This window comes from Lygodium microphyllum, chromosome 26, assembly GCF_053477565.2.
Source record: "Lygodium microphyllum isolate KBCC chromosome 26, Lygodium_microphyllum_v1.1.10, whole genome shotgun sequence".
Lineage (NCBI taxonomy): Eukaryota > Viridiplantae > Streptophyta > Polypodiopsida > Schizaeales > Lygodiaceae > Lygodium > Lygodium microphyllum.
Genome location: NC_141160.1, coordinates 35,586,370 through 35,658,458, shown reverse-complemented (window position 1 = coordinate 35,658,458; position 72,089 = coordinate 35,586,370). Strand labels below are relative to the sequence as shown.

The 72,089-nt window shown below is 39.7% G+C and overlaps 1 protein-coding gene, 1 long non-coding RNA gene and 1 pseudogene across 2 annotated transcripts; all 3 read left to right on the top strand.

Annotated features, from left to right (window-relative positions):
• Positions 1-28,765: 28,765 nt before the first annotated feature.
• On the top strand, positions 28,766-50,036 carry LOC148013141 (protein NARROW LEAF 1-like; the record flags this gene model as incomplete). Its single annotated transcript, XM_087667850.1, has 7 exons — positions 28,766-28,784; positions 29,039-29,179; positions 41,833-41,968; positions 47,602-48,121; positions 48,444-48,590; positions 49,330-49,570; positions 49,726-50,036. Coding segments are annotated over exons 1-7 (1,515 nt in total), but the record flags the coding sequence as incomplete, so codon positions are not given.
• A 7-nt stretch (positions 50,037-50,043) lies between these two features.
• On the top strand, positions 50,044-51,525 carry LOC148013140 (pyrophosphate-energized vacuolar membrane proton pump 1 pseudogene; annotated as a pseudogene).
• Positions 51,526-52,812: 1,287 nt separating this feature from the next.
• LOC148013139 (uncharacterized) lies at positions 52,813-53,408 on the top strand. Its single transcript, XR_015688800.1, has 3 exons — positions 52,813-52,907; positions 53,054-53,146; positions 53,235-53,408. It is a non-coding gene; the product is annotated as an uncharacterized LOC148013139 (long non-coding RNA).
• Positions 53,409-72,089: the final 18,681 nt, after the last annotated feature.

Here is a 72,089-nt window from a genome sequence, read left to right as displayed (position 1 = left end):
CTTACAAGTCTGGTTACCTCAGGTTATCATGCATATCCATTGTGTGGGCCACAATTAGACTCCCGAAGGTCACGAACCATGAAGAAGATGGTATATCAAGGACATACCGCTTTCTTGCCGGAGGATCATGAACTCAAGGAAGGTTTTCTTGGACGACCTCCAGCACGTATAAACGCTGCAAGTTGGTATGAGCTGAAAATGGTAAACCCGGAATCACATCCAAATGGAATGCGACGGTTCTCAGTTTCTACGAGTTGCCATATTGGACCCACTTATAGGTCAACCACTTATTGGATCCCATGCATATTTTCAAGAATGTGGGCAGTTTGCTATGAGACCACATCACAGGAAAGAGAGACACTATAGGGTCACGAATGGATTTGAAGGAGATAGGTAAGATGGAGGCGCTTTGGCCGCAGTCGAGTGCTGAAGGGGGAGTGCAGCTTCCTCGCGCTCCCTGGGTTTTTTCTACCAAAGAAGAGCGCATTGTGAAGCAAATAATCAAGTCTATCCACATGCCGACGGGTATGATGCGTTCTCTCAGGTCTCCGTCTCGCTGCTGTGGAGACACAGACGTGGTGTCTTCGTCTCGTTGTTCAGCTGAAGCTGCGTCACCTCCAGGATTTGTCACACCTGTGGGGACATCTACTCCAGTTACTCCGGCTTTTGCGCAGCCGTCAGCAGGTGGCACACCTTTTGGTGGCACTCCTTTTGGTGGCATCCCCTTTGGTGGCACCCCTTTGAGTGGCACTCCGAGAGAGGGTACCCCCGTCGGTACACCGGATGTACAGGGGTCTCCTGGATATGCCCAGGAGCGTGGACGGAGATGGGAGAGGACCCATCTTAGGTAGACTCCTAGGGGTTATGGATACCTAGTTGATAGTAGGTCAGGAGCCATCATCATGAATGATGAGGGGAGGAGGGTGATGGCTTGCATGAGAGAGTTGTGCCAACAAGTTTTTCGGCACAACGTCCTAGATCATTGGAAGAACATACTGGAGGGGAGCAAGGACTACATAGTAGCATCCTTGCACGAGGAGTTTCCGGTGCCAGCCGCCGCAGTAGATAGATTCTCTATGGGCTGGATGATGGATTGCATGCGTGCATACATGTCACATAGACGATCCGACGCACGCAAGGCAATCAAGAGTGGGGCTGCAAAGCCCGAGTGGTTAGATGCAGACGACTGGCGCTGACTGAGGGAGGAGGCTACAGATTCGCCAGGACGTTGGAGTCAGCAGCGGGAGGCGGCGAGGGCACAACTCGAGGCCAGAGTGGTGCATCATCTTGGGAGTGGCGGCCACAGGTCATATTTGGAGGACTTTGTAAGTTTCTCTTTTGTTTTGCTTATTTGTTTTTTTGAAATATTCTTTGTACTGACAATCATGTTTCTAACAGTTAGCATTTTGTTTTTTTTGCAGCACTCCATTACAAATCGCGATCCGCAAGGCCTTGAGACTCGATATGCAGAGAGGCACGGTCTCAACGCATTGATCGACCGATTGTATAGACATGGCGGCCCTGTAAGTCACTCATCTTTCTTGTCCGTAGTTACCATGAGATATTTGAATGCATTATTGTATGGTGGATTGATATGTTGTTTCTTTTTCTGCAGAATCCGTTCGATGCTCCTTTGCGGCGGGACGAGCTTTCGGGGGACGAGGATTTCTAGCTCGCCCTTGGATCCTTGGAGCTCACATACCTTTAGTTTTTAGTCGCCTGATCTATGTAGACATTTTCTATGTATTAGTGATATCCTTTCATGATTGTACCAATCGCATTTTATGCGATCATGTATTTATTTCATGTATCAGTTTTATGATTTCAGTATACATTCTTTTTGTTTGCAAACGCTTTGTATGCAGTAGTGCAGAAACTATTTTGTATGTCTCTCATACATCACACAATGCTATATGTAGCAGGGCAGCTTGCTGCCCTGCCACAATTTTGTTTTTCCCTGTTACCGTCGCTATTTGCGTCGCAAATTTACTGCTCGTGTCGCTATTGGCCTCGCTATGAGCGTCACAACTTTACTGGTTGCGTCGCTATATGCGTCGCTATTTACGACGCAAATGCGATGCAAATAGCGACGCATATAACGACGTTTCTATGGCGTCATCAATAACAACGCTTTTTGCGATGACAGGGGCAAATTTTGTTGTTTGTATTTTCATCGCTTTAAACGTCAGTATAAGGTCTATATCTTGTAGTGAGTCGTTAGTAAAATAATACAATTAAACTGACAAAAGTGAATACCTAGCAGTCTTCAGCTATATAAATAAATCAACTGGTTAGAAATCAATCCTAACCTTAATTTATTACGAGTGCTCACTCTAAACTCATTAACATTTATTAATTTGATATGCATTTTGCAGAATCACCCGCTATGGAATCATCCATGTACACACTAAACTAATGAAACGCCCGAAAAGGACAGGCGTCCCCATCAACTTCTCGCACAAAGAATCCACTTTGTGTAGGAGCCCCGGTCATCAAAGTTTACAGAATCCACTGTAAAACCTCACGAAATCCACCGTGGCACAGAATCCACCGTAAAATATATGGAGTTTATGACTTATCTCTGGTTTTTGACGACTTGATGTAGGAGAGATAGAAGTGGTCCTCCGCCTCTGCAAGCTGGTCCTTCATAGTCTGATGATGGAAACATAGGTTCTTGACCGCCAGGAATCTTCCTGTATCGACCGTTCGCGATGAGATTGACCGTAGAGCCCGATCGTTCCAGGAGCTCCACGTTCGCACAAGATGGGTAGTGATTGGAAGCTCTTGATCTCAGCTTCACTCTGATACCACTGGTGCGCAGATCGGATGCTGTACGCTCGCGTAGTGAATGCCCGAAGTTCCCCAAGAACAATAGAACTCTACTTTTTGCACAAATTTCAATGTAAAAATCATGAACGACATGAACAAGAGACCAATTGGGTGCAATCTTCCCTCCATGCCTTGTGTAAGCGCTCCACAAAGCATGTATTTTATGTATTAATCATCTTCAAGCTCAAATAATAGCCCAAATTACAAAATAGCAAGCTTTTAGCTTTTGAGTTTGCTTTAACACAAAATAGGAATAAAGCTAACGGACGGTGCCCAAAGAATCTAGCATGCCCAATACAATGTCCAAGTAGAAATAACATAATCGTGCGCCCATGTGCATACAAAATAATAATAAATATCCAACGCCTCAATAAATAGGCGTGAAAAAATATAGGCGTAACAAAATATAGGTGTGGCGACCATGATAAATCGAATACTCACTATTCTCCAATGCTTTCCTCCGCCACTGTTGCTATCTCTACACATCAACTGAAGCATTCACAGTCGTTAGTAAAATAATACAATTAAACCGACAAAAGTGAATACCTAGCAGTCTTCAGCTATATAAATAAATCAACTGGTTAGAAATCAATCCTAACCTTAATTTATTACGAGTGCGCACTCTAAACTCATTAACGTTTATTAATTTAATATGCATTTTGTGGAATCACCCGCTATGGAATCACCCATGTACACACTAAATTAATGAAACGCCCGAAAAGGACAGGCGTCCCCATCAACTTCTCGCACAAAGAATCCACTTTGTGTATGAGCCCCGGTCATCAAAGTTTACGGAATCCACCGTAAAACCTCACGGAATCCACTGTGGCACGGAATCCACCGTGAAATATATGGAGTTAATGACTTATCTCTGGTCTTTGACGACTTGATGTAGGAGAGATAGAAGTGGTCCTCTGCCTCTGCAAGCTGGTCCTTTGCAGTCTGATGATGGAAACAGAGGTTCTTGACCGCCAGGAATCTGCCTGTATCGACCGTTCGCGACGAGATTGATCCTAGAGCCCGATCGTTCCAGGAGCCCCGCCTTCGCACAAGATGGGTAGCGATTGGAAGCTCTTGATCTCAGCTTCGCTCTGATACCACTGGTGCGCAAATCGGATGTTGTACGCTCGCGTAGTGAATGCCGGAAGGTCCCCAAGAACAATAGAACTCTACTTTTTGCACAAATTTCAATGTAAAAAGCATGAACGACATGAACAAGAGACCAATTGGGTGCAATCTTCCCCCCATGCCTTGTGTGAGCGCTCCACAAAGCATGTATTTTATGTATCAATCATCTTCAAGCTCAAATAATAGCCCAAATTACAAAATAGCAAGCTTTTAGCTTTTGAGTTTGCTTTAACACAAAATAGGAATAAAGCTAACGGACGATGCCCAAAGAATCTAGCATGCCCAATATAATGTCCAAGTAGAAATAACATAATCGTGCGCCCATGCGCATACAAAATAATAATAAATATCCAACTCCTCAATAAATAGGCGCGACAAAATATAGGCGTGACAAAATATAGGCGTGGCGCCCATGATAAATCGAATACTGGCTATTCTCCAATGCTTTCCTCCGCCACTGCTGCTATCTCTACACATCAACTGAAGCATTCACAATCGTTAGTAAAATAATACAATTAAACCGACAAAAGTGAATACTTAGCAGTCTTCAGCTATATAAATAAATCAACTAGTTAGAAATCAATCCTAACCTTAATTTATTACGAGTGCGCACTCTAAACTCATAAACGTTTATTAATTTAATATGCATTTTGCGGAATCACCCACTATGGAATCACCCATGTACACACTAAATTAATGAAACGCCCGAAAAGGAAGGCGTCCCCATCAACTTTGCGCACAAAGAATCCACTTTGTGTATGAGCCCCGGTCATCAAAGTTTACGGAATCCACCGTAAAACCTCACAGAATCCACCATGGCACAGAATCCACCGTGAAATATGCCTCCTGGCATCATATGGGTTGAGAATTAAAAGGACCGATGAAGCTTGTGAAGGAGACGTGGATGAAGCAAAATCTTGTGTTTGGATGCAAGCATTAGATTGCATGGAAAATGGCAAAACATCAAAGTCTGAATTTGTTGATGCAAGTTGAGGACTGAAAAAGGCTGATGCAAGTTGAGGGCTGAAAAGATGAGTGGATTGCCTCTTACCCACCCAACCTCCAATTCTCACTAAGAGAGCTAAAGTAGGGCACCACCTAGTCAAAGGGAGAATGCAAAGTGCTCTTAGTGGCTCCCCTTTGGGCTTGGTGATCTAGAGTGCTCTAATGTGCTTGTGATTGTGTCCTTCTTTATATCTCCATGGGAACCTTACATAGCTTTCATGAGAGATTATATTAACCTAACCTTCTTGATTAACATAATCCTAGATAATGTATGGCATCTTTGATAAAATGGAGAATAGTGGATGGGATAAGTCCACACCTTAGTCATCATGCAAGAAGCTAAGGGTGGTGGTAGACAAGCTAGAGAAAGGGAGCTAGATTAGAAGAGGTGGGTGCCCAAATAAAATTATTATAATATATTTACAACAAGGATAAAATGAAAAATTGATGTGATAAGGGTGAAAGAGAGAAGAAAATTTCCTGCAGCTAGTACTCTGCACCTTCGTAACTTCCAATCAATGAAGAATCCAAAAAAAATTCTTTTGCAACTTTGTAGACCAGGTCAAAACCGATCATGCAACACGATAATTTTCTTGAAATTTGATTTTTCATGGGATTTATTAAAATTATAAAAAATGGCTTTCAAAAGATGATTTGACTTTAATTCCTTATATATATATATATATATAAATACATATAAGTATGTGACAGAGGGGGTCCATACTTGTAAGCTTTTGTGTAAGATCCAAATGACACCATGATGTGAACATTGACTTGTGTATAAGGGTGAGGTATCCTCTAATGATGGTGATAGATCCCAAATCTTGGTGATATAGGTGGAACCCAAGTGTAGTTGGAGGCTAGTCCTTTGGAAAAATCTTTGCACCACTCACTCAACCCCTAAGTGTAATCGATTTCCATATTCACTAAGATAACCCATCCCTTTTATCCTTTACATTGACATCCCTCCTAAAAATTATTTTTCCACTTGCTAGAGTTATCATAACCGAGAAGCAATGTAACTTACCTAGTGCTTGAAGAGTAAACCCAAAGTGATAAGATATAGGGTTTAAGCTATGGGTAAGGCTCTTGATAGGGGCTTCGACCAAATTTTGTGGTAGAAATTTGGTTTGTAAAAAACCCGGATCACAAGTCAGAGTATACGAGGGAGAACCTGATGGAGTGCACCAGTGGATTCATTTTCAGCCTATGCTTATTTGGTTGAGATTCATAATCAAGAAGCTGTTGTGGAAGAAAAGAGAAGAAGAGATGAGGACATTGCTCTTCCTTCCTTTTCAGGCCTATCTAAACCCATAACACAAAGTAAAATGGAGCAACACAAAGAGGCTGAAAAAGTCATACCTGAGCATGTTAGTGAGACCCATAGCCTCTACGACGACTGCCACGGCCGTATGATTGGAATAAAAAACTGCATCCTTATTTTTAGAACTGCTTGACCCTATAGCCAAGCCAAGTTTAACCTCCTCATGGATAAGCAATGCAACTAGCTCATTGAAATGAGGCATTTCAGAGCCCGCATAGACACATAGGTGTCAAAAGACTTATACTCAGGCCCCAAGCCATTCAAAGTCACAACAAACCATGTCTTCATCTTCAACCTGTGAACCAACAGATGCCAGCTGATAGACAATGGTCTTGATCTCGGTGACATAATCCTGTATGGATCTGCTCTTTCTCTCCATGTTGTTGAACTTCTGCTTCAATTGTATCTTTCTGGCACTTGTGATTGTGCCATAGTACTTGACCAGGATGTCCCAAGCATCGTAAGGAGAGCTGCAGTTCATTATCTGCATTACAATGGCATTTGATATACATAGAGACAACCAGTGCAAAACCCTGCGAGCTCTTTCTGTCCAAGCTCAATGTAGTCATCTCTGATCAGTTGTAGGTTGATTTGGGAACTCAGGTTCAGCTTCGACTCCAGTCACCAACTCCCAGTATCCTTTACCTATCAGGAAGTTTTCCATTTTGAACTTCCAAATGGCATACTTATAGCTGTCCAACTTTTCCCCCACAATCTGGGTAATATTGTCTGTCCTTTTTGCATTTGCCATGTTGTAAACCCTGTGTGGCTACCTACAAACCAATTCTTCTTAATAGTTCAGTTTCAGCCTATAACTATTTATGACAATTTTCAACACTCTATGTGATCAAACATTCAGCTATTCCAGCCTGAAACGTTGGTACATATACCTTCTAACACTTGGCAATCACCTAGGTATTGTAGCCTCCATGTACGGACTACATTTAATGTAAAACTAGCATGTATTTGGGCAACCTGTTCATGTATAGACAAGTAGTATGAAGGCTGAAAAATGACAATAACTAGCAGCTCTTTTTTAGCTCAACACAGAGGGTACATGCCCCAAGATCACTTACAGCAATTCAGAGTTATATCTTTGCATATGGGGTTCCAGACATATCAGTCTGACACTGAATGCAACATGAACTGCAAGTACAAAATCAAGGCATACTTGCTCTAAATTTTAGTCAAGCATAAATAGTCAATGAAAGTGTATTTCAGTCCACCAAACTCTTCAAAACATCATGGACATGTACCACCATACATGGGATCCAATACATGAGCCTGACCGCTTCCAAATTGTCCCGTCTTCAAGAGCAATATTAGATAATGCATTCACACTTGATGACCATCCAATAGAGTGTCAAAGCATTTGTTTTCTGATCCGAATTTTAGTATCCAAGAGCATCCAATGCTCATGTCAATCCTCAAACAATTTTGCAGACATATCCAATGTCATACATGTCATCAAGACCAACAAAAGAAACATGTAATCTTCCAGTGTAGATGAATGCTTGTTATGTTGAGAGAGAGAGAGAGTACGAGAGAGATACACAAGACATGCTCCCAAATAATGATTCATATTGATGTAGAGTTAGTATATATAGGTGAGACCAAAGTCAAGTGAGAGATGATATATATAGTTGTAACATCCCCACTCAAACAAAGGTCTCTAGCTGCAAGTGAAAAAACCCTTGGGGAGAACAAGGGAAAAACCCGAGCCCCTACACATACCTACGATACAAAAATGATTTACTATAAAGTTTTCTTGAATACAATGATATATGCCTCAATCAGTGAGACAAGAACTTGGAACAATACCAAGTTCATGTCTTAATGAGCTAAAGCGAGCTTCACTTAGAGCTTTTGTGAAGATGTCTGCAACCATTTGATCACTGGGACAATGCTCCACCATAATGGAACCTTTCTTGACTTCATGTCGAACATAATGATAATGAATAGCAATATGCTTTGATTTACTATGTTGTATATAGTCTTTGGTAAGACTAATAGCACTTTGGTTATCGCATCGAAGAGGTGTACTAGATGATGAAGGATGTCCCAAATCTGCAAGTAGTTGTCGAAGCCAAACTAGCTCGCGAGCTGCTAATGATGCAGCAACATATTCGGCTTCAGTTGTAGAAACCGCAACACATCATTGTTTCTTGCTGGACCAAGAAACCAAACATCCATTTACAAAGAAACAATTCCCACTTGTAGATCGCATGGATAAGTGTGAACTTGCCCAGTCAGCATCTGTATATTCAATAAGGTCAAGAGAAGTTGAAGAAGATAAAGAAGAATCCTCTCGATGACGATAAATAAGACCAAATTCCTTAGTACCCTTGAGGTACTTAAGAATACGTTTTGCAGCACTCCAATGAATAGTGGAAGGGGAAGAAAGATACTGTCCCAAAAAGTTAGCTGCAAATAAAATGTCTGGTCTTGTGTTTAAACCAATAAATTGAAGACAACCAACAAGATTAGCAAAAGGTTGATGAATGGCTGATTCTTCATTGCGTGTTGTAGATGTACCCTTGGTAGATCTTGAAAGAATGGGAGTGTTAGCAGAGTGCGCATTTGTCAACCCAAACTTCTTAACAATATCATTAATAAACTTTGTCTGGTGAAGAAGAAGAATGCCTTGTTGTCGGTGTCGTTGAACTTGAATACCCAAACAAGAATGTATCTCACCAAGATCCACCATTTCAAATGCAGTCGATAAAAGCTTCTTCATAGCATCCAAGAAAGCAATATTATTTGACACAAGAATAGTATCATCAACATATAGAGCAAGAATAATAAAATATTTGTCCTCCCTTTTGATGTAAAGATTTGGGTCAGCAAAACATGCAACAAAACCTTTAGATGTGAGGAACTAATCAATCTTAATATACCAAACACGAGAGGCTTGCTTCAATCCATATAATACACGATGAAGCTGATATACAAGATGCTCTTTTCCTGCAATCATAAAACCTTCAGGTTGCTCCATATAGATTTCTTCTTCAAGATCTCCATTGAGAAAAGCCGTTTTAACATCCATTTGGTGAATTTATAGATCAAATAGTGTTGCAAAAGCCAAAATCGTACGAATAGTTGTGGAGCGTTGTCGTATTGCTGCGCATTCGAGGTGTGAAAATCACCCAAAAGTTGTGTGTGATTTGATACTTTGTACATACTTAGTTGTTGTGTTTACATTTATTCTCTGCGTATGAGTATAGTGGGGAGGAGTTGGAGGCATAGTGGTGAGCATGATGAGATGCTTTCAGCCTAAGTTGAGCAAGGTCAAGTGGAAAGCACAATTGATGATGGTGAACGTGTTACACGTATTCGTTCAGGACCTTTGCCTTCTCCTTCTCCAGCTACATCAAAAATACCTAATGATACCAAGCCTCCAAATCCAGGAGTTGGAAAGAAGGAGGCCAAGCATTGAAACGTGCTATGAGAAGCATGGGGCATGGAGCACAGCTGGAGGCACTGATTTTGAAGCATATTTGTGTGCTTTTACCAATGCTGGTCATCTGGCTTTTTTAGGAGATTTAAAATGTAATATTGAGAAAAGGAAGAATACAATAGCCAGTAAATGTGACTGGCAATTCTGGGAAGCCTGCGGTATTGGATTAGATGTATTGGCTACTGGGATAGTGACTGGAATGCCTTATGAAGCAGTGTATGCATTGGCAGTTGCTATACATGTTGCTGCAAAAAGGTCTGGAACCACTGCTTGCCAAAATCCATCAGCACTATTGCTCGTGGACTCAGTTGAGCGGACTTTACAGATCAGAAAAGCTTGTAAACTCTTAAAGCTAACCTTTGGCATGCATTCAATATGCTTACACACACGGACTTCTGTTCAGCATCAAATTGAAGGGTTAAGCTCATGAGATGCCGAAATTGTTATTTGGCATTACAGCACGTGGCTACTTTTGGGGCTACTTTTCCTCAGAGGGGTGCTTTTTTGGTTCTGGGAGGGAAGCCAATTTGGGGAGGAACAGAAGAAAAAAAAGAGCACGGAAGGAGGCCGTTTTTTCTGGAGGACACAGGGTGCCGAGAATGGGAAAAGCAAACTGAGAAGAGGGAACGAGGGGACTTCGATGTAGCAGAAGGAGATGCAGAAGACAAGGAGGCCAAGATGAGACGCAACGAAAGGAGAAGTAATGCTGAAACTTGCTGATGAGGACGACAAAGACATGACTTGATGACCAAGGTGGCAAAACAAAGGAGGAAGGAACAACAGCTAGTGCGACAAAGATGAAAATAGGAACCGTCATCTGATCGTAGATGCATCAATGATTATGCTCTGTGGAGGAGTATCGGAAGAGGCTACGACAAGTAAAAAAAGATGACAAAGTTTCTATGATGGACCGCAGCGCAGAAGGTGATGGTAGATGGAAGCGTCAAAGATGATAAAGGAGGAACGAACGAAGAAAAGCAAGAATGATGATGGCTGATGATGAAGCTAGAAGCGTCAGCGCCGCTTGTTGCTGGGACAGAGAAGAAGGAAGAACTTTGGAGAGCTCGGAATGAAGATAAAGGTGACAAAGAAAACCTGGCCGCAAGGACAATGAAGGAAATGGAAGTTGTTGATGTTGTTACTACAAATTTGGTGTTCTGCGACTCCCATAACTCTCTCTTTCTTTGAAAGTCTTTCTAAACTGGAACCCTTTACGGAACATTTTAATATTCTCATGCTGTTATCATGGATCTCTTCACGTAAAACTGCTGTGACTTATATGCGATGAACTGAAGGGAGAAAAGATGTAGATGTCGAAGGCTGAAGCTAACGCTGAAGCAGAAGAGCCAAAAGATGACAAAAACTTCAAAGGTTGACGGCTGAAAAGAATGTGTCTCAGAGATTTCACTTCTTTGCATGATTGCAACAAAGACAAGCTTCAGAACGTGTTTCAACAAGCGTCAATTTTGCCACCTATTTAGTCCACCACCATCATCGAATACATTGACGTCTCCTCGCCTTCTCCTAACCCGCTTCTCCCTAAAGACCCTTACGCATGTGTATGTACATGTTTTTTTGACAGATTTTGTAGAAGGGAAACCTTACTTTGAAGAGGACTTGCTTGGCTCTAGGACATTATGGATGGCTCATATGCTACATCACTACAACAAAAAGGGTTCATAGACGCGTTTGTGGACTTCAGTTTTTGAACAGCCAATTTAGAAATCGAATTTGTTTCCTTTATGAAATTGAAACTGTTGATGTTGACTAAGGATGTAAATGTCACGCTTGATTGATCTTCTATCCTGAAATTTAACAAGGACTTCTGAAGTTGCGACATTGCTTTTGAAACCCTTCGATAACTTTGGTGAACGTGACGTGAAAGCGTCGCAGAAATTTCAGGATGGGTGATACTTCAGCCTCTATTTCAGCCTCTTCCACAATTCCAGCTGCGTCTACTTCAGCTCCATCAATGACTGCTGCGTCAAGTACTTCAATAGAGGATCTAAAGCAGATTTTGCAGAATATGTCCATGTATATGCAGCTCCAAAATCAACAAACACAATTGTATATGCAGCAGCAGCAACAATTGCATCAACAGTAGTTGTCTCAGCAAAGGCAACTCTATTCGGAGCAGGAGAATGCAAACAGCGCGACTAAGGCAATTGAAGCAGTTGAGAATGAGAAGAAGCTATTTGACGGCCGTAATGTTTCAGCATATTTGAAGACATATGAGATCAAGATGGGGTTTTTCGGAGTTCCAGCTGGACTTATGAGTAAGTATTTCCTTCGTCTTGTTACACCCGCCTTGAGGGCAAAAGTGACTGATCTTTTTATTCAAAATACACATTGGCAAGATTTTAAGAAGGCCTTGAAAGAAGAATACTTCCTTGAGGACTTTGGTATGGCTACTCGGTGGTCATTCCGAGAGTGGGTCTACATGCCAAACAAAGGTCTAGCTGCTTCAGAATTGATTCGAGAATTTGAGGAGAGGTATAGTCAGCTTGATGCCATTGAACAAAGAGCATTGGATGTTGAAAAAGTTGAGCTTTTCTTGCAAGCTGCAGATCCTACTCTTCAAGAAGAATTGGGTGAGCTTCTTGAGGATCGCATGAAGCCTATGGGTCTTAAAACGGATTGGTTGGATGCTCAGGATGCAGTCTCGACTTTGACCAAGAGGAGGATATGGAAGACTCGCCTACAGAATGGTTCCATGACACCTACACCATCATCAGCTCCTATGCTTGCTTCTATCCCTGTTATTTCTTCTCCTCCTCAGCCAGTTTCTTGGCCTATGCCAGTGCCTACTGTTTCCACTCCACCTATTCCTCCTGTTCCACGACCGATGCCTACACCTTCTGCTCCAAAACCATCCGCTCCATCGGTGCCTACCTCTCTTGATGACATAATCAAAGGCATAATAGATTTGACACTGGAGTCAGTCAAAGCCGAGTTGGTGGGAAAGTTGAAAGAGCAGTTTGCTTCGACTGCGCCTACTACTTCTTCAAGTGCTCCTACTGCACCTAGGAGTGCTCCTAGTGCACCTAGGAGAGATCGGAGATGTATTTGGTGCGATAGTACAGACCATCAGCATTGTAGGGATTGTGAATCTTTTTAGGATGCAAGGAGGAAGAATTTGGTATATTGGGGGCAAGATGGTAAGATTTGGTTGACTGAGACAGGAGCTCCACTTGCTACCAACTTTGGTAAAGGTGGAATGAAGAAGTTAGTGGATGATATGACTGCGTGTACTTCTTATGTGACAGCTAGAGGTGATGCTTCTGCATATTGAGTCCAGATTGAGAAGGGATCAGAGACTCAGTCAGCGCTATGGACTTATGCTATGGAGACTGTAAACAAGGGGAAAATTCAGCAAACTGTTTTGACTAGTGCAGGCTCTAGCATCAGATCAGAGACAGGTTGGGACTCGCCTATTGACAGGTACTCTATTTATGCTTATTTGGCTAAGTCTCAGGGTGCAGATGTACTTGTTGAGGAGAAGCGTAAGAGGGATGATGAAAATCCAAGTGCAACTAAAAAGACTAGAGGGGGTGAGTTTGTTACTCCACCTACTGCAGGACCGTCTTCAAGACCAGGGCCAAATCGACAGATGGAAGATGCTCAAAAGAGAGAAAAGAGGCAAGAGCCTAGAGAGAGAAAGCAGCCATGGTTTAGATTGATGTCCGATATTGAGACATCTACAGACATGAAGAAAATCTTTAATGACAAGATACTTGGCAGTGAGGTGACTTTCACTATTTCTGAGATTTTGGGCATCTCGAAAAGAGAGTTTCAGGATCAGTTTCAGGAGGTTTTGAAGAGGAAAAGACATGCATTGTCTACCACTGATACACAAGGAGTTTTGATTGGGGAGTTAGATGAGGATGAGGATGAGATTATGGTTCAGAAGGATTCTGTTTTTCCGCAGGTGGAGAAGAGGGTTCAGCCTATGCATTATGATGAAATTGATGAGCCTGTTTTGATACCGCATAGTCACTTTTCGCGGAGCCATTGGGCTAGGGCAACTACAGAGACGATGGTAAAGATTGGAGAGAAACAGGTGCCTTATGTTGCATTGGTGGATCATGGTTCAGAGATTAATGTCATAGTTCGTGGAGTTTATGAGAGTAACAGATGGCCTATGGATGTAGAGCATGGGTGGCGTATGAGAGCTGCCAATAACACTGCAGGTGATTTGTATGCTGCCTGTCCTAGTGTCAGGGTTTCTATTGGTGATGTAGAGGAGGATTTTCATTTCTTTGTGTAGGATTCATGCTCTTATCCTATAATTCTTGGACAACCATTCATCACAGAGATGCGCACGGAAACAAAGGTCATGGATGATGGATCTGCTTATGCACGGATTCGCAGTAAAGATGGTATGAGAGCAGTTCAGTTTATGACTGTGTGTGTGAACCATGTTAGAAACAGGGATACTCTCAGAGATGCACCTTTGCCCACTGTGAGGGATTCGGGTTTTCATTAGGTACCGCCGTTTCACGAGACAACGGTGGTACAGGGCAGAGGAGATTGGAGTTCTCACCTCCTGGCAGTAGTGTTTTCTCCTTCAGTTTTGTTGGGATTTCAGCAAACAGTTCAATGAGCTATCAGAAGACTTCTAGGTTGCCTAGAGCTGCCAGGCAGTATATATGCAGGAAGGAGAAAATTTTGAAAAATGCAGGAATTTTGGAGGATGATGAGCACATAGATGGGATGTATGACAGTGTGATTTGTGCAGATACGATGACAAAGATGGGAGATATGCTAAAAACTGATATGCAGAATTGTCACAGTAATGTATTAGTGCAGTCCCTGGACATGTTTCATGAAATTGTAGATTTTGTGTCACAGATTGAGTCAGAGGCTGAGGTAACTCAGCAAAGAGTGTTGAGTGCTGAAGAAATTCAGCAAACAGAGTTTCCAGCTGGATATGATCAGCTTTCAAAGACACAGAGGGCTGAAAATTTTCAACCAATAGAGTTTACTGCTGAAGTATTTCAGCATCCAGAGTTTAGGGCTGTTTCTATGCAGTCCATAGAGCAGAGGGCTGAGGATATTCAGCCATTGGAGTGCAGAATTGCTGATTTACAGCAAGATTTGTGTAATGCAGAGGAGCATAATGAAGCCAGGGTTGACACAAAATACAAAACTGTGGATAAGAAGGTGAAGCCGGTTGCTGTACCGCTTCCACCTGACAGTGATCAGCAAATAGAGAGGGCTGCTAAATAGCCAATTTTGAGGAATCCGAAGCATATTGGTCATAAATTTTCAGCAGAGACTCTTGCTGAATTGAAAATTGGAAATGATGAATTTTTGTTACCCATAGAGAAGCAATGCTTTCAGGATATGCTTGAGCGACATGGAAGGGGATTTGCTTTTTCCCACATGAGATTGGATGTGTGAATCCTGATATTGTTGCTCCTATGGTCATTTTTACTATTCCTCATAATCCATGGAATATTCGACCTATTCCAGTGCCTAAGGCACACCTGCCAAAGCTGATTGATTTATTGAATGAGAAAATCAGGATGGAAATCCTTGAGCCTTCATCTGCACCATACTCAAACAGGTGGTTTACAGTTCCAAAGAAGAATGGTACTCTCTGATTTATTCAAGATATGCAGCCAGTGAACAGAGTTACTATCAGGAATGTTGGTATAGGTCCAGTTATGGATGAGTTTGCAGAAGCATTTGCTGGACATGCCATCTATTCTTTAGGTGATTTGTATTCAGGATATGATCAGTTTCAGCTGGCTTTGGAAAGCAGGGACATAACCACCATGAGAACTCCTATTGGGCTTGTCAGAATGTGTACCTTGCCTCAAGGTGCCACTAATTCTGTTGCGCATATGATGAATGCCATGCATAAGGTCCTTCGTGATTATATACCTGAGCTTACTATGCATTTCTTGGATGATGTGCCCATTAAGGGGTGTGCAGAAGAAGAGAAAAATGAGAGTCTAAATGAGCAGGGATGCAGATCCTTTGTGGCTGATCATATTTCAGCATGTGAGAAGATTTTGGCCAGGTTAGAAGAAGTGAACTTGACACTTTCAGGGCAAAAATCTGTTTTTGGAGTGAATGAGGTTGTCATTGTTGGACATATGTGTGGATATTATGGCAGGAAGCCCTCACCTGATAAGGTGAATGCTATAGGCAAGATTGTGGAGTATTGTTCTACCACTTCAGAGGTACGGAGATTCATTGGAGCTTGTGTGTTTTATATGATTTGGATACCCCATTTTGCACACATAGCAGATTGTTTATATGAGCTGTTTCAAAAGGGGCAGAAATTATTTTGGGATGAGAGCCACACTAGAGCCATGCGGAAAATGAGGAAGTTATTGCAGATTATTTGGAAGATGGTGAAAAGATGGTTTGGATTGTATATAGTTACACATGTATTTGATAATGCAACATATGAGCTGACAGAATTGGATGGGACAGTGCTTAGAGTGCCTATTGCTGGAAAAAGAATCAAAATTTTCAAGAAAAGAGATGATGAAGATTATGCATTGGAAGAATTTTCAAGAGAAGAGCAACGAGAAGAAACTCCAATGGAAGAGACAGATAATATGACAGATAATCTTGTTGATATACCGGAAATGCATAATGAAGAGATTGATCTGTTTGTGGATCTCGATGATAATGATCATGGGTAGTTGGCCCATCCGGAGGATGCGCAGGATTAGAGGGGGTGGATGTCGTATTGCTGCGCATTCGAGGTGTGAAAATCACCCAAAAGTTGTGTGTGATTTGATACTTTGTACATACTTAGTTGTTGTGTTTACATTTATTCTCTGCGTATGAGTATAGTGGGGAGGAGTTGGAGGCATAGTGGTGAGCATGATGAGATGCTTTCAGCCTAAGTTGAGCAAGGTCAAGTGGAAAGCACAACTGATGCTGGTGAACGTGTTACACGTATTCGTTCAGGACCTTTGCCTTCTCCTTCTCCAGCTACATCAGAAATACCTAATGATACCAAGCCTCCACATCCAAGAGTTGGAAAGAAGGAGGCCAAGCATTGAAACGTGCTATGAGAAGCATGGGGCATGGAGCACAGCTGGAGGCACTAATTTTGAAGCATATTTGTGTGCTTTTACCAATGCTGGTCATCTGGCTTTTTTAGGAGATTTAAAATGTAATACTGAGAAAAGGAAGAATACAATAGCCAGTAAATGCGACTGGCAATTCTGGGAAGCCTGCGGTATTGGATTAGATGTATTGGCTACTGGGATAGTGACTGGAATGCCTTATGAAGCAGTGTATGCATTGGCAGTTGCTGTACATGTTGCTGCAAAAAGGTCTGGAACCACTGCTTGCCAAAATCCATCAGCACTATTGCTCGTGGACTTAGCTGAGCGGACTTTACAGATCAGAAAAGTTTGTAAACTCTTAAAGCTAACCTTTGGCATGCATTCAATATGCTTACACACACGGACTTCTGTTCAGCATCAAATTGAAGGGTTAAGCTCATGAGATGCTGAAATTGTTCTTTGGCATTATAGCACGTGGCTACTTTTGGGGCTACTTTTCCTCGGAGGGGTGCTTTTTTGGTTCTGGGAGGGAAGCCAATTTGGGGAGGAACGGAAGAAAAAAAAGCACGGAAGGAGGCCGTTTTTCCTAGAGGACACAGGGTGCCGAGAATAGGAAAAGCAAGCTGAGAAGAGGGAATGAGGGGACTTCGACGTAGCAGAAGGAGATGCAGAAGACAAGGAGGCCAAGATGAGACACAACGAAAGGAGAAGTAATGCCGAAACCTGCTAATGAGGACGATAAAGACATGACTTGATGACGAAGGTGGCGAAACAAAGGAGGAAGGAACAACAGCTAGTGCGACAAAGATGAAAATAGGAACCGTCATCTGATCGTAGATGCATCAATGATTATGCTCTGTGGAGGAGTATCGGAAGAGGCTATGACAAGTAAAAAAAGATGACAAAGTTGCTATGACGGACCGCAGCGCAGAAGGTGATGGTAGATGGAAGCGTCAAAGATGATAAAGGAGGAACGAACGAAGAAAAGCAAGAATGATGATGGCTGATGATGAAGCTAGAAGCGTCGGCGCCGCTTGTTGCTGGGACAGAGAAGAAGGAAGAACTTTGGAGAGCTCGGAATGAAGATAAAGATGACAAAGCAAACCTGGCCGCAAGGACAATGAAGGAAATGGAAGTTGTTGATGTTGTTACTACAAATTTGGTGTTCTGCGACTCCCGTAACTCTCTCTTTCTTTGAAAGTCTTTCTAAACTGGAACCCTTTACGGAACATTTTAATATTCTCATGCTGTTATCATGGATCTCTTCACGTAAAACTGCTATGACTTATATGCGATGAACTGAAGGGAGAAAAGATGTAGATGTCGAAGGCTGAAGCTAACGCTGAAGCAGAAGAGCCAAAAGACGACAAAAACTTCAAAGGTTGATGGCTAAAAAGAATGTGTCTCAGAGATTTCACTTCTTTGCATGATTGCAACAAAGACAAGCTTCAGAACGTGTTTCAACAAGCGTCAATTTTGCCACCTATTTAGTCCACCACCATCATCGAATACATTGACGTCTCCTCGCCTTCTCCTAACCCGCTTCTCCCTAAAGACCCTTACGCATGTGTATGTACATGTTTTTTTGACAGATTTTGTAGAAGGGAAACCTTACTTTGAAGAGGACTTGCTTGGCTCTAGGACATTATGGATGGCTCATATGCTACATCACTACAACAAAAAGGGTTCATAGACGTGTTTGTGGACTTCAGTTTTTGAACAGCCAATTTAGAAATCGAATTTGTTTCCTTTATGAAATTGAAACTGTTGATGTTGATTAAGGATGTAAATGTCACGCTTGATTGATCTTCTATCCTGAAATTTAACAAGGACTTCTGAAGTTGCGACATTGCTTTCGAAACCCTTCGACAGCGCACAATGGGAGAAAATGTTTCTTGATAATCTACTCCTGCAATCTGTGAGTAACCTTTTGCAACAAGTCGTGCTTTGAACTTATCAAACGAGCCATCAGCTTTGGTCTTGGTTTTATAAACCCATTTACATTTGATAGGAACACGATTTGGGGGGAGTTCAGTAAGAATCCATGTACCTTTGGAGATTAAAGAATCGTACTCAGCTTGCATAGCTTCTTGCCGTTGATCCCTTTGAGACGAATTGATAGCTTCCATATACGATATTGGATCCTCTTGGACAAACATAGCATCATCAAAGACATCATATTCAATAGAATAGAATCCATGCTCTATCTCAATAGGAAGATCAACATAGATCTCCAAATTTTCATCAATCTTCTTTGGAGGTGAAGGAGGTTTATGATCATCAGAATTAGTAGAATCACAAAGCAAGTAAGGAAATGCACTAAGCAAAGATTGTGTATCATCTGAAACATCTGACGACCATGTGCCACCCATAGTCTTCTCATCAAATATAGCATCACGACTAATGATAACCTTTTGAGAAGAAGGATCATAAAATTTGTAACCTTTGGAATGATCTGAATAACCAAGAAAAATAACCTTCAAACCTGGAGGATCCAACTTATGTCGAGTGTCCTTGGGCACATGAATATAAGCAATGCAGCCAAATGTGCGAAAGTGAGAGACTGAAGGTGTCTTCCCTGTCCAAATTGTTATAAGAATTTTACCAGCAGGTGCAATAGTTGGAAGATGATTTTGAATAAAAACAGTTGTTAGAAGTGCTTCAGTCCAAAACTTTCGAGACAAACCAGAGTGTATAAGCATGCAACGTATAGCATTAAGAATCATGCGATTTTTGCGCTCAGCAACACCATTTTGCTGAGGAGAATAAGGAACTGTAAACTCATGATGAATACCTTGATCCTTACAGAAGTCATCAAATATATTGGATACATATTCACCGCCGTTGTCACTGCGAAGCGTCTTTATAGAGAATCCAGTTTGAAGCTCCACACTTATCTTGTATTGTTTAAATATAGATAAAGCCTCAGACTTATGTCGAAGAAGATAGACATGTGTGTACCGTGAGAAATCATCAATGAAAGTTATAAAATATCGATATTGAGACTTTGAGGCAGGAAAAGGACCGCAAATATCGGTATGAACCAAATCCAAGAGAGCACAGGAATGTGATGAAGTAGAAGTGTGGAAAGGCGAACAATGGTGTTTTACAAGTGCATAGTACTCACATATTCCCATACGTGGATGAGATTTAAGATCCATACCTTGCACAAGACCATGACGATGAAGATCAAGAATTTTGGCAAAATCGGAGTGTGCAAATCGTTGATGCCATAATTTGCAATATGCATCTCCAGGGGCAGTAACAACATTTGCAACTGTATCATTCAATGATAGCTCAAATAGATTACCATGTCGAGGAGCCACAGCTATAGTATGCCCGTCTTTCTCTATATGACATTGATTATGATCAAAGCCAACAAACAAACCAAGATCAACTAGACGAGCAACAGAAAGAAGATTTCTTTGCAAATCTGGAACATGAAGAACTCCTCTTAATATTCTAGTGGATGAAACAATCCCCAGATATAAATCACCCACTCCTTTGACTTGACAAGTCGTATCATCCGCAAGGTAAACAAACTTCTTGACAGGAAGAGAATGATAATTGTGAAGCCACTGTGATTGGTATGTCATATTTCCAGTGGCACCTGAATCAACGATGAATAGAGAACCATCATGAACATGAAGTACCTTTTCTGGAGAGATATCATAATGGACGAAATTGAGCTCTTGATGAGTATGATCATCATCAGTTGTAGTTTGTTGAACAATATAAGCTCGAGAACGTTCTTCATCATATCTGCGTTTATAACAACGATGAGATGGATGATCTGTATGTGCACAATAATCACAAGGAGGAAAACTTTTGGACGAGCGAGGTTGCTTTGTAGTAACTCCATGCTCCTCATCATATTGACGTGCCCAGCAATCAGAAGCCACATGACCTTTCTTATCACAATAAGAACAATGTTTGTTAGGATAAGCAAGACGAGAATATTTACTACCTGGATAAGGGCGTCCACCCTACTGAAAACGTGAAGCAGGACGCTTGCGAGCAACAAAAGCAGCATCAAAATCCCTTTGTTCCCGAGTGACCAAAATAGCATCAGATTTTTCCAAATGATGCTCATGACGTTGAGAATATTCAATAAGAGATATACATGCTTTGTCAAAGTGGATATCATCCTTGTTAGACAAAATAGTGATGATATTGTCATATAAAGGATCTTTGATGGTATGAAGAAGTTGAGTAACAAACTGATTTTTAGCAACAGGAGCGCCAACAGCACCAAGCTGATTGATAATGTCTTTAAAAGCCTCGATATGAGAGTGCATAGAGGTACCAACCTTATATTGAAGATTCTTCAAACAAGTTTGGAGATATAAAATTTCGGTGACCGATTTCTTCTCAAACGTTGAGATAAGATACTCCCAAATAGCATGAGAGGTTTCCAGATGAAAGACATCCAACATAAGTGAGTCAGGAAGTGCAGACAATATATAACGACGAGCCGCTTTGTCACGATGAATCCAATCAGTATGATCAATTTTCCATTGTTCAAATAATGGACCATCAGTAATCACAGAATTGTTATTCATCACATCAATAGGTTGAACTGGGCAAGACAGGTCGCCCAAAACAATATCAAATAATTCGTCACCTTCAAGAATTAGCATCATCTTTGCTTTCTACCCAGGAAAGCCTTGTCCTTGGAAGAAGGGAACCGACTGTTGGCTAGACGGATATCCGTTAACAATTACGCAATTGGCCATGCATGTATGTCGAGAGAAAACAAATAAGATGAGATCGCAGAATCTACAAACCATGATCAAGATGAGCGTAGTTGAGACGCATGACAATCAAAATAGGGATATGCACGTAAGAATGACGAAAAGTATTGAGTGACTAAAAAGAAATCCCGAAATAGAGAGGCGTAGCGTGCAAGACGAGATGACGCATATAAGAAAAGTGCTATTTCGGTCGAGCAAAGAACGTGAACGATAATAAAACATCGCTAAAAATAGCAAGATGTTTGCTTGTCGTAATCAACATCATTAATGAAGACGAGCGATTAATAAACTGTAATTGGGGATTAACGAACTGTAATTAGAAATACAGTTTTAAATAAAGAATCACAGATTTGAGCAGAATTGTTGTCTTGAATCCTGAACTGTCATAACTTTTGATCCAGAACTCCGATTGACAAGCGGTTTTGACTGGATTCGAGAGCACGACGAGAGCTACGCACCTGGACCTGGTTTTGTTTTTAAAGACAAAATTAACTAATACTTCTAATTTTAACAAGTTCATGTATCAAATCATCACTTGTGCAAAGAATTCAATCAAGTATAAACAATGAAACAACTTATCTTCCTTGTTATTGCTACGCATCCATAGCTCTGATACCATGTTGAGAGAGAGAGAGAGTACGAGAGAGATACACAAGACATGCTCCCAAAGAATGATTCATATTGATGTAGAGTTAGTATATATAGGTGAGACCAAAGTCAAGTGAGAGATGATATATATAGTTGTAACATGTTATAGACTGTAAATGACAGTTTTTAGCTTGTCAAGATCTCACAAATCTGAATTCTTTTGACACCAAACTTCAGCTTATAAGCATGGCATCTAGTAGAAATGCCTTCATAAACATGTCTATGCTCCAACAGACCCTTTTGAGCATGCCAGGGAGCTTCAAGCTCTTAGCCAATGTCAAGTACTTGTTGAATAGTCACTGTTTACAACAGTGAACCCTGAATTTCAGACCTATACAGTAGTACATCTGCTCATATCTCACCTCCTAGGCAAGCATTAGGATGTGGACTCTTCAAAGTACCTTGTAGAGTAGGTCTTCAAGTTGTTTAGTACCTTGTTGATGCCTATCAGCATGATTTCCAGCCAAACACGCAGTTCCTAGATCTGGCGCAAACATGCAGGCTGTATGGATACTTTTAACAGCAGCAATCGATGTAAATGATGCAAATGAAGAGATATATAGATGAGCTTGAAGTCTAACAGATGCATCTCAAGAAGGGAAGAAAAGAGTGATGGGACCCAAAATGGGCCGGCACTAGCTATAGCACTAGCCAGACCTCATGCTCATGAAACACAAACACCCTCACGGCCTCGCGGACCAGGAGCATCAATCTAATGCTAAAGGACAAACTGCCCTAAAGCTGAATCTCTGCATTTATAGTTTATAGTCCAACATTTCCCTAAAACTCCTCAGAGGGAGATCCCAAAGTACTTAGGCATAATGCATCAATCACACACATAGGAGGCACTCCACGGACTAATAGTCGAAGCCCCACTACAGCTCTCCTACATCGCAGGGATTGGCCCTTTGATGCGCTGCTAAACATATAGCACAAACGAGCACAAACTCCTCTCAAGGTACCAATATTTTATGTTCCAGGATGTACCATTCCTCACTACACTTTCCCCTTAGGACCCAACGACTAACCTACAACTTATGACATCCTCTCACGCTCATCGTTGGTCACAACCTAAGGAAGGCATGTGCCATGCATCCAGGAGGTTTTTCTGATACCTTTTAATTATTATACTTAATGCAAATCGTGTATGGCTATGTGCTCAAATGAAAGAAGGATCACCATCGTGCATAGTGCATAAAGCATTCTTTCCATGAATTTTACTAATGCGTACTGCGTTGAAAGGAGGCACCGAGCCATATGCTCATGCTACCATCCTCTTTATTTAAATCGTTTCCTACATGCCAAGTGCAATGCATAAATCAAATCTTTTCTTTATCTTTCAGTGTTTCAGCCCCTCTTCATCCAACTCTTAGCATTTTGCATCATTGATCGGTTAGATAGGGTTTCTATGCATTTTTTCCTTTTAAAAGAACGATGAATACGCACAAAACATAGAAACGGGGACAAATCAAGGTCAACCTCGTGCTTTGCCATCGTTATACATTGCACAAACATAGATATAATTTTCCTCAGTCCATTTTTTATTTTTCCCTAATTTTAAACCCATTTTTTCCATTTTTTGGATATTTTTTCCTATTTTTCCTTAATAAAAAATGATTGAAAATGAAAGTTGATTGTGGGCAGTGGCCCTTAGGTTCATTGATAGCAAAAACTCAGATTTAGTTGGTATGACATATCATATTTCTCATTTATAAAGCAAAAACCCCAATTTTACCCTTAAAACGTATGTTTTTCATGTATTTTAACACTAATTTCGGCCATGTAGTGTTATATTTTTTGATTTTCAGAGCATAAACTGATCAAACTCATGGCAAAAAATATCATAATGAACTTTCATCCCATATGAACAAGGTTTCATAAAGCAAATAGCATAAAAAGATCATTTTTCTTCATAAAAATAGCATTACCGCTTATTTTCAGGTCTCGGTTTCTTGGTCTTGATTACGGGACTGATTTCCAACATGCATTTAATGCTCAGCATCTTCAAGAACAACACTCTTCATGTCTTCATCCATCCGGAAGTAATCCGGTCGTCTCATCCGGACAAGCTTTCCTCCACCATTCTTCATTGTCTTCATCCACACAAGAATAACCCCTTAAGGGAGAGAGAGGGAGGAGAGAGAAATACTAGAATTGGCTCTCTTCATTTAGTCCACCATTCTACGAGTGAAGGGCGGCGATAAGATCAGCCAAGAAGGAGAAGATCAGCCCCAATGTCTATTCCATGGGGTACTCACAACCCACAATCATGATGAGAGAGGAGAGAGAGCGAAAAATACGCCATTTCTTGATCACACTATGTCTTCCTTCTCTCTCCACGTTTTTTGATCAAGAGGTGCATAAAATTTTGGGGGGGAGGGTCCAAACTCAAAAGGCATGCCTAATTTTGGCCTCCCAAGTGTCCACCTTTTCATATCTTGACTATTTTGTGGCCATTTCCCCGTCCGATGTCCAAATCGAGTGCTGTAAATTTTTACGTGTCCGGCTTGACGTCCCGCATTGGCCGGTAACTCTTGACAACTCGCACGTCCTTCTAAAAAGTTATCAAAAATCAACAAGTGTCGCTTGAGCGCCTTTTAAGCACTTGACGCTTAAAATCGTCCTAGCTAGAGCCGCCGCCTTCGACGTTGAATATTTTTCCCTTGATATTCGTAATTTTTAGCTATTTTTAAGCACTTCTCGACATCAAAACTCCACTCTCATTGGCGACCACGGGATAGGGCGACTCAGCCCATCGAATCCCACAACAAATCTGCACAAAAAAACCAAAGAAAGCATCAAGTTGATACAAAATAGATACATACTAAACACAGCACAATGCGCACCCTACCCCCTGGACAGAACCAAGGCATGACATCTACAAGGAGTAGGCCTAGCATAATCTGATAGAAGGTCCGCAGCTAGTCACCAACCGACTGCTCCAACATGGCCAAACTAAAAAGAACTATCAAAGAGGTTGCCCTAAGTGATGGTCTGAACTACCTACCTAACGAAGGACAACACGACCAGGAGTTTCTACTAGGTGAGGACTCCTATAGCCTGATCAAGAAGTATTTTCTTTGACCACATTTCTTCTTCTAGGGTTTTATATTTCCATACTCAGGTATGTAAAAAGAAGGGAGCTGAGCATAGTGACCCAAGGAGAACAGGGCATCAACCTCAGGTCCTGTCTCGGTACCCAAGAACCTACCAAGCCCTCGCAAGGTGACACTTAATCCTTTTCTGACGCTCACTTTTATTTTCTCTCCAACCTTCCTTAATTTCTTCTTTTCCAGCAAGACGCCACCCCTAGGAAGACAAGGCATCGGCCCCGGTTCTGACTCGTCCCCAGGAACCTACCAGGCCTTCGCAAGGCAATGATCAACTGCGTATAAATTTTATTTTCTTTTCTTTTTCTATTTTTATAGGGTTTTGAACCCCTTTTTACACACCTTTGTATTTACTTATTGTCTTTTCAGATATTCAGGGTTTTATTTTCCTTATCATCATTATTTTTCTTCTGGCAGGATTCTCTAACTGCCTCACAACTAGCAAGAACTCCTAGAACGGCTACCTAGCAGGCTAGCAGAACAGGGTCACTAGGATTCCCTTCTAAAACAAGTCTTTTGATGTCTGGCAATGGCTTTATAGGAGGCAATGACTACTCGGACCTCCCTCAAACATTCCTAGCCTAAACCTGGGACTTCAAGCCTTGGTCGCCGGTCCCCAATAAGAAAGAAAGACCCCCTTAACAAGTACAAACCACTTCATGTAATTTTGTGGAAAGACACATAGGAAATGGAGAAAATGCTTATGGAAATTGAATTTGTTAACTACAGAAAAGAGAAAGACAATTTGATGGTGAAGTTTTGCAAGCATTGATACAAGTTGACAAAGACATAGAGAAACAACTTCGGAGGGAATATGATCATGCATGTAGTGTTGATTTGGAGCAAGTTGATGTTGAAAATGGGTTAAATGGGAGTGTAGACAACAAGCTTGTGGCTAAAATTGGTCTTATGGGCAGCAGTAAGCATAAAGAGAAGACTATGTGTAATGGATATGTCCATCAACAAGCATATGAAGAAGAAGATGCTCATTTTATTCCAAGTAGCCATTATTCATGAATGCATTGGGCTCGTGCTACAATATAGACAATTGTTAAAGTGGGAGAAAGAGAGACGCCTTGCATAGCTCTCTTGGATCATGGTTTCGAAATCAATGTTATGGCACATAGTTTGTATGAGAATGGAGGATGGCCAATTGATGTAGATCTGGGATGGTGCATGTGGGCTACAAACAATTCATCAGGGGATCTTTATGCAGCTTGTCGGAATGTACCCGTGACTATTGGAGAGGTTAGGGATGAATATCTTTTTTTTTTTGTAGGATTCATGTAGTTATCCTCTGATTTGGGACAGCCCTATATTTTAGAATCAAGGCTGGAAACAAAAGCTTGGATGATGATCCTTCATATGCTCGGTTTCGGAGTAAAGACAATACAAAGGTAGTACAGTTTCTCACTGTTTGTGTGAATCATTCCCACAATCGGGATAGGCTGCGGGATAATGCCATGCCACCTAATGCATGAGAGTTTAAGGGTTTTTAGACAATACTATTATAAGTGGAGACTATGGTAGTGCCTCTAAAAAGATAATTATGCCTCCAAGAAAGGGAGAAACTGTGTTTGTATCTAGATTGCAGGAATGAACAACATGTAGTCTCGACAATTTTAAGAATATTTCAGCCATGTGCAAGGCTGAAAAGAAATATGTAGGATGGCTGAAAAAGAACTGAAGACATGATTTGATGGCTACAAATGAATGTATTTTAGGGCTATTTTTAGGGCTAGTTGATGTAGATACAATGGCTAAATTTTTTGTAGTAATTAATGTTGAAAACAAGGCAGAAAAAGAGGTTATTTATGTTCACACTTTAGAGATCTATGAAGTCATTCAAGAGTTTGGTGAGCATAAATGTTATGGGCTACAATATGGACTGCAAAACAGGACTGAAGCAAGGGTGGATACAAAGTACAACACAATTGCAAAGAAGATTAAGCCTATGGCTTTGCCTTTACCACCTAAAAGTGATGGGTTAGCTGAAAAAGTGACTCAATAGCCATGTTTACGGGATCCATATGGAGTAGGACATAAATTTACAATTGAAACTTTACAAAAGTTGAAAATTGGTGATACAAGCTTTCTTTTACCTACATAAAGAGCTTGTTTCTTGCAGATGTTGGCAAGGCATGGGAAAGCCTTTGCATTTGAGCTAGATGAAATTGGATATGTTGATCCGTGCACCTATGGTGATCTTTATAGTACGTCATGTGCCATGGAATTTAAAGCCTATTCCAGTACATCGGGCATATTTGCCTAAGTTGCTGGAGCTTTTGAACGAGAAGATCAGGATGCGGATTTTGGAGCCCTCTTCAGCTCCATATTCAAATCCGTGGTTTACTGTTCCAAAGAAGAATGGTTCTTTGAGGTTTATACAGGATTGACAGCCAGTTAATAAGGTCACCATAAGGAATGTTGGATCAGGCCTGATAGTGGATGAATTTGCAGAAGCATTTGCAGGCAAGGCAATTTACTCCATGGGAGATTTATATTCAGGACATTATCAGTTCCAGCTTGCATTAGAAATACAGGATATCACTACCATGAAGACACCACTTGGATTGGTTAGGATGTATACGCTTCTACAGGGAGCAACCAAGTCAGTGGCGCATATGATGAATGCTATGCATAAAGTTTTGAGGGAGTATATTCCTCAGTTGAATTTACCCTTTCTTGATGATGTGCCGATCAAAGGATGTGATATCCATGAGAAGAACGAAGAGTTGAATGAGCAAGGATTTAGAATATTTGTGGCTAATTATATTGCCGATTGTGATAGGATTTTGAGACGACTTGAAGAAATGCATTTAACTCTGTCATAAGAAAAAACAGTTTTTGGAGTGGAGGAAATATCTCGGGAAAGTTACTATATGTATATCCTCTACATCACGTGCATTCAAGGCCTATTTATAAATTATCCTTATTTGTATATTTTTCATGAATAAAATATAACCCTTTTCTATTCAATCTCTAAATAACCCCTTTATATTACACCTTTCTATATGTAAAAAATGTATAAAAAATGTATTTTAAAAATACCTTATTTTGAACCCACGTGATGTACACATATATTCATGAGTAACTTACTCGAGAGAAAGTATTAGTTGTTGGGCATATGTGTGGACCATATGGAAGAAAGCCCTCACTAGTAAATATTGATGCCATAAGCAGGATCCGGGAGACATGTTCGAACATATCCGAGGAAAGAAGATTTTTGGGTGCATGTGTCTTTTACTTAATATGAATTCCACATTTTTCTCATGTGGTTAAAAGTTTATATTAGCTCTTGAGAAAAGGGAAAATGTTTTGGTGGGAAAAACAACATACAAAGGCAGTTATGAAGTTAAAGAGCTTCTTGATTTCAGCCCCAACACTAAAGAGAGCAAATTATGAGAATGGACAGCCTATTATTCTCACTGTGAATACAAACCCAATTGCCATTGGTTGGCCAATGGGTAAGGATGATGCTGATGGGAACAGGTATGCCATTTGGTTTGGAGCAAAGGTCCTCAATTAATAGTAACAACAATATTCTCAAGTCAAAAGAGAGCTTTGGGGTGTAGTGACAGTCCTTAAGTGTGATAGGGAGTATTTTATGGGAGCTCATGTAGTGGTAGAGACCCATCATCTACCTCTATTGGGCATGATAGTAAATTGCTCAACTCCTGATATTGCCATGTTACGGTGGATTGCATATATAAAGTCACTTAACCCTGATTTTCAACATATTGCAGATAGAGAAAACCCCGTGACTGCAATGCTTTCAAGAGCGAGGTTTGAAAATGAAGAGGAGCTGATGGAAGATGAAGAGGATGATATGATAGGTGCTAAAAACAACTTTGTAACAGCAGGGAATGAATATGTTGTTACTGCAGGTATAACTATTGTAACCGGGATTTTAGCAGTAAGAAAATAACTTACAACCACGAAAAAGAGATGGGCAATAGGGAGAAAGCATCATTAGTGTTATGCCTCAATGCGAACACAATTTTTGGAAGAGTTGTATGAGGATGATTCGCTGAAAATATACCAATATCTCAGCCTCATGACAAAGAAGGCTGAATGGTCTGAAGCTGAATTCAAAAGGATTAAAAGAAAAGCTCACAGGTTCAAAGATGGATATTTATGAAAGTATGCAAAGAAAAAGAGAGGAGCTCCAATACGTGTTTTGGAAGATAGGGCTTCTCAACAACAAGTGATGCAGGAGTTTCATGAAAGCTTATGGGTTCGACATAGAGGAGTTTCGGGCACATTTGCCAAGATCAAAGAGAAGTATTGGTGGCATTGCAAGCCTGGTTGTGTTGGTAAAGTGGTTGTTGCTGATAGAGGAGATTTGAATGTGGATGAGGCTCGTGACTTCTTTTCACGATTGGGCATCAAGTTGGCTTTAACTTCAGCCTACAATCCTCAAGCAAATGGAAAAAATGAAAGAGATCATCAGCCTATCATTAAGGTACTAACAAAGTCATGCAAGGGCAGGATGAAAGAATGGCCAAGAATGTTACCCTTTGCTTTGTGGGCTAATAGGACCACTCATAGTGCAGTTAGAGGGTATATGCCTACTGAATTAATGTATGGACAACAACCAATCATGCCTATTGAGGAGATTATTGCTACTTAGAGTGTTCTACCATGGGAAGAGGGATTGAATAGAGAAGAGTTATTGGTCCCACGCATTAGATAGTTAGAAAGAAGACCTGAAGACATTGAGACAGCCATGAAAAAGCTAAAGACTGCAAGGATCAAGAACAAGAAGAGGTTTGACAAGCAATACAAACTTTGACCACAAGCTATACAAGAAGGGGACTAAGTGTTGGTTCATGAGAACAGCTTGGAAAATCATTATAGTGCTAGTCAAAAGATGTCAAAGTGGTGGTTTGGTCCATATGTGGTAAGGTTTGTTTTTAACAATGCTACCTATGTGTTAAATGAGATGGATTAGACAACTCTAAAGATTCCAGTGGGCTGGAAAATATATCAAGCTCTTTAAATGAAAGGAGTATTCAGCATATGAGTTGAAGGAGCTATATACTTAGCATGAACATGAGAATATGGAAGAAAAAGAGGTAGAAGATGAAGACATTGACATGGCAGAGGATACTTCTTCTAACACTGCAGATTCATAAGACTTTGGCATATGCCAGAGGATGTGCAGGTTAGGAGGGGGTGGATGTCGTGCCGCTACACGCACACAGTGTAAAAAACTCTGGAGTGCGGCTTACTTATTGATCTAGAGAGTCAATACCGTTTTACTCATTAATGTTAGTGTCCGTACTGTGGATGGTTGGTCCAAACATATTGGATTTTTGAACAAGTTTAGCCAATTTATGATCTTTTAGATATTCTATTGTAAAAAAACTCCAAGAACTATAGAGAACTTCTAGAATAGGATAACATGTAAAAGAAAGCAAGTAGCTTTTAGCCATTTTGAGAGGATTTTATGTAAAAAGAGGGATTAGCAAAATGGCGCGACACGCGATTGCTAGTTTCAGGTAGTGAACAACACTCTGAAGTGGGAGATGAAGAAGGAGTGATATGGCATAGTTTTGGCCAAGTGTCCTAGTATTTTACCCCCCTTTTTAGAGCCAATAGAAGCATCAGATTGGTGGTCTCACTACAACAAAAAGGCCTCTTAGACGCACTTTTAGACGCGATTTTTGAATATAGAGAAAATCTTACGGGCGCATCTACCCGCCCGTCTATTTGCGCATCTACAAACTCGCGTCTATAATCACATGTATGAAGAAATTTACACGCAAAAATAGACGCATAACAGACGCGCATATACACGCGTGAATACAAGCGCATAAAAAAACCAAAATTTTTATTTATTTAATTTATTTTGTGCATCTACTAGCACGTCTACATGGCAAATTAGACGGGCATATAGACACGCCCATAGACGTGCTTTTACAAGCGCCCATAGACGCGAACGCAAAACAAAAAATCTCCTTTTTTTAAAAAAATATTTAATTTCTTTTTTTAAATTTTAATTATGTAGCACGTGTATGAGCACGTGTACTCTGCATTTTAGACACGCTTATAAACATGTGTTTTCTGCAATTTAGACGCGCGGATAGACGCGCAAAACAGAATTGGAAAAAAAATCCATACATCAAATTGTGCATTTGGGAAAAAGACAATGGATCTGAAAGCACGAGGATTGAAAACAAAAGTCTATGTATTCATTATAGATAAAAAGCATTTACATGGGGAGTTTAAGTGCTTGCGACCTAAAGCATGGCCGCAAGCAGTAGGCTCAAAGATGGATAATAGATATACAAGAAAAAAAGGCCATAGAGGAGTTATGGAGCTCCTCTACGAATCTGAAGAAGAAACGTGTTTGCTAGCACCACCATGGCTACTAGCATCGCTATTCCCCTCCTCGCTATGCTCCACATCGGGGTTCGCCTACACACACAAAATATCAAGGTTGCTTACGTATACATGGTGGAGAAAAAGTTATAATTAGCTATACTTTTAATAGGAAAGTAAGAAAAACATACCTCCTCTGGCTGTCGAATCCTCATAGCCCGATTGTATTGGTCCTCAGTGATGAGACCCTCCTCATAGAAGTGAAGCCATGTGGCTGCGCGGTTATGGCCTCAATAGTAACCTACCTCTCTAGGAGTAGGTATCCTACAACGATAGTAGTCTACAAAATAATTATGATATATACAAACAATTATGAGATACAATGTATTAGAACAAATTATATAAATAATTGAAAGAAATATAAATTTTAACAACCTAAAAATCAAAATATACTTACAGACTGCCTCCCATGACTCTCTACCGCCCGATCCATAATGTGACGATCCCATGGTTTCCATTTGGATGCGTCGTGCCTCTGCGTGCTGGCGACTCTTCACTTTCACTGTTTCTTTCTTCTTGGCTTTCTTCCACTCTATGCGGTGGCACATAAGTGGTTGGCTATAGGCTCCATGCCCCTCCTCCTGTCTCCGTAGTGAGTCCCTGGCGCATGTCATGAGGTGGGATCTTTTGTTGTGAAGTAAAACCCTCACTTTTATGCGTCCCCAATCATCCGAGAATCGCTGACCCTCAGAATTTGGGTACCTCCTATGGACTGCCCTCAACACCTCCTGCCACAAGCCGCTTTTCTGGTTCTTGAAGTAGAGGAAATAATCTTTATACGTCGCATACACAACACTCCTCATGTACACCATTACATCCCTTCCTTCATCATCATGGAAGATGCCACCAGTATCTGTAACTCTATTGTACTGGTGTGCAGGCTCCTCTACGTAATCTATTGGTGAGGGTGATCTCTCGCCATCTCCTAGGCAACCCCTACACAAGCCTCGTCCTCCCCCTCGACTCTCCCTCCTCCCTCTCTGTCGACTACCCTGTACCTTGCTGGATGCACGTGCTTCTGCAGATGCACGTGCATCGGCTGACGCTTATGCTTCAACTGATGCATGTATAGGTGCTGCACATGGAGTACCTGTAATTGGAGTTTGGAAAGTAGTGCCAGGAAAAGACATCAGAGGCATTCCAGACATGACACTGAATACCTTGTCTGCTGTGGGAGAGTGGCTAAGGTGTCTGGTCATCTCTCCCATGAAGTCTTTCCTACTAGGAAAACCTCTAAAAAATGCATTGACCCCTCTACCGAACAAGCCCAATGTATCATTCATGCGATCCAAATCCGGGTCAGTCATTGCTAGATGAACCAGGATGCGACATCTACAAAAAAAATACAGAAAAAAGATAAATTCATACAATTTCAGAAATAAAAAATTCCAATATGGCTCATTTTCTATTGTGTTTTGTAGTCCAATAATCCCTTGACTTATCATTTTCCATTATATCACATTTGTTTGCATACAAAAAATCATATATTACCTTCATCAACACATAAACATTTTTAAAGAGCCATAATACTTGATCCAATCCAACATTAATTATGAAAAATCATTCAGTGAGCCTAGAATCATTATGTAAGAGAAGGCTTTTGATGCTCACACATTTTCATTTTCTTCAAGTGTATTTTGCAAGCACTTACTAAGATCCATTTAAGTAAAACAAAGGTGTGGAAATCCCATAGAAAAAATACATGGAAGCTCATGGCACTTGAAAGTGCTAATAATCTAGCTTTCTTTAGACATTGAGCATAAAACTTAAGTGCTAATGCTTCTCATAAATTAAGCCACTTGGAGGTGAAAATTTCCCTAGATACTATATAAGAAACCCCCCAAGTCCCACTCTCAAATATGGGATTAAGATTTAGCCACTTGGTCAAATCTTTACTCCTTATTTGAAAGTGGAGCTTGGAAGATTCCCAAATTCTCTAATATGGTATCGAAAGTATAATGCTACCTAATTCACTACGTTGGAAGGCTAAAGCTTCTAAAAAATTGATCATGAATCGAGAAAATTTATAAACACAAACATGGGATTGGTCACATTCATCATTGCAAAAATATATTGTTGATTAAAAAACTAGATCTACACCCCATGCCCTTTGTGTTTTTGTTCTTAGTTTGCTTTAGTTATCAATATAAAGAAACACAATAAGCACAATAACGTTTAGGCAATGAAAATTATTTTTTATCCGAGCTGGCTGGCACATGTATAACCGCGTCTAAAATGCAGGATAGACGCGCTCTCAGACGCGTCCCTAAAGTCAACCCTCTGGTTAGAGCACGTGTATATCTGCATCTGAGATGTAGTATAGACGCGCTATCAGATGCGATTTCTAGGTCAATGCTTCTGGTGCGCGTGTATCCTCGCGTGTGGACTGCAGAATACATGCGCCTGGAGACGCGATTCTGAAGTCAAAGCTTTTGGGCAGGGCACATGTATTCCCGCGTCTCACATGCAGGATACACGTGCCTGGAGACGCGACTCTGAAGTCAAAGCTTCTTCTCTGTAGAGCGCGTGTATTCTCGTGTCTCTGACGCAGAATACATGTGCTCTGAGACATGGCCTTAGACGCAATGATAGCAAACATATCTTCGCATCTATCTGTACGTCTGTACTAAAATGTAGACGCATTGGCAAACGCGCTCAATCAACTGATTTCAGTCCGACGACCACCATTCATGATTTATTTGTGCTATACAAAATGCAATCATAGATCCTAATACACAGACACAGAGAGAGAGAGAGAGAGAGAGAGAGAGAGGACTCACCTTGGGTGTTTGGTGTGGTGGGTGGTGGCACTTCTTTCTTCTCCTTCTTCCTCTCCTTGGTGAGTTACTCTCCCTTGATGCTTGCTTGCTACTTGTTATCTCCTCCCTTTGCTTCTTCTTCCTCTTGTTCTCGCTTTCTTCCTCTCCTTGGCTTTCCTTTTTCCCCTCTTGTCTGTTTGAAATGAAAGAAGAGGTGAGTCATGAGGAGATGAGGCATGAAAAGACTGCATGTCGGCTAAACTCAAGCTTCAGAATCGCAAAAAATGCAGGAAAGGAAAGGCGCAATTTGAAAAGAAATGATTTAAGTATCTTTTGAATTTTGACGTTTGCATCTATTTTCGCGTGTATATGCGCGTCTAAGTTTACGTAAACGTGTGTATAGACGCGAAGTTAGACGCGTAAATAGACATAGATTTAGATGTGTACATAAAAGCATATATAGACGCGCATTTAACTTTTATCATAATTTTTTGTTTTTAAGATAAGTTTTGATAGTAAGTTCTTATCATAAGTTTTTTTGTATTTATGATAAGTTTTGTGTATTTAAAATTGAGATCTTAGAATAATTAATATGCCAGCTTGAAGTTTTTATGTAAACATATGAATAACAAATATTTTGATGCTGTCATGAATTAGGTTTAATCATGTCGTCGTCGTCACCTAGTGCAGTGCATGCTGATGAGTCAACGAGCACATCCTCAAGTGAGGATGAAACATTACGTCTTCATAATCAAGATGCATGGCTACGACGAAAAATTAAATGCATGTGTGATCATTGTCGAGGGTGTATTTTTCGAGCACGTCGAGTTACAATGTCACACCTCAGCATGTATGGAGAATGGGACCGAGAAAAATCACCGGTATTCATTGTTTTTTTTTAACACTAAGATTTCTAGTCTATGTTACTCAATATATATCAATGTACATGAAACTCCCTTTTGTGGTTGAGCAGGATACGGTGCCACATCCTCAGATGCTCCCTCCTAGGCATCGAGAGGCTGCAAAACGTCGACGCGAGGAGGCAGAGTCTTCAAGATGAGTGGAGACTGATGACCATGATAGTAGCTCTCATGAAATGCCCCATCAAGTTGTAGAGGATGAGATTTTAGATAACATGGTACACCATCTATTTTCGCAACCGGTTCAGGGAGAAGGTCACTCTACGAAGCCAGATGATCCACTATACATAGCGTCATCTACTCCATTGTATAAAGGTTGTACGTACTCCGTTCTTCGTGCATCCCTCGAAATACTTAACTTGCAAACAATTTATGGATGGAGTAATGTCAGTTTGAATGCGTTATTGAAGTAGGTATCAATTCAGTTTGGCTTATGAATCATAATATTAATTGTTCTATTTTGAAATCAGACACAAATATATGTTGGTGGTTTTTTAGCTCACTTTTAAAAATATATGTAGGTTATTATCACAAATGCTTCCAAAAGGAAACAAATTGCTAACTAAGAGAGAGCAAGAAAGACATTACTTGACATCTCTGGGAGGCCTCGATTATGTCAAGATCCATGCACGTGTCAATGATTGCGTCTTATTTCGTGGGATTCATGAGTTCGCACGAGAGTGTCCTATTTGTAGCGAATCAAGATATGAAGTGGAGATGAAGTCAATGGATGTGCCTCGTAAGGTTTTGCGACATTTTTCGATTGTTCCACGTATTCAACTTATGTTCAAGTGTAAGTCTATTGGAAAGCTCATGTCATGGCATGCTAGTCATCGTTCAAGTGATGGAAAATGGAGGATCTCTGCAGACACACCAGCATGGCAACATATAGATAATTTGTGGCCCGTTTTCAAAGAAGAGCTAAGAAATTTGAGATTTGGTTTACATCATATAGTGTATGGCCAGTGGTATTGGTGAACTATAATATTCCTCCATCCATGGTAATTAAAAAGAGATATGTAATGTTGTCCCTTCTGATTCCTGGAAAGCACAAGGTAAAAAACATGGACATTTACTTAGAGCCTTTGATTGAAGAGTTAGAAATGTTATGGGAAGGTATTGAGGTGCAAGATACAAGCGCATCTGCATCCTCTAGAGATTTCACATTGAAGGCCATGTTGTTGTGGACCATGCATGACTTTCCAGGATACAGAGAGTGTTCAGATACATGTATATAACTCTATATTTGAAATTCAAGACTTGAATCAATTGCATTTTATTAATTCACTTGTTTGTTTAGGTTTAACCACATCAGGATATCATGCATGTACTATTTGTGGTCCCGACCTAGTTTCCTCTAGGCCGGCACGTTTAAAGAAGGTTATCTACGACAATCATCATTGATTTCTTCCTATTGACCATCCCAAATATGTTCTCCCTACTAATGGAATGACTCCACAATCTCTAACCATTCAAGATTGGAAGGAGAGATGGATTAATACCGACAGCCACCCTCGACTCGACATGAGTCGGTAAGAAGTACATTTCTCTCGATTGACCTTAAAATATTTAGCATGATGAATTGTTTACATAATATATTGTTTGTTTGTTAGGTTCTCTATATTTTTTTGTCTTTCGTATTGGACTGAACTCAAGATCAATCACCTGTTGGACTCCATGCACATATTCAAAAATGTTGTATCTACATTATGGGATCACTTGATAGGGGCTCGTGATTCAGTCAATGTAAGGGAGGATTTACGTAACATTGGTCGCATGAGATGAGCCTGGCCACACATTGGACCCAGAGGAAAGATTGAGCTACCCGATGCACCTTGGATATTGTTAAAGAATGAGGAAAAAATAGTGAAGGAACAAATATGTAGCTTTCGAACACCCACAGGATGTATGAGATGTCTCAAGGGAGCCTTCATAAAGAAAAAGAAAAGAGGTGTGGAGCAACTATCTAGTTTGAAGTCCCACGATTGGCACAAAATGATTCAAGTAAGGGTATCTCTAACCATGAATATAGTAATTAGTGGAGTAACTATGTGTAAACTTTGGGGTATGATGACTTTTTCCTCAACTAATCATTTGATCTATGAATATTGTTTACATTCAGTTCGTACTTCCTACTAGCATATCCCATTGTGTATCCAAAGATGTACGTGATACCATTTATAAGATGGGAGAGCTTTTGAGGTGTGTATACATTGTATTTTTTCATTATATATCTTTGAATTTTTACACAAAAATAAACAATTCTCAACTACATCCTGACAGATACGTGAGCTCGAAGGAAATTGATCCAAACACATTGCAAGATGCTCGAGTATTATCTGTTGAGGTGGTTTGTTTGGTGGAGGAAATTTTTCCTCGATCCATTTTGACTACTCAATTACATTTACTCATGCATTTGATTGATGAGATCACACTTTGTGGAGTAGTTCATGCAAGATGGATGTTTTTTCTTGAGCGCTTCATGAAAACCTTGAAAGATTTTGTGAGGCAAAAAGCACGGCCTTAGGGAAGCATGGCTGAGGGTTGGTTAGTGCAATCATCCCTTGTTTATATCTCTGAATATCTTGCTGAAGTGGACCCCTCTCAACCATGACTATGGAAAGATGATGAAGACTTGAGAATGACCTCTATAATACCTCAAGGAAAAGGAATGAGTAAAGTGCTAACAAAAGAAGAACTTCGTAAGTTAAATAGTTTTTGTGTGCTCAATAGTGATGTAATGAGCAAATGGGTGGCACTATACAATGAAGCAAGGGCAAGAAGAAAAAGCGAAAGACAAGCATTTCGCACCAGATATGGACGCAATGTCTCATTTCCAGATCATCTAAATGCGCTCCCACGTCATATTGATATAGATTGGTTACATGAGGAAATGGAGAGAATGGAAAAAGAGGAGGAAATTAATATATCTCAAGAAGAGTGGGAATACACACGAGGTTGCTTATCAAAGGTGAGACATACTAGCAATTAATTTGTTTCTATAAGTTATATTTTATATAAATAATTGACATGCTTGATCTTAATCTTTTACCACTAGTGCACATTATTCAATGCTATTTGGTGTGAGGGTAAACATCTTCAAACTCAACGTATAGATGAAAAGAGAAATACCCAAGATTGTGGTGTCCTTGCTCACTTCGAGGATGCCAATGGTACCATGGAAGGTTATTGTGGCTTGATCCAAGATATTCTGAAGCTTGACTTCAGACGATTCTTTATATATGTACTGGATGTGAAGTGGCTTAAAGAAGTGGTAACAAATGGTGAGCATTGCACAATCAGATGTCATCCAAGTGGTTTTGTAATCATTGACTCTACAAAATTTCACCAACACAAGAATGACACATTAGTACTACCTCAACAATGCGAGCAGGTATATATGCAAAAGCTAAATTTTTTATATGTATACATGTGATACATATACACAATATAATACGTATTTAAGTTTCTTGCTTTTGTTTTTCAAATACAGGTTGTGTATCATCCAATGGTAAACAATAACCGATGGTGGTATGTCTTCCCTATATCTAATCGTTCAAAACCAATATATGGTAATATTATCGACATTGAGATAGCATATGACAATCCAACAATTAATGATGATGTACATGATGACACCATAATGGATGATATGCGTGATATAGTACAAGATGAGCCTCACGAGGATGTTCAAGGAAACACAGAAGAGGACAATAATGTGATTGTCGATGATATTGATGAAGGTATTGATCAATATAGCAACACATCTGATAGTGGGATAGACTTATTTGTTTCGTTACCTCTTGGTAACATAGACCTAGAAGTAGATAGTTTAGCAAGGGCTGATCTCATTGAAGATGAGATGGATCATTCACTGTAACATACTTAATTTGCTTAATGATTCAATGTGTATTCTTAATTCTATGGTTTTTATCATGCACACACGTGGATAGTCAAGTTTAAAGCTAAATTGAATTTTCCATAATAAAAAGGAAGTATTTTTTATCATCTTCAAGTAGAGAAATTATGAGATACATGCAATGCTTGCTACTAATTGTATAATAAGGTTTCTGTCGCTTGCTGCTAATTACATATATCAGGCTTGTCAACTGGAGGAACGGCCATTCATTAGAGAGCAATGCAAAAATAATTATTAACTCCGGTTTTTTTATTATATTAAGTCCAATTTCAGGTGGTTAAATAATTACACGTCTGAAGACGCGTCTATATTCACGTCAATTTACGCGAATATATAGACGCAAAATTTGCGTCTATTTACACACTCTTTTACACGCACATATAGACGCAATGATAGACGCGCCCGACTTTGCGCATCTATGCCTCGTTTCTGTTGTAGTGTCTGAGCAGCATAGAGGAATGTATTGTTTTATGTACCTTTTTGTCTACAAGAGATTTATCTTCTCATCATGCAGAAATAAACTGCCAGGCTTCATCTCTGTGAGTTTTTTTTCTATGTCTCTTATTTCTTTGAAACCCCTTTTCTTTTGTTTACTCCTCTCCTTGAATCTCCCTTCATCCTGCTATCTCTTACCCCCGTGGTGGACTTTTGACCCCAAACGCTCCGACAACGCAGACTCATTGCTAGGTACACTAATTGAGTGTGTTTAAGGTTCAACTCCCCTAGAGTTTATCGAAATCTTTAATATGTATATCTCGATGTAGACATATAATGTTTCTAGCTGCATTATAGACTATCTTATGAAACTTTTATACTGTAAAACAAAATTTAACACTTTCTTAAACTTGATATCAAAGGCTTAAACCTACATGGATCTTTCTCAATCCAACAACTATATATGTTTATATGGAAGATGACTATATATATGTTAGTTTTCCATATACTTACTATATAATATCTTTAGAGATGGGATACAATGTGTTTTCTTCATGGTTGAATAAGAGAGTATAAAAAAGAGGAATAACACAAAATAATACTTACTATCTTTGCATATATGGATTTGTGCAAGCATAGTTGATGAGAAAGAGGATGTGTATGAAAAAACATGTGTGGACTTCCAATCAGAAACATCGACCATTTCCCTTTGGACCCAGCAAGTCGGGTCCTTTGGACCCAAACAACCCATGTCATGGAGCTCTAGTATCTTTCATGAAAACAAGAGCTTTAAAAATTCCATCTTTGACGGAAAGAACACATATATACCTATCTTTGTTGGAACAAAATGTATGCTTAAAGAAGTCAAAGATATGCTTGATTTGTAGAAAAAAGCCTTCCTAAGAAAAACATTGACTTCGACTGGCTACGTACACACCAAATGGCAAATGCCCAACCTTTACCGAGAGTGTGAGCATGCAATTTTTGTAACTGAGTGCAAACATGGGCACAAAGCCTTTAGACACCAAAAGTATACATTTTACAAAAAGTAAAAATAATTATATTTATAAGTTTTTTGATTGGTTGCAAATACAAAAAGTGCACCTTTGTCTATCACTTTACAAACTGCGCGAGGGAGACTCCCTGTCCAAAAGTGGGCAGGGAGTTCACCTATTTAATAGGTAAACCATAAATCATGTCGTCTTCCATTGTGTAAAAGACTACGAATGCCCAACCCCTAAAGAAATATTTTGATTGGTTAATAGTTGCAAAGTGGGTATCTGTCATTTGGTGTGTAACACCCGACCTTGGTGTGTAACCACCGACCTTGGTCTTACCGCATCTTAATTGGAATATGCCGTACATAAAGAAGCATGTGATCCAAAACATCTGATTTGGCACAGATCTCTACCCGCTCATGGAGCCACTGAGGAGCTAAGTAACCTGGTGTGCCTCTCATGGTCGTTACCACATGTGTTTCCTCTTGGGGCATGAGGGTAGAAAGCCCAAAATCTGAGACCTTAGCTACAAAATCCTCATCCAGGAGGATGTTTTGAGGCTTGATGTCCAGATGGATGAAGATAGGCGAGGCCCGTGCTGCTCCCCGAGCTATGTTGATTCATTGTTTCCATGGTAGCCAGTGATCATCAGCTGAGGTCTGTTGATCAGTTGCAAAGAGCCACTGGTCGAGTGAGCCTCTTGCCATGTTCTCATAGACCAAAAGTCAATGAGTGCCTTCAGCACAAAAGCCAATTAGACCAACCAGATTGTGGTGGTGGACTGCCCCCAATATCAACACCTCAGCCCACACATCCAAGAATATTCAAAATAATTACACCCAATATTGGACCAAATAGAGTCAATCGCGACACGATATATGGAGGTATAAACCCCTCCCCATCATTATATATCGGATATTCACTTTTCAGAAATCCTAAATTAGAAGGGCACTCACAATTAGAAGGTGGCCCACAGATTTCATTCTGCCCAATAGTTGGGGAGGTTGCATCGATTATCACGGAAAAGATCAAGCGTTGGAATCCATGATTGGCTGGTTAGCGAGTAGGCCACCAGGTTCCCATCAAACTGCAATAAAAATACCAAATTCTTGGTGTTGCCAGTGCTAGGAACGTCAGAGAATGGCAAGTCCCCAGTGATCGCAGAGGTCGAGGCTTCGCGCATCTGGTGGCGCCGGATCTTCACTGGCCTCAAGCTGCAAGCCACTGGAAAGCTCGTTGTCAAAAGAGAGATCGGCACGTAGAAAAGCTTGTGTGGAGTTCCTGCAAGTTCGAGTAACCCCGAGAGAGTCATTGCGGCCGTAGTAGCTCTAGATCCAATAAGGGATGGCGTTGTAGTAGAGAGCAAGGGCGCCTGCTTCCATGACCATTGTATAGGGACATGGTGAGGGGTCGGATAGGCTTGCCCATCTGGTAAGGCGCATGCCAGGTCGCAGGTACTAGCCGGCGACAAGGGCATGGGTGGGATGATCGAAGCTCCACCACAAGGTGAGGTTGCGGGCAGCATCGAAGAGCACCAGGGTTCTAAGGGGAAGGCTACTGTTGGGATTTGCGATCAGGTCCATGGAGATCATGGCCGTTGATGCGTTGCTAGCTGGCTTGTCGATCGGGGGGGACCAGGCAACGGAGCCGTCCCTGTCGAGGAGGATGAGGGTGCGGGCGGTCTGGTTCAGGGAGAGGGAGAAGCGACCGTCGCGGTTGGCCATCCACACCACAGCACCGGTGCTACTGCTGGTATTAGACATCCCGCGGTAGACGATGGCCGAGAGGATATAAGAAGGATAGAAAGGTGGAGGGTAGAGTGAAGAGTAATGGGAAAAAATGAAAGGAGAGACTTAACTTAAGCACGAAACTTTTAAACTTATTTTGGTGTAAATGAACTTTAAAATGATCATTTCATTTCATTTCTCCACCCCATACATGCCTCTCTCCGTCTCCTACCACCCCCCTCATGCCCCTCTCTGTCATAGGCTAGTGAATGCTCCAAGGTTTGAAAATTTCATATCTTTGTCTTAGAATTTCGAAATCAACTTTTCATATTTAAAAAACGTAGTTCGAAATCGACTTTGAAAAACATAGTGACAAACCTTTGAAATTTTAAACAAAACTTGCAAGACATCTCATGTTAAAGCTAGGAGTATTGATGTGTCATATCCTACTTATGCTCTCTCGTGGACTCTAAATACATCAAAAGTATTATCTTTATCTAGGTCTCCATTTCTTGCCATCTCTCTCTTGGGTTGCCAACCATTCTGTGTGGAGTTGTCTAGCTATGTTGTTTTCATATCTTGCTTTTCTCACTTTATATATTGCTCTACTTATAAATTCTGCTTGAGAGGTTTTGGACTTCTTTTCTTTTTCCTCGTATCGTATCTCTAATCTCCTATATCACCATTGTAATAATCGGCTTCTGACACAAGCTGCATCTTGTACGCAAAGCATATATATTCATATACTAGCTTCTCAATTATTCTAACCAAACAATATCTTGTAAGAAGTTGGGAAGATATGTTTTAGTGAGAGAATTATTAATAATACTTTGTCACACTAGCATATGTATAAAAGATATGAAATGTGAATTTTGATATCTTTTATGATGATACAATTACAGTTTCTCATCTCACCTATTTATACTTAGCTTTTATAGCTTCTCTTTCTTCTTTCCTATCTTTCTAGTCTTTCTTCTCATTGTTACTCATTCTCTCTCCTCTTTTCTCTCTTCATTCTCTCACTTCTTAGCCCTCTCCTTGACAAGTGGTATCAAAGCATTGGTCTTTGATGGATTTCGTTCAATCTTTTCTTAGATTTCCTTCACAAGCTAGTTACCTTATGGTTAATTATGGATAGGTGTTAGCCTAGAAAATGGACGGGTGCAGAGACTAAGGAGACTAAGGATAACCTAGTTAGAGCTAACTATAGTACTCGAAGATAAAGTTGGAGGTAGCTTAGACAAAATAGCAAGTTATTCATCCATGACATACCATTTTGGAGGTGAAATGGAGAATAGAGTTCGTTTTGGTTAGAAGAATAATTACTTTTTAGGATAGGCTTTCTCTTTCCTCTCTCTTTTAATCTTTTGGTTAAAGATTTCATGGTGTCTACCAAGATTCTAGACATTCTAAGCATCAAATAGAGAACTACAGTGTTAGTAGTGATTAAGGGATTGCTCCAGGATCAGCTTGTGATTTGAGGTGAAATTCTTGCTAGTCACACTGCTCACATTTCATGCTTCTAGTGTCTCTAATCTTCTCCATGATTGTCAAGCAACCTTGGAACACAATTTTTGGAAACTCCTTCAGTAAGCCTTTACAATATAAGATTAACTTCCCATGTTCTCTATAGCAAACCAATTGTTATACTAAACAATATTTTCTGTAATTGACAACATTAATTAGTGTACTTGATGGATGCTCAATGAGGCTGTCAATGTCGAATGCTTTCTACTTTGGCTATCTCTATGCATAGGAAGCTTGCCTTGAATCATATATACCCTATGCTCAACCATATGAGACAATTTACATTTATATTTAAAAGATAATTTACATGTGTGTGTGTGTGTGTGTGTGTGTGAGCAAACAAATAAGCCGAATAAGGCAACCAAATTATATTAATCTTTCATCTTTTTTTCACTTTTCTTAAATCAACAAAACCATAAATCTTATCTCTTTCTCTTTTTATCTCTCTTACATATAAATTTTGTGATTAAGCAACTAAAAATTGACCAAGTATATTGTCATTTTCTCTATTTCTCTTGAGCTTGCACACATACATACATAAGCTTTCTCACTCAAATATGTCACAAGAAAGCTCCAAATCTAGGTTTCTCATGCATATATGAAAAAACATCAAACCCTACCTTGAAGCCATGCTTTCTCAAGGATATTATTGTGAAGGAGAGAGAGTGCTCTCAAAAGATAAGTGAGCAAATAAATTAAAAAATGAAACATATGGAGAGAATTAGTTTTTACCGTAGTGTTTTTGCTACCTTCGCTCTTGCTCACCCTCATTATGCATAATGTAAAAATGTGTAGAAAAAAATCCATGATCTTCTTCCATTTCCCCTTATCAAGCCATACATGCCATTGTAGCCAATCACAATAGGCATCATATGTCTCTTAGCAAAGATGGGCTAGGTGTCTGCAAATGTGTGTGTGTAAATATGTAAGCACTAGAAAACTAGTCAGTGGGATAGATGGCAATGAGAACTCATTATGCAATCTCTATATGATATAATGTTTATGGATTGGGTCTTGGTTTATCCACTTATTGATGATGCTATGGTAGCATACCTACACAACAAGCTTGTGAAACCTTGCAATTAGTTTTCCCTTCACTATTCTCATGAGCAACTGACCTATTTGTTTAGTGATTATGTATGACCTGCATGGAGGGATCTCAGGAATGCTCAACATGCTAGGTGTGGTAGTATCAAAGTGAGGGGGGTGGGGGTGTCACCGTTTAGCATATAGGCTTTGTCTTAGACCAAGAGGTGTGATCGCCAACTCAAGGTTGCCACAATCTTGGATCTTCTCTAAGTACTCCATTTTAGCTACCACAATGTTTGGCATTTGTGGCCCTACAACGGCTCTCTTGTTCAAACTTGTGTCATCTTTGGTCTATGTGCTCCATCCAAAAGTGTCACCCATGAGACCACAAGGCAAAATATGACTTGTATTGAAAAATAAAATCAAAGGTGAACCTAAGATAAATTTTTATTATCATGCAAGCATGCATAACAAAGTAAGCTACAATAAAATTTCTTATTTTGAGTATGTAGTCCCTAAAGAACTCCATTTCTTCATGCTTACATTGACCCCCTCTTGTACAACTCTTTGTCTCCTTCATAACTCACTTGTGGGTCATGAAGATTGCTAATGCCTCCATGTACTCTAAATAATGCACAAGCCATTTTTGTGATGCCTTAAATGGCTATCTTGCCAGATTTTTTAGCTCCTTTGTAGCCTTGTATAAATTCAACCACTTATCCAAGATTGAATGATGTAGCATACAAAACTTTTTAATTTTTCCTAAAAGGATTTATCCATCCTCTTTTCCTGCCTCTAGCCTTGGGCCACCTCTCCAATGATCATAATATAATCTTTCAATGAATGACTCTTGGATCAACCACCCTTTTACCATGGAGCCCTCAAGCTTTGCCTTTTGTGTCACGCAAATCTTTTCAGTATCTTCGTGAAGTGTTAATAAAGAATATCTATCTATTGTATACTATATGTTATAAATACCTCATCCATGAGATGTACCAATAGATGTACTTGAGTGGTGAGGATGGATATAGGAAATTACTTCTTTAATAGCATGACTACTACAGTGGCTTTTTTCTTTGTAGCATCTATGGAGGCTCTATGGATTTCCTTCTATGATATCCTTTGTACAAGTTATCTAAACTTGCATATCATCAAGAAAGCCTCTAGGGTTAGCAACCCTATGATTCCAATTGGTAGAAAATATTGAAAATGCAAAGCAAGAGAAAATAAAATAAGGTGAAGTAATGACAAGTCACCATGAATGCAAGTGACTCTGGATTTATATTTGAATACATACATGACAAATCTTATACCACTCATGAGCCTTCAAGTCACTTAGCCAATTTTACTTTACTGATAGTACCATGTAAATTGTGCATGCGAGTATTTAGCATATGAAGCTTTGAGATAATGCTCTATGTCTACTATTCCTATGCTCTTAACATCCTGTAGGTCTTTGTGAGCAGCCACCAAGTTCCTTAACCCTATGAAGTACTCCCATAAGAGACTTCCACTATTTTTAAACATGTGAATTGGATCACAAGAAGTGCAATGTGTAGAAAATGGAAAACCTTTTCATTCCATTTGAAAATATCTTTCCACCTTGCATCCATACGGTCTTCCAATCCACAAATATCATGTGTTTTGGTGGTCTTCCAAGAAAGTTAGAGTACTGACCCACCGCAGACGCAGTACAACCTACGGAGTTCTTATCAGGAAGGGTTGCCCCTTGCTTGGCAAGCCAATCGGCGACCTGGTTGCCAGCGATGCCGCAGTGAGCCCGGACCTTCTGCAGCATGATGCGGCACCAAGGCTCAACATCCTTAACAACTGCCCCAATCCACTCCAGCAGCTTCAAGTCTTGCACAGGTAGGGCATCTCACTGATTTCTCCACTGTTGCCATCTTCTTGAAGTGCTTTCAGAGTCGGTCATGGACCTTTGGCGCTAGGTGATTGAAAGACATATACTTCTCCGACAGCCTAAAACTGCGCACGATTAGATCCACCAGTACACCCAGCTCATTCATGTCTCTGCTAGGTTTGCTCTGTCCACCATCAGCGCAAACATTGCGCACACATAGAAATCTGCGATCGAGGACAAGGGCGAGGAGAGAACAGAGCTGACCTGGGATGGTGGGCACCCTTGTGCGAGGCAGCATGTAGCCGTGGGACATGAAATTGCTGTGCGCCTTCTTACTCTTGCAATCATCATCATTACCTGCTCTCTCTCCTGATGATTTCACAGCATCAATGGAGGTGTAAGGGCTCAAGGCCTTTGGCTCTTCCATGATTGTCCCCAACCCTTCTGCGAGAGGATGCTGTCTATCCTTCGGATTGAATGAGTCTTGACGTTCTGGGTGTGGAGGCAGGGCAGGGACAGGAGGCCTGCTGTCTTCCTGATGATGACCATGGCTTCTTGATGGAAAACCCAAAACAGAAAAAACCAAAAATATGAGGCGATTCAGATGCAATTCATCGAATATCACATGTGCCTAGAAGGCGGGTCTTTCTGCAGATGACAAGGAAACCCTCTTTGGAATTTACTTCTCTTGAATTACCTGTTTTCTTGAATTACCTTTGTTTGAGACATAAAATGCTGTTCTTGCAGTCCTTTTGAAGAGATCGACATCTCAAAGGTTCATCATTCATGGGTATGTTGTTCCTCTTCACCTGTATCAAAGAGTTCAGCACTAGATCGTGATTATTCCATGTCATCTGGGAACTCTAGTCATCTTCCTGGAGAAGATGGTCCTACATTGCAAGCATTGGCATCTGGTGCTCATCACCATTCGGAAGGTAGTGCTGCTTATTTCCTATGGCCTCCTGCATATAGGCCTCATGTTAGAGCAAAAGAAAGGAAAAGCTTCTTTTTTGGTCTACAAAAGGATCTAAACTCAGACATAAGTGAAAGGGTGCCCAATGGCAGGCAAGCTTTGACACTTCTAAATCTCATGACTATCCGAGCATATCATAGCAAGCGCCTACGCAGAGTCAGCCTTGGAACAGCAGTGGGATTCCGCAGAAGGCAAGGGCATTTAACAAGTACTCCTGCAATCATTGTGTTTGTAGCTCGAAAGGTTCATAAAGCATGGCTTCAAGAGTGCCTGAGGCTTCCAACTTATCTTGAGGTGAAGGAAGTTGTCTCTAAAACCCATGGCATGTGGTTTTATGGCCTCTAATTCTGTGATCAAGTTTAAGCAATAACTGCCTAGATTGCCTGTACATGAGAAGCATTATGATGTCAACTAAAGATCCACAGGTAATACTAGTTTCAATGTAGTGGACTTCTTGCTTAACTTCATGGTCCCTTTTTCAGAGAAGTTTCCTTGCCTGGTTTTCCATGAGTAATGTGAAGGAGAAAAGTCCAGTTCTGTAAAAGTGCTGAATCATTATCTAAGTTGGCAAGCTGACACAGAAATATTATAGTTATACCCATTTGGATGATTTCAGGGACCAGTTGGAGGCATATGGTGTGATGTTGATGTGGTAGAGTTCTCTTATTTTGGTATTCTAGCCGCAACCCCTAAGCAAGAGGTATACACAGAGCTGGCTGAAGGTTTAAGGGGCAATGACCCATCCATCGGTCCAGGATCTCAGGTAAAAAGCCAGTGAATAACTTCAAAGTTTGAATACAAACTGCTCGTCTTGAAATTTAGTCATTCTATAATTTTACGTTTGTTTTGGAGGTGTGCATATTACAACCAAGTTTCTAAATTGTCTCAAGGATCAGTTGCATAGCCTTAGAGCATGGTCATAATCTGGATGTGTCTACTCTTTTGATGTCATGCTTGTGGTCTTAGTTCAATTTTCAGATCAACTGTAGGCCCTTTTATGTAATCCAGATTGATGTCTTATATTGATCTAACAAACTGTTTAGTATTTTTTATTTAATTGAGTTGTATAAACTAGCATATCAAATGAGGGCATTTGATGCATTATGATAGTGTACAGTTTAGTGGTAGATTGATATGTCTACATTGATATTCGAGGGGCATCACTATCGAATCTATCATCATTTTGTTTACCGATATACTCAATTGTAGCATGATGATGTCCATATTTGTGTATAGAAAATAGAAATGACCATCTCATGTGTTTCTGTGTTTTTGGCGTCATTAGATGTTTTCTACACATTTTTCCCCTCCTTTCCATAAACTTTGAGAAATGCTGAGAGTGTGTACATGCTTCATCATATATCAATTAAACAACTGATGGTGTTTTTTACACTGTAGAGGTGAAGATTGGCAGATTTTTAGTTGCAATATATGTAAATAATTGTTGCATCATTACTAGTTTGACAATTCTGATACGTTTCTCTCTCTGGTGAATTTCATAGGTTGCAGGTCAGGAGACATTTGGTACACTTGGAGCCATAGTACAGAGTAGGACAGGGACTCGTCAGGTTGGGTTTCTGACAAATCGACATGTTGCGGTTGATTTGGACTACCCCAACCAGAAGATGTTCCATCCACTACCTCCAAATGTTGGACCTGGTGTCTATTTGGGTGCAGTGGAAAGGGCAACGTTTTTTATTACAGATGAGCAGTGGTATGGCATTTTTACAAGTGTGAATCCAGGTTTCCCTCTTTGCTACTTGTTTTTGAGCTGTTTGCTATTAAGGCATTCTTTATTGTCCATTTTATAAACTTCTCTGTGAGTTGAAAGAAGAATTATGGTTTCCGTTTCTTGATATGACAATATTGATACTTGATGATGGTTGCTCATGGGGCAGAGACATTTGTGCGAGCTGATGGTGCTTTCATTTCATTCGAGGACAATTTTGATGTCTCCAAAGTCACAACTACTATCAAAGGGGTAGGTGAGATGGGAGATGTTATAACTATTGACTTGCAAGCAAGCATCAACAGCATTGTGGGGAGGAGGGTAATAAAAGTTGGCAGAAGCTCAGGGCTAACAGAAGGAAGCATCATGGCATATGCCTTTGAGTACAATGACGAGAAGGGCAATTTCTTTTTCACTGATTTCTTGATTGTGGGTGAGAACCAGCAGGCATTTGACATGCAGGGAGATGCACTTGTGAATTGGACAAGTGCAGTGGACCCACAATCACAACATCGTCAATGGATCATCAGACTGTGACGAGGAGGATAGATTGGATGAGGAATCAGATGCAGCAGCTAGGAAATGTGCTGAAATTCAGTAAGCCATATCCATAGGAGCCACATCGTTTTTGCTGACAGAGTACAAGTATTTTGTTTATTTCATGGGCATATTTGCTGCTGTCATTTTCTTGTTCCTGGGATTCGTGAAGGGGTTTAGTACTAAGCCCCAGCCTTGCAGATACAATCCAAAGCAGGAATGTGCCCTAGCTCTCTTTACAGCGATTTTCACTACAGTTGCATTTATATTGGGAGCTTTGACGTCCATAGTGTCGGGATTTTTGGGCATGATGATCGCAACATATGCGAATGCTCGCACAACTTTGGAAGCCAGAAAAGGGATAGGCAAACTATTCAAAATAGCCTTCCAATCAGGTTCGGTGATGGGTTTCTTACTTGCTGCTAATGGCCTCATAGTTTTATACATCACTATAAAACTGTTCCAACTTTATTACAAGGATGATTGGGAGGGCCTTTTTGAGGCCATCACTGGCTATGGGCTTGGATGCTCATCCGTGGCTCTATTTGAAAGGGTTGGAGGTGGAATCTATACGAAAACTACGGATGTTGGAGCAGATCTTGTTGGAAAAGTAGAAAGGAATATCCCAGAGGACGATCCGCAAAATCCAACGATCATTGCTGAAAATGTGGGTGATAATGTGGGAGATATTGCTGGAATGGGTTCAGATTTGTTTGGCTCCTTTGCTGAAGCTTCTTGTGCAGCTCTTGTTGTGGCTTCCATGTCATCATTTGGCACAAATCATGACCTCACTGCTATGTGCTTCCCTCTACTCATTAGCTCTATGGGCATTGTGGTGTGCCTCATCACAACCTTGTTCGCAACTGATGTGTTCGAGATCTCAAATCTAAGGGATATTGAATCTACACTGAAGAGACACTTGCTGATATCCACTATCTTAATGACATTCGGTGCAGCTTTTGTTTGTTGGCTGGCACTACCATCCATGTTTTACATATATGATCCTAACGGTGGTGCAAAGATGGTTCAAAACTGGAAACTATTTTTTTGCATTGGAGTAGGGCTTTGGGCAGGGTTGGTAATTGGCTATGTTACAGAGTATTTCACCAACAATACATACAGACCAGTCCAGGATGTTGCTGATTCTTGCAGGATAGGAGCTGCTACCAATGTCATCTTTGGTTTGGCACTTGGCTACAAGTCAGTAATTGTTCCAATATTTGCTATTGCTGTTGCCATCTATGTCAGCCATACCCTAGCAACCATGTACGGGATCACAGTTGTAGCTCTTGGAATGCTTTGTACCATTGCCACCTGCCTAGCCATAGATGCATATGGTCCCATAAGTGATAATGCTGGTATCGCAACCAGTCTCTGGATGACCATGATACTTCTTACACATCTCTCCACAAGAAGTGCAGCCGCAATATAGACTATGAGGCCGCGAAGGCTTTCAAGATGGACAGATTCCTCAACCATAGGACTTCTTCAAAGTCCATCTTGCGGCATCAACAGCCCCCAGTTGACAGCACTCCGCTCTCCGAATTGGTCTCTGTGATCCGCACTTTGGGGGAGCGCTTTCTCAGATTAGAAGAGATGAAACTGCAGATGCAGAGAGAGTCTGAGAGATTTCGTGATGATCTGGAGGCCAGGCGTACAAAGATGTTCCTAGAGTCCCAGAAGCAGATTGCTAAGATGTTTGCTTGGGCTCTGAGCAGCAGTAAGAAAACTGATGAGCTCTTCCTGATGATTGTCGGTATTTTGTTCATCATTTGATTATTCTAAATGTTTCTTTCTTCCAGCTGATTTTTGGCTCTTCATGCTATGTTTCATATCATTTCATCTATATTACAGCTAATGCGTTGAAATTATTCCACGCTTTGTTTATAAGAAATGTTTCGAGCTGATGGGATGATATTTCATTTCATTCTTATTCCAGCTGTTGAAATGTTCCAGCTGATGTTTCATTATTATTCCTTCTGTTGAGTTGTTCTAGCTGATGTTTCATTGTTTCCAGTTGTTGTTTGTCTATTTTTAGTTGATTCGTCTATTCAAGCTTATGTTTATTCTACTTGATGTTTTATCTATTCTAGCTAAGGAGCTGATGTTGCAGCTAATGTGTGCTCACTTGATGCACTTCTGGGGTTCCACTTCTGGTGTCTCGTGTCTCTCTTCTCTTCTCTTTTCCTCTGTTCCTTGTCTCCCTCGCGCACTGTTCAACAGGAAGTCTGTAAGATGCTTCAAACCAAAAGGAGAAGTTGGTGAGCCCATAAAAGTATGAACAATGAATTCCTTGTTTTCACCTGCTCAATTTACTATCACTATCAGATGGTGTAAAGAACAAGGCAAAAAAGGTATGTGTGTTTTGATGTTTTACAAATGCGTGTTTTGATGTTTTACAAATGTCTCTTATGTTTCTAAACTTTGGTTTATTATGTGTACATAAAGGTAACAAAATCACAAATGATGGTACAAGAGATAATGGAACAATGAAAGCTAAGGAGGTTATTGGCCCTAATGTCTCTTCAAATCACGATACAGGTATATGTCTTTATTTCTACTAAACTTTGAAAATTAAAATTTGTACATATTTTACATCTTGCTTTATTAGGAGATTCATTTTGAGATTAACTAGCTTTAATTAGTCTCTTTGTCTAATTTAAAATGTTCATAGTTATTCATATTTTTAAACTTTGAGTAATTGTGTGTATATATATAAATATAGATTAAAGAACAACAAAAGGTGGGAAAAGAGGTAATGTAAGAAAGGGAGATCAGGAGGTTACTTGCAATAATGTTTCTTCAAGTCAAGATGTAGGTACCAACTTTAAGGATAAAAAACTTGTACAAATTTGGTGACCCAAATTGATACAAAATATCTAATTACTTTCTTTTGTGTTATTGAAATTTTTCATAACCTTGTATTATCGTGAGCTTTGGTTAACTCTATGTATATATAGGTAAACAAGTTACTAAACATGACACAAGAGACAATGCAAGAAAGGAAGACATTGAGATTGCTTGCCTTAACACTTCTTCAAGCCAAGAATCAGGTATTACTAGCTTTCTTATGTTGATAATGAGTCATTTTTTGAAATGGTTATACTAACTAATGATATTTGATCACTTGAGTATCAATAGGAGTGATACGCATACCATCATATGATGATATCTATCGGCCACCCATATTGAAATTTAGAGAAGAGGATAGACAAACATTTATTACTTTGCAACATATTGGAGATTTAAGGGATAAAACAATCAAGACACACATGTTGCTTAATTAGTTTTTAGTTCTATGCTCCTTTAAAATTATTTTCGTTTTTCTTTTGGTTGCTAAAAGTAGATGTTGATGTCTTAATTTGTTTAATCTATTTTGATCATTAGATGTATGTTATTGATCCTTACTTAGAAATGATGACATTCTCTATATAATTTTCTAGTTAAAAATTTATTGTGCAATTTCTTGTTTGATATTAGCATGTCTAAGAGGAAGGGCAAAGTAGATAAAGTGATAAGGAAAAAAGAGAATTTCCACGGAAATCCCTAGTTGAAAGTACATATAAGTAGGGAATGTAAAAAATAGGAAAAATGAGAGATTTCCTAGTGAGAGTACCTAGGGAATCACCTCTAGAAAATTTTTCCTATATAGGAATTATTCCCTACATAGAAAATTTTGTATTTTCCTATGTAGGAAATATTTCTTATGTAGGAAATATTTCCTACATAGGAAAGGTCTTATGTGATTCCCTACTTATTCTCACTAGGAAATGTCCCATTTTCCCTAGTTTTTACTTTTCCCACTTATTTATATTTTCAACTAGGGAATTCCATGGGAATTCTCTTTTTTTCCTATATGGGGATCGATTGAAAGTTCCTTGTGCTCCTCTTTCTTTCTTACCATAAACATGGTTCATATGGGCTGAGAGAATGAAGGAGAATGGGTGCGGATTTGCGATGAAATGTGACGAATAGATCAAGGAAGCACCAAGAAAGCGTCAACGGCTATAGACGAGCATTGGCAGCTTCCCGTTTTTGAATTATGAGATGTAAGTATGCGATTTTATGAGTAGCTGGTATTCCTCTCGATTTTATGATACTTGGTTTTCTATGGTTGAAGTTGGTTTCTAATGTTTTAAAATGATTATTTCTATCATAAATATCAACATGAATAGCAAGTCTTAATCATTCACACACTTTATGCAAGCAAAACACGCAAAAGTACCGTTTTATGTTAAATCGTCAATTTTATGAGTCAATCATGGCAAATTATGTTCCCATGGATGAAAATGGAGAATAATACTGAATCATAGTATTCTTAAGTGTTTTACATTAGAAAATATAAAAAACCAAACTTTTTAATTACAAGTAATTATAAAAATAGAGAAAAAATGAGTTTTAATTGAGAAAAAATTAGATATCACGCATTATCGTGCCGCTACGTACACACTGTGTAAAAAAATCTAGAGTGTGGATTCCTTTTAGATTTAGAGAGCCAATGCCATTTTAGACATTAGTGTTAGTGTCCATGGTTCAAAAATATTAGATTTTAGTCAATTTTTGATATTCTAGATATTATCTTGTGTAAAAAATCCATAAAACTATAGACAACTTCTAGATTACAATGACATGTAAAAGAAAGCATATAGCTTTCAGCTAATTTGAGAGGATTTTATGTAAAAAGAGAAATTATCGAAATTGCGCAATGCGCGATCGGTATTTTCGGGCAATGAACAACACTCCGAAAGTGAGAGATGAAGAAAGAGTGACCTGGCATGATTCTGGCAAGGTCTCTTGGTATTTAGCCCCCCTTTCGAAGCCATTGGAAGCATCAGATTGGCAATCTGAGTAGTATAGAGGAATGTATTATTTTATACATGTTTTTGTCTATTAGAGTTATATTTTCTCATAATACTGAAAGAAACTGACAAGCTTCATCTCTGTTAGTATTCTTCTATATTTTCTAATTCTTTTTGGGAGTAATCTTCTACATCTTCAATCTCTTCGAACCCCTTCTCTTCCGTCTACTCATCTCCTTGAATCTACCTACACCGTGCTATCTCTTATCTTCAAGAACTTGGCTTGAAACCTTCAATCCTTCTCTTATCTCTACCATCTTCGAAGTCAAAGCTCTTGAATCCCCATACATTCTTCTCTTGCCAAGTAACCTTCAACCCTATGCGCTTCGACATTGGTGAACCCGACGTGAAGGTCGGTGTAAGAAAACTCCAAGATGGGGGATTCTTCAGAAGATACTCTACAACAATTGGTACGCATACTGTAGTAGACTCAGCAACAACAAATCCAAATGTTACAATAACAACAACAAAGGCAAGATGAAGAGAAGATTGATTCCATAACTATCAAGGCCCTAGAGGAAGTTGGGCGTGAATTAAAACAATTTAATGGTAAAAATTTATCTATTTTTATTCGCTTATATGTTGAAAAAATGCTCTTCTTTGGTATATCACAACATGCATGGAGCCATTAATTATTTTGTCAGACTAGCCAAGCATGGTCTTCAAGAAAAAATCCATGGTCTTTTTCAACAAGATGCGGATTGGGCTGCATTCAAAAAAACCCTACATGAAGAATTTTTCTTAGAAGACTTTGGCCTAATGATTTAGAAAAGTTTCACTGAATGAGCTGGCTGATCACCTAGAAGATACTACCTCTAAAGCAGGAGTCAAGACTGCATGGACAGATGTTACTGATGTAGTTAACATGATTGCTCGAAGAGAGCAGATTCAACTAGGGTCTACTTCAACTTCAACAACTCCATTGATGGAGCTTGTTCCACCTTCAAAATCCCCTATTCCTTTGACTAATCAACCAACTCTTTCTTCTTCTGTTTCTTCTAAAAATGATATAATGGATGAACTCATTAAAAGCATGTGTGACCTTCATTTAAATCTTGTAGAAATTAGTTCCAAAGTAGAGAAGCTGGATGTCAAAGTCGAAGAGCGAGGACGATTATCAACTCAAAGATCCATGAGAGAAGGCTTTAAGAGGCGTTGTATTTGGTGTGACAGCCAACAACATGATAAGAGGGAGTGTTCTGCCTTCCGTGAGGCTGAAGCACAGAAGCTCATCTTTTGGAAAGACGAAAAAATTCATGCTGCTAAAACTGGTCTTCCACTGGAGCCAAATTTTGGCAATGGTGGAATGAAGAAAAGATTAGAAAATTTAACTATAAAGAATGCTTATGCAGCAATTGATATAGCTACCTATGGGCTACAAATTGAGCCAATTAAATCAAGTTTGAAATCATGTAAAGCTAATGTGCAATCTAAAGTATGGATGCAAGCACTAGATCAAATGGAATGTGGTAAAGCAGCCAAAGAAGATTTGGCTGATGCCAGTCAATATATTCAAGGAATAACTGGTTGGAAAGAACCGGTAGATTCTTTTTCTGCCTTTGCACATTTGGCTGACATCAATCATAAAGAATTCTTGATTGAAGAAAAGAGAAGAAGAGAAGATGAACCAGGGCCTTCCTCTTCTGGCCCTCCAAAAAATGGGTAACTAGAAGAACATTTGAACAACCAAAGCTTGCTGAAAATATAACCCAAGATCAAGAGATGGAAGATGCACCACAAACAAAGAAGACCAAAGAAAAGAAGAAAGGCAAGCATCCAGGCTACAAATTGTAGTCTGACATAGAATCTGCAAAACCGATCTCAAATGAGTCCTAGAAGAACGAATTCTAGGAAGCAAAATTGAATTCACCTTAGGCGAAATTCTTGGAATTGCCAAGCGTGAATTCCATGATGTAATTATTAATGTAATCAAAAGGAAAAGACAATATGTTGGTGATGAAGAAACAGTGCATGCTTTTTTGCAAGTTCTTTGAGTTTTTGTGCAAGATGAAGCGAGGCTGACTTCATAAGGAATTCGACTTGAAGCAGTGAAAGAATTAATTGCAACAATTGAAGCTGAAGATAAAGAAAACATGAATGCAAAAATGAAAGAAGTGAAAGCTAAAAATGTAATGGTTAGTTGGTCCAAACCAGTTGGGCATCCCACCTCTCAAAAAGAAGGCCATCTACAACACATGGCATGAGGAAGAAGAGGCTCGGTTCATTCCAAGCAATCACTACTCCCGTACGCATTGGGCAAGAGAAACAATGGAGACAGTCATCAAAATTGAAGAAAAAGAAACACCATGTATTGCACTCTTAGACCATGGCTCGGAGATAAACGTCATGGCAACGAGTCTCTATAAAAGTGGCGGATGGCCCATAGATGTTGATCCAGGTTGGCGAATGAGAGATGCAAACAACTCTTCTGGAGAGCTATATGTTGCATGTCCTAATGTGTAGGTAACTATTGGAGATGTAAAAGACAATTTTCACTTTTTTGTTCAAGACTCTTGTAGTTAGCCTATCATTCTAGGGCAACCTTACATTTCTAAAGCCCATTTGGAAACAAAAGCTCTTGATGATGGTTCTTTCTATGCTCGAATCCGAAGCAAGGTTAATGAATAACCTGTCCAATTTCTTACTGTGTGTGTTAACCATCATCGAAATAGAGATCAACTACGTGATTATCATGTGCCTCCTAATGCCTGAGAATTCAAGGATTTTCGGGCTGCACTACTATAAAGGAAGGCTATGGTAGTGCGTCATGTAAAAAGATTGAACCTCCTCATGCAACAGAAACTCTGTCTCTAGCAAATTTATATGTATGTACAACCAATAGTATGGGCTGCTATAAGTCTCTTCCGGCCATGACTAAGGATGAAAGAAAATATTTATTTCATGTAAAAGGGAGCTGAAAACTTATGATATGATGGTTGAAAATGAAGATATTTCGGGCTTTTTTTTTGGACTGATTACTACAAACACATTGGTTGAAATATATGCAGCTACTCATGTAGAAAATCATGTAGAAAATTAGTCCATAGAAGTATGTACATTGGATTTTTATCAAACAACTGAAGAATTTGTTGAACAGGAAGATAATGTTTTACTCAACAAGTCTGAAGCACAAGTGGAGACAAAATATGAGACAATGGATAAGAAAGTCAAACTTGTGGCAGTCCCACTGCCTCCTAATTAAGTGAAGGACTCACTGATAGGGCAGCAAATCAGCCAAGTCTTCGTGATCCTTCCAACATTGGTCATAAGTTCACATTTGAAAGTTTAAAAGAGCTTAAAGTAGGTGAAATTTTTTTCCTTTCGCTGGGCTGAAAAATACTCTTTTATGCAAATGCTAATGAAACATGGAAAAGATTTTACATTTCAACCAAGTGAAATAGGATGTATGGATCCAAATATTGTGGCCCAAATTATTGGAACTTCTAAATGAGAATATCAGAATGAAAATTTTAGAACCTTCTTCAAGGCCTTACTCAAACCGATGGTTTACTATGCCTAAGAAAAATGGATCTTTACGATTCATTCAAGATCTACAACCTGTCAATCATGTGACAATCTGAAATGTTGGTTCGGGTCCAATTGTTGATGAGTTTGCTGAAGCCTTTGCAGGTAGAGAAATTTATTCTATGGGCGACCTATATTCAGGATATGACCAATTTCAGCTTTCATTAGAAAGCTGAGACATTACTACAATGAAGGCACCTCTTGGATTGGTCCGCATGTGCACTCTATCACAAGGTCCAACAAACTCTGTAGCCCATATGATGAATGCCATGCACAAAGTCTTAAGGGACTTTATTCCACAACTTACTCTTCCATTTCTTGATGATGTACCTATCAAGGGATGTAAAGTCAATGAAAAGAATGAGGAGCTTGACAAAGATGGTTGCATGACATTTGTGGTTAACCATATTCATGATTGTGACAGGATTTTGACAAGGCTAGAAAAGGTACATCTTACCCTTTCTGGAGCTAAGTCGATTTTGGAGTAAAAGAAGTCCTAGTGGTCGGTCATCTATGTGGCCCCTATGGACACAAACCTTCTCCAATCAAGATAGATGCCATCAGTAGAATGCAAGAAAAATGCACAAATGTTTCAGAGGTGAGATTTTCTTGGCGCATGTGTATTCTATCTCCTATGGATACCACATTTTGCTCATGTAGCCGAAAATCTTTATCAATTATTAGGAAAAGGCCAAAGATTCTCTTGGAATAAAGAGCATACTCTCACTATGCGTAAATTAAAGAAGCTATTAATTTTAGTCCCCACTCTCAAAAGGGATGACTATTCAAATGGTCAACCCATCATCCTTATTGTGGATACAAGTCCCATTAGGATAGGATGGGATGTTGGCCAAGAGGATCTTGAAGGTAACATGTATGCAATTCGTTTTGCAGCAAAAGTTCTCAATGAACATCAAAGAAGGTATGCACAAGTAAAAAGGGAACTGTGGGGAGTTGTAACAACATTTAAGTGTGATCGTGAATACTTTATAGGTACTTCCGTAGTGGTAGAAACTGATTGTCTTCCACTCTTGGGCATGATTGCCAAACTGCTCTGCACCCGACATTGCTATGCTAAGATGGATTTCATATATTAAGTCTCTCAAGCCCAAATTAAAGCATATTGTAGGAAAGGCGAATCCAGTTCCTGACATGCTATCACGTGCAAGATATGACAATGAAGAAGAGTTGATGGAAGAAGATGAATATGAAGATTCTATACTTGCTGAATTTCATTCCATGACTGCTAAAAATACATTTTGAGTTATTGCATATACTAGTCCAAAGCTGAAAACAATAGGATGGTCAACTAGAAGCCAGCACGCTCATTGCATTGCTCAAGTTCTAGTTCATTTCCTTGAAGAAGATTATCTAAATATCGGCCAATATTTGAGCACAATAAAGAAGAAGGAGACTTGGACTGATGAGGAGTTCAAACATATCAAGAGGAAAGCTTATGGCTTTTTTCTTAAAGAAGGACATCTATGGAAGCACGCAAAGAAGAAGAAAGGAACGCATGTCCTAGTTTTAGGTAACAAAAGATTGCAACAACAGGTAATGAAGGAATTTCATGAAAGCTTGTGGGCTGGCCATAGAGGCATATGGGGAACCTTTAGTAAAGTCAAAGAAAAATATTGGTGGCAAAACATGTATCGGGATATAGCACATTTTGTTGAAACCTGTTATGTGCATCAAATGTATTCTATGGTCAAGCATCGAGATGGGTTATAGCAAACTTATCCTTTGTCTATACATTATAGATGGGTTATTGATCTTATAACCATGCCTACAGGAATATGGAATATGCGGTATTTAGTGCTTGCAAGAGAGGATCTAACCAATCAAGTTGAAGGCAAAGCCTTAACAACCAAATCCACTCAAGCTGTTAGTCGTTTTTTGCTTGAAGAAGTGTTTTGTAGATATGGTTGTGTGGGTAAAGTAACTGCAGATTGAGGAGAGTTGGATGCTGATAAGGCACGCAACTTCTTTGCTCAATTGGGTATTAAGTTGGCTTTAACATCATCCTACAACCCTGAAGGCAATGGAAAGAGTGAGAGAGGTCATCAACCTATTCTCAAAGCTCTAGCAAAGTCTTGTAGAGGAATGATCAAAGAATGGCCTAAAATGGTACTTTTTGCATTTTGGGCTGACCGGACTACTCACAGTTCAGTGACTGGCTATATGCCAACTGAACTTATGCATGGACAACAACCAATTTTCCCAATTGAAGAGTCTATTCTAACATGGAGTCTTCTAACTTGGGAGGAAGGCATCAGTAGAGAAGAGCTGCTGACTTTACACATATGGCAGCTAGAAAGAAGGCCTGAAGATGTTCAAGCAGCTATTGGGAAGCTAAAGACAACAAGACTAAAGAACAAAAGAAGATTTGATAAGCGATATTGACTTCGACCAAGAGCAATTCAAGAAAATGACTCAGTTCTTATCTATGACAGCAGCCTAGACAATCAATATAGTGCTTCTAGGAAGATGGTGAAGCGTTGGTTTGGCCCATATGTGGTGAAAGTCCTCCATGACAATGCCACATATTCATTGGCTGAATTGGATGAAACAAGCATGAAGATACCCATAGCTGGAAAAAGAATCAAGCTCTTTAAACGAAGAGAAAGTTCAATATATGAGCTAGAAGACTTGAATATAATTCAAGAGCATAAAGACATAGAGGAAGAAGAAGAGGTAGAAGATGAAGACATTAACATGGCAGAAGATACTTCTTCTGACACTGCAAATTCATAAGACTTTGGCACATGCCAGAGGATGTGCACGTTAGGGGGGGTGGATGTCGTGCCGCTACGCACACACTGTGTAAAAAAATCTAGAGTGTGGCTTCCTTTTAGATTTAGAGAGCCAGTGCAATCTTAGACATTAGTGTTAGTGTCCATGGTTCAAAAATATTAGATTTTAGTCAATTTTTGATATTCTAGATATTATATCATGTAAAAAATCCATAAAACTATAGCAACTTCTAGATTAGGATGACATGTAAAAGAAAGCATGTAGCTTTTAGCTAATTTGAAAGGATTTTATGTAAAAAGAGATATTAGAGAAATCACGCAGCACACAATCGTTGTTTTCTGGCAGTGAACAGCACTCCGAAAGTGGGAGATGAAGAAGGAGTGATCTGGCACGATTCTAGCTAGGTTTCTTGGTATTTAATCCCCCTTTCAGAGCCATTGGAAGCATCAGATTGGGGATCTAAGCAGCATAGAGAAAGGTATTATTTTGTACACGTTTTTGTCTATTAGAGTTATATTTTCTCATAATGCTGAAAGAAACTGACAGGCTTCATCTCTATTAGCATTCTTCTATATTTTCTAATTCTTTTTGGGAGTAATCTTCTACATCTTCAATCTCTTCGAACCCCTTCTCTTCCGTCTACTCCTCTCCTTGAATCTACCTACACCCTGTTGAGATATCGAGCTCCACTCGTGATATGCCAGGGTGACCGTTGTGCATTTATGTCACCGACTTGTTAGTTATAGATGTTGTTGGTACATCGCCCATGAATAATAGCTAGATAACAGCTATCCTTATCTACTCTAGTTTGTGGCCCAGTTAGTATGCCACCTTAGTTAGTTGTCTTTGGTTTGAAACCCATATATAGGGTTCTTCTATTTCTTTGTATGTGACTTCTTTTTGGCTTACACAACTAAGAAGAGGAAAACTGTTTTCAGCCTCCACCTTTGTGTGTATTCCCCCATTGTGCAAGCAAGAAAGCTACAAGTGAGACTCCTTCCTTCTCTCCCACAATCTTGACATGGTATCAGAGCCTTGTTCGTGGTAAGGAGCTCAAGAAAGCAAGCCCGCGGTGTTCTGGGAGGAGCAATGTTGCTTTCATTTTCTGTTTTGGGAGCAGATCTCTGCAAGTAGCACAGTCGGAAATTGCAAGAGTGCATTGTCTCAGGTTGAGACGCCCTTCGCGGTGAAGCAAGAGGGCAATATATGCCGTGGGCGAGGGATTTAGCCTGTTTTTTTAATTTGAGGCCATTTCGGGGCCTGTTTTGGAGATGGAAGTTTTCTGCACGCACTCAAGAAAAGGCCCAGTTTTATGCTGTGCAGCCACTGTTCTACAGGTCGGTGAAAAGTTACTGTAGAAATTGCATCGTATGCCTGTGCGCAGAGACATTGGGAGTTACAGAATCATCCTTGTTGCCTGTTGATGCAAAATCGTCACTAGGAAGTGACTGTGTGGTTAAATACCACTTTCGTCAGTTTTGCAGATTTGCCCTTGTGAGGCTGAAGCTGTGTTCTCTGCAGTGACAGAATTTTTTGCAGTATTCTGTAATGGCGTCTGATTCTCTTTCATAGATTGTAACTGAAAAGCTTGACAAGAACAACTTCCAAGCATGGAAGTTTAGAATAACGAATTTCCTTATGGGAAAAGGATATTGGGAATTTGTTGCAGGAAATGAAGAAGAACCAGTTCTTCTTGATGTTCCCAATCAACAGCAAATGCAGGCATTCAAAGCATGGCATGAGAGAGCCAGGAAAGTTATGTACTGGCTGTCTATCAGTATTTCAGACTCTATGATTATGCATATTCAGGATGCAAGTACGCCAAAGGAGGCATGGGATACTTTGTCAAAAATGTATAGCACAAATACGCAAGCCAGGAAAATGCAGCTCAAGCAAGAGTTTCATAATGTGCAAAGAGAAAATATGAGCATCAATGACTACCACATGAAGGTGAAGAGATTGCAAATGCAGTTGCTTCCATTGGGTCGCCAGTGGAAGATGATGATTTAGTTTCTGTGACCTTGAATGGTCTAGGAAAGGATTATGCACAGTTTCGGACATCCATTTCAGTTCGTGAAAGATTTCCTGATTTTGAGGAGTTGATTGGTCTTCTAATTTCTGAGGAGCAAAGAAATGGTGGTGCATCTTCTTCAGGAGGAACTTCAAAAGAAACTGTCTTCTACTCAAATGCTGGAAGAGGTACAGGCAGAGGTAGATGAGGCCGATTTGGAGGCCGTGGTAGAAATCAGAATATGCAGCAAACTCAAGAAAACCAGTCCTATGGAGGAGGACGTGGTAACTCTAGAGGAAGGGGGAGCCAAAGAGGTCGTGGTGGATGGCAAAGAGGCCAAAATGCAAACAGCAATGTTGAATGCTACTACTGTGGTAAAATGGGTCATATGGCTAAAGACTGCTATAAAAAGCAGAATGACATCATGAATGGGAAATTGTAACAAGGGAATTATGTATCTTCTAGTAGACAGGGTGATGACAGAAATGAGCATTTGTTTATGGTACAGCACATGAACAATTCTGTGACAAGTGCTGAAGAAAGCAATGATGTGTGGTATGTTGACTCAGGTGCATCAAACCACATGACAGGTAATGCAGAATGGATGGAGGATGCAAGGAAAATGGAAAAACTAGGATTTGTGGAGACTGGTGATGATACTGCACATCCTATTGTGCAGATTGGAAAAATTCCTTTGTCTATGCAGGATGGGAAAAAGAAATACCTGTCCAATGTATTTCATGTTCCGAATATCACCAAGAATCTGGTTTCTGTTGGTCAAATGGTTGAGCAGGGCTTGCAGGTCAGATTTAATCCTCATGGATGCTTTGTTGAGGATATGAAAATAAAGGTCGCTTGATAGCAAAAGGAAAGAAGAAGGGCAGAATGTTTACATTGGATGCAGACATGCCTGAATTGAGTGCAGCAATGTTTGCACATGGGACCGGTGTAGTTGCAGATATTGATATCTGGAATAAACGCATTGGTCATGTTAATGTACAGCGACTTAAATCAATGCAGGCCCAAAACATTGTTGCAGGATTGCCTAAATTCAAGGTTGCAGAAATGCATAAGGTATGTGAAGCCTGTCAGTTTGGAAAACAGGCAAGGAAACCATTTCCTAGACATGTTCAAGAGAGTAAGAAGCCATTGGAATTAATCCACTCTGATGTGTGGACTACTAAAACTGCATCTCTTGGAGGCTGTCATTATTTTGTCACTTTTATTGATGACTATAGCAGAAAAGTTTGGGTGTATTTTATGAAAAAGAAAAGTGAAGTTTTTGGGCATTTCAAAACTCTTAAAGCTGTGGTTGAAAAAGAAACAGGCCTGCAAATAAAATGCCTAAGGTCAGATGGAGGGGGAGAGTACCTCTCAAATGAGTTTGCAAGGTTCCTGCAGGAGCATGGCATAAAGCAGCAATATTCATGCAGTCATGTCCCACAACAAAATGGAATTACAGAAAGGAAAAATAGGCATATTGGAGAGGTATCTCGTGCCATGCTCAATGAAAAAGACTTGCCAGATTTTTACTGGGCTGAAGCAGTTGCTACAGCAGTCTATATAATGAACAGGACTCCCACTGCAGCAATACATGGGATGACTCCAGAGGAGAGGTATACTGGTAGGAAACCAGATATTTCTCATTTGAAAATTTTTGGTTGCATTGCCTATGTACATGTGCCAGATGAGTTGAGATCCAAGTTGGATCCAAAAGCTGAGAAGTGCATCTTTATTGGTTACTCTCTACAGCAAAAAGGGTATAGATGCTATAATCCTTCTACTCGTAAGTTTACAGTGAGCAGAGATGTTGTTTTTGATGAGATGAGTAGCTGGTATAAACTAGTAAATGTGATTGATGATGTAGATGCACAAAACGGTAATGCTGCACAGAATTCACAGCAGCAGTCACAAAATATTAGTGGACCTGGAGCGTCCTCTAGCAGTGGTTCACATTCTTCGCCATGGACAGGCAGATTGAGATCAGGAGAATCTTCTCAAAGCAATGCAGATAGTGGTATTCAGGTATCACGAAAAGGAAAAGAGAAGGTAGATCAGCCCATGTTTGATGTGAATGCAGGTCACTCTTATGTGGATGGTGAATCCAGTGGCTTAGAACAGAGCATTGATGATGAGTTGGGTATTCCTTCTATTGTTACACCTGGAGTAAGGAAGACCAGGGATGTTTTGAGAGCACCTGGGAGTGAACCTACTTTGCGCAGGTCTACCAAAGCTAGGTATCCTGTGGATAGGTTGAAATATGATGGATTTACAGCCATTCACTATGCATATATGGTCAAAGTGATATAGGAACCAGAACCCACTTCTTTTGAGCAAGCCATGGGAAAAGAAAAATGGGAGAAAGCCATGGATGAAGAAATGGATGCCTTGGAAGCAAATGCTACATGGGAATTGGTACCTTTGCCTAAAGGTAAGAATGCGATTGGCTGTAAGTGGGTTTATAAGGTGAAGCACAATGCAGATGGTTCTGTGAATAGATACAAGGCAAGATTAGTAGTCAAGGGGTATGCACAAACATATGGCATTGATTATGAAGAAACATTCAGTCCGGTTGCAAGGATGGCAACCGTAAGAGCAGTCATTGTTATGGCTGCATCAAAGGAATGGTCTTTACATCAGATGGATGTAAAGAATGCCTTCTTGCATGGTGATTTGCAAGAAGAGGTATGTATGGAGCAGCCACCAGGTTATGTGCATACTGTTCATCCTGAGTTTGTTTGCAGGTTGAAGAAAGCATTGTATGGCTTGAAGCAAGCACCTAGAGCATGGTCTGACAAGATAGGACAGTATCTTGTCACTATTGGCTTTTAGATTTCCAAGGCAGATTTCTCACTTTATGTGAGAAAAACAGAGAAAGGTATTATGCTACTTGTCATTTATGTTGATGATTTGATTATGACAGGTGACAGTGATGAAGATATCCTTCATGTGAAAATGCTATTGAAGCAAAAGTTTGAGATAAAGGATTTGGGAGAGCTGCGTTATTTCTTGGGCATTGAGGTGATTAGATCACCAAGTGGGATACAGCTCTTGCAGAGGCAGTATGGATTGGACATGCTGTCCAAATATGGGATGGCAGGCTGTAAGCCTATTTCAGTTCCTTTGGAGCAGAATGTGAAGCTGAGCACAGATGCAGGTGAGCTTCTGGAAGACCCTACTATGTACAGACGCATAGTAGGAAGTTTGATTTATATGACTATTACCAGGCCAGATTTGAGCTATGATGTTGGATTGGTAAGTCAGTTTATGCAAGCTCCAAGGAAACTGCATTTGGATGCGGCTAGACGCATACTCAGGTATTGGAAGTCCACATTGCAGTATGGACTATTTTATGAGACTGGGGTTCAGATACAGCTGCATGGATACACTGATGCTGATTGGGTTGGTAGTATTTCTGATAGACAATCTACCAGTGGATATGTGTTCTCTTTTGGGAGTGCTGCAGTCACTTGGAGCAGCAAGAAACAGCCTACAGTTGCCTTGTCGAGCACAAAGGCCGAGTACAGGGGTGCAGCAATGGCTGCATGTGAGGTAGCTTGGCTGCATAAGCTACTTTATGATATGCATCAGCCTACAGAAGGGCCAGTTGTCATTTATTGTGACAACATGAGCAGTATACACTTGGCAAATAACCCAGTCTATCATGCTAGAACAAAGCACATTGAGGTGCATTATCACTATGTACGGGAGAGGGTTTTACTAGGTCTTATTGATCTAGTTTATGTCAACACAGAGGATCAGGTAGCTGACATATTTACAAAGGCATTGGGCGCAGAGAAGCTGTGCAAGTTCAGAGACCTGCTTGGTGTGTAGGAATTGGGATTGAGCTCGAGGGGGAGTGTTGAGATATCGAGCTCCACTCGTGATATGCCAGGGTGACCGTTGTGCATTTATGTCACCGACTTGTTAGTTGTAGATGCGGTTGGTACACCGCCCATGAATAATAGCTAGATGACAGCTATCCTTATCTACTCTAGTCCGTGGCCCAATTAGTATGCCACCTTAGTTAGTTATCTTTGGTTTGAAACCCATATATAGGGTTCTTCTATTTCTTTGTATGTGACTTCTTTTTGGCTTACACAACTAAGAAGAGAAAAATTGTTTTCAGCCTCCACCTTTGTGTGTATTCCCCCATTGTGCAAGCAAGAAAGCTACAAGTGAGACTCCTTCCTTCTCTCCCACAATCTTGACACACCCTGCTATCTCTTATCTTCAAGAACCTGGCTTGAAACCTTAAATCCTTCTCTTATCTCTACCATCTTCGAAGTCAAAGCTCTTGAACCCCCATACATTCTTCTCTTGCCAAACCCCTGTGGTGACCTTCAACCCCACGCGCTACGATAGCGTGGAGAATTATGGAAAATTAGGACTATGTTTGTGCAAGTATAATGGAGGTAGGGCATGAGGATTGACCTTATTTTACCTCCATTTGTATGTTTTAGTGTGTATTTATTGCGTTCATTATGAATAAACAGAAATGAAAACACCTCTAAACCTCCCCATCACAAGCAAAACCCTAAATGGTGGGGAGAGAGGGGGTTTTATGTATTGAATGTGATTCAAAATCTAATTTTTTTACTGAACTTTTTATATAGGTTCAATTTCATTTTATGTATGAAGAGGTACAGTGGCAAGGAGTAGTCCAGCACTGTGCTTAACATCACAGCAAAGTTATTAGTGAAAGATAATCATGGAAAAAATATTTGAGCACATTCACAATGTTGATTTCATTTTAAGTAAACTATTTGTACACTCAAAGTCATTCACTTTGCATTGCATTGCATCGACATAGTAAAGAGAACTATCTCTTGGATGCATAGCACTTGATTTCGAACTATTGACTCATGATGAGTGTGAGGCTCCCTATACTGTAGGTTTAGTATAATCATTTCCTTATGGACTGATTTGGTGAGCAATATACTATCTCGTGGAAAGAATATTGTGATTGGTAGACTTTGTCCATATGTGCTATATGTTGAGACAGCACATCCTAGGGCTAATCTGTGGGATGCAAGATAGCTGAGGGGTGCTCCCTTTGTTTGTGTTACAACTTTATAATGCTTATATGCTTGGAGTCCGGAAGGGCATCATGTTGGGCTACAATCTAGAGATGTTATCTACAAGCACATTCTTTCGATAAATCAGTTCATAGTGTCTATACACTCCTAGTAGTTGCAAGGCCATGGGGTTGTTTAGGTGAGTATAGGAGGCCCAGGTAGAGCCCTAGAGCCACTATTTTGAGCCCATTTTTGGTCCCGACAAGTGGTGCATTTACCGAGAGCTGCTAATAAGTGGCAGTTTTCAAACCTTTACTATAAGGAATATGTTATTTCTAGTCTCTAATTGAGTGCCACCTTGAAATGGTGGATGTTGAACTAGGCTGATTATGATGTGCAAATCGGATGCTATATGGGTGCGTAGTGAACACCGAAAGGTCCCCAAGAACAAAGAACTCTACAAAACCTCATAAATCAAGAAGAAAGGTTTGCATGACATGAGACAAAAAGATAATTTGTGTGTAATCTCCCCCCATGCCTTGTGTGAGGGCTCTATAAGGCATGTATTTATAAATTTATTAATCTCCAAGATAAAAAATAAACCAATTTACAATTAACATGCTTTTTGGCTTTTGTGCTAGCTTTTTCCCAAATAAAGAATAAAGCGTTTGGGCGTCCCAAAAGTTGGGCTGTGTCTAAATAAAATATTCAATAATAAAATATTTAAACAGAGTGCCTATGCGCGTACAAAATAATAAATGTTTGTCAAGTGCTTTAATAAATAAGCGTGCCTAAATAAATATTAGCGCCACACCTTTAATGATAAGGTGCGCACCCATCAAAAATGATAATTTCTTCTAGGTAATCTGAATACAGGCCATTGCCCGGTGCTTCCCAATGCCATTGAGGCCTGCTTTACACATCAAGTGAAGCATTCACAATTGTTAGAAATAATAAGACAAAATCCACAAAAGTGAATACGTAGCAATCTTCAGCTACAAAATAATAAAATAGGTTAGAACTCTGTCCTAACCTTAATTTAATATGAGTGCACTCTAAACTCATAAACGTCCATTAATTAAAATATGTATTTTTCGGAATCACCCGTAGTGGAATCACCTATGTGCACATTAAATTAATTTGACGCCTGAAAAGGACAAGCATCCTCGTCAACTTCTTGCACAAAGAATCCACCTTGTGTAGAGCCCTGACACAAAGCACTTAAGTCGCGAGCGTGCATCCATTGGGTCTCTTCAACAGGATGATTTTTAAACTTAATCAAATATTTAGAATATCTACGACCAGTTCTAGTGGTCATAAAGTCGTGTCTAGAATAGTTTCCGGTTCAAGGATTTTGAGTTTCTTCTTCTAACAAAGGAGGGTTTTCATAGATAGGGTGGACAGGTAATTGGCCTCTAAAAGGTTGTAACAAATTGATATGAAAAGTATTATGTATCTTGCAGTGTTGGGGTATTTCTAATTTAAATGCTTTGTCATTAATCTTGTGAATTATTTTCAAAGGTCCATAAAATCTGGGTGCTAGTTTAACAAGAGGGTGTTTCTCAACACTTTGCAATCTTCTCTTTTCAATGTATAACCAAACATAATCATCAACATTGAAACTCATGGCTTTTCTTTTCTTATTAGCTTGTTTAGTGTATGATTGCTAGACTTTCACAATCATATCTTTAACCTCAGCAAAAATAGTAGCATGCATCTTGGTAATATCATTAGCAACTTTAACTTTATTTGACAATGATGTGACAGGTTATATAGGCAATCGTGTTCATAAATGATTTCAAAATATGCTTTATGTGTAGTTGTGTGTGATGTATTATTGTATACAAATTGAAGTAGATGCAAGTGTGTATCCCATGTTTATGGTTTTATAATTGTGTATGCATGCAAAGGATCTAGAATTTTATTATTAGTAGCTTATGTTTGTCCATTGGTTTTAAGATGAAATGCAAATGATAAATCAATTCTAGTACCTAAATTAGCAAACAAAGTAGTCAAAAAATTATTGCAAAATCTAGAATCATGATCAGAAATAATAACTTTTGACAAACCATGGTTAGTGAAAACAGTCTTAAAAAACAATTGTGCAGCTGGCGATGCAGTTAATGTTTTCTTGCATGGTATAAAATATGCTTGTTTACTAAATCGATCTACTATAGTCTAAATCATATCATGATTAGCTTGTTTGTTAGGCAAACGAGTTATAAAATCCACTGAAATATATTCCCATGGTCGTTCAGGAATTGGTAAAGGCATTAACAAATCATATTGCTTACCATGGTGTTGCTTGACTCTTTGATAAATTAAACACTCAGAAACATCATGTTCTATTTGTGGCAAGTAAAAATCTTCAACTAATGTTCTTAAAGTGAAAATAATATCTTTATGGCCTTGATATGAAGGACAATGAATTTCATGCTATATAAATGATCTAAATGGAACAGTGACATACAATCTTTTCTCATAAAACATAAACCCATCAGAATAAGACAAAGAATCAATTGGAATCCAGTTATTAGCAACTAATTTATTCCAATGAGCATGAAAACTGGGGTAATGGTCATATGTATCCTTCATAGGAGTAAGGCAATCAAAAGATAGAATAGAAATATTATGGATACTTGGTCTTCTACTCAATGCATCGGGAATAACATTTTCTCTACCGGGTTGATATTGGATATGCGGATGGAAACTTTGAATGAAAGCAGCCCATTTAATATGATGGTCAGAAATTTGTAACTGACTAAGGAGATGTTTGATACTTTGTTGGTCAGTTTTGATTATAAATTCGGATCCCATTAGACAATGTTTCCACTAACGTAAGGCTTGAACTACAGCTAACAATTCTTTATCATAGGTAGAATACTTCAAATCAGAGGGTTTAAGTTTGCAACTAGAACAGGCTATGAGATGTGAATCTTGCATAAGCATAGCTCCTATTCCTGATCCACTAGCATCAATGACCACTAGAAAGAATAGTTGATTAAAATTAGGTAATTGCAAAATAGGTGCATGTGTTAAAGCATGTTTTAATAAATCAAAATACTTTTGTTGGTTGTTAGACCAATGATACATAACACCTTTCTTTAGCAATTTTGTCAAAAGGCAATGCAAGCAATGAAAAAATTCTCACAAATTTTCTATAAAAGCTGGCGAGACCTAAGAAAGAACGTTACTCATACACATTTTTAAGGATTGGCCAATTTAAAATTGTCTCTATCTTTTTAGGATCAACACGAATACCATCAGAAGAAACAATGTGACCTAAGTATTCAATTTGGGTTTGGAAGAATTTATTCTTGTCAGGATTAGCATACAATTGATTCTCTTTCAAAAATTTGAAAATCAAATATAGATGTTCACAATGCTCATTTTAATCTTACTAAAAACCAATATATCATCAAATAAAATAATTACATAATTTTGATACTTCAAAAATATATGATTCATCATAAGATTGAATGTAGCTAGTGCATTAGTCAAACTGAAACGCATAACAAGAAATTCATAATGACCAAACTAAGTTCTAAATGCAGTCTTGAAAATGTTAGGTGTATCCAATCGTACTTGATGATATATAGATTTGAGATCTATCTTGCTAAAAATAGTGGCTCCTTGTAGTACTGTTTGATTGCTTTTTCATAGAATTGAGGTGGAAGAAAATTTTGTAAAAAATTCTTTTGAAAGGCCTCCCAAGTAGAGCGACAATCAATACTCTTGCGGACAATAGTCCACCACAATGATGCTCTGTCTGCTAGATGGTTAGTGATGTATTTAAGTTTCACTTTTTCAGCATATTTCTCTTCATGAA